Source organism: Terrapene carolina, unplaced genomic scaffold, assembly GCF_002925995.2.
Source record: "Terrapene carolina triunguis isolate 2854851 unplaced genomic scaffold, T_m_triunguis-2.0 Scaffold132, whole genome shotgun sequence".
Classification (NCBI taxonomy): domain Eukaryota; kingdom Metazoa; phylum Chordata; order Testudines; family Emydidae; genus Terrapene; species Terrapene triunguis.
In genome coordinates, this window is record NW_020664483.1 from 910,509 (window position 1) to 980,923 (window position 70,415).

General features: G+C 52.5%; 1 protein-coding gene across 1 annotated transcript; it reads left to right on the forward strand.

Annotated features, from left to right (window-relative positions):
* The first annotated feature begins 4,692 nt into the window (after positions 1-4,692).
* On the forward strand, positions 4,693-59,740 carry MERTK (MER proto-oncogene, tyrosine kinase). Its single transcript, XM_024213942.3, has 18 exons — positions 4,693-4,934; positions 7,373-7,473; positions 7,760-7,933; positions 16,031-16,117; positions 18,982-19,097; positions 28,640-28,823; positions 30,327-30,478; positions 36,758-36,908; positions 38,524-38,677; positions 45,998-46,083; positions 46,601-46,696; positions 47,657-47,737; positions 51,031-51,123; positions 51,857-51,975; positions 53,710-53,819; positions 54,322-54,481; positions 55,002-55,138; positions 58,926-59,740. The coding sequence occupies exons 1-18, from the start codon at positions 4,771-4,773 to the stop codon at positions 59,419-59,421; spliced, it is 2,661 nt and encodes an 886-aa protein (XP_024069710.2). The 5' UTR covers positions 4,693-4,770; the 3' UTR covers positions 59,422-59,740.
* Positions 59,741-70,415: the final 10,675 nt, after the last annotated feature.

Genomic DNA, 70,415 nt, shown 5'->3' on the forward strand with positions numbered 1-70,415 from the left:
TGAACAAATTTTCAAATACGTCTAAGTCAAAGTGACTGGTACTTAAATTCCTACTTGTGTAAGTCTCTTAAAAATGAGACAGTCTCTTAAAGTTACTTACATTGACCCACTGAGCTATTTTTATAAAGCCTGACCTCAGAAGTTCCATGTTTCTCCCCCAGTTCTTTCTTTAAAGGCTGCTTTTCCATATAACTTAGAGTTTTGGATAGAGGCTCATGGATTTGAGTATTTATTTTTTCTGTAAACGTTTTTTAAGAGATTATAATAAATTTAGGCGTTAACATAGTTTGTATTAAATTTAGAGTGTATGTTAAACAGGTTTATTTTTAAAAAGAAAAACTTAGTATAACAAATAAAATTTTAAAAATTCTATTTTAAAAAAAAAAATTTAAATGTTTTTTTTAAATCCACCCTGAAATGTAATCGGCATTTACAGGCAATTCTCCGTCCTAATCGTCAGTTATTTTCCTATAAAAGGAGCTCAATGAAGGCAGCTTTAAGTAGCAGTCGCTTGTGATCGACCAGCCAGGCGTTTAGGGTGTGTCTACACTGCAGTTAGACAGCCCCAGGGGCGCGGGCTAAGGGGCTGTTTAATTGCCCTGTACCTGTCAGGACTCAAGCTCTGGGACCCTCCCTCCTCACGGGGTCCTAGAGCCCGAGCTCCAGCCCGAGCCTGAACATCTGCACTGCAATTAAACAGCCCCCTAGCCGAGTCAGCTGGCCCGGGCCAGCCAAGGGTGTCTAACTGGGGTGTAGACATACCCTTAGGTTACAAAATAGGGATCGGAATGTGCAGGCAGCATGGTCTGTTGGTGAAGGCACATGGTGAAGGTCACACACAACTTCAGTTCCAGGTTAAGCGAAGTGTGTGTGTGTTTGGTCTGGGAGTTCACATATTTCTGCGAGTGGGGGACTGGTGTTCCCACCCTGCACTGAACACTCTGGTGACACTGGACCATGTCAGCTCCCCCGTGCCTGGCTAGGGGTTTGGCTTCTGAAACGCTTAACAAAATCCAGCAAATACAGTCACAACAAATACCAACAAAACACATTTCTGCCTGTGCTTGGCTATTCCTGGGGTCTCTCCTGGGAACATGACTCTGTCCCAGACCCTAGATCCCTCCCCGCCACTGCACTTTATATCTAGTCTGGGATTTACAAGCTGAACTCGCCACAACAAGTCAACAGGAATGAATTTGTAGCCCCTGTAGGTTCCTAACCCCTGCCGAGGGGTAGCGCAGCAGAAGAACCGTGCCACAATTGCCTTCCAACCACAGCTCTCTCAACCCTTTGTGATCACTAACCACTTGTGTGAGGTATGATCTATAAAATGGGGATAAGGGCACAGAGGCTAAAGGACTTACAGACTCCAGGTCTCAACTCCCGGCTTTAGCCGCAAGTCCGTCCTTCAGTGTTGTGGTTCTCTCCGCGGCTCTGCCAGAGAACTGCCGCGTGACCCTGCAGAAGTCATGGAGTTTATGATGCTGCAAGTCCTTGGGCAGCTCACAGCAGCAAGTGCAAGGCTGTCACACAAGGGTGAGCCTAGGCTATGCAGGGACCAGTGTTGATGTCAGCCCGAGGGATCTGTAATCAGGTGGCATTCCCACCCTGTTCCTAGCACAGTGTGCTCTTGCTCTCATTGGATTTGGTCTAAACTTCTCGGCTTCCTGGGGTTTGCCTTTATTGTGAACTTAGCAACTGCAAAACGTTCACCTCAGCCCAAGTGTTTTCCTGAGCTTCGGTGGGCTGTAGCCCACGAAAGCTTATGCTCTAATAAATTTGTTAGTCTCTAAGGTGCCACAAGTACTCCTGTTCTTTTTGCGGATACAGACTAACATGGCTGCTACTCTGAAACCTCTCTTCCTAGGGGTGTTCACTGAAATCGCCCTGTACTGAATTCTTTCTGCTTGGGAAAACTCAGGTCCCTGTATGCTCCCAAACTGGAGCTCCGAGAGCCACCTGAGCTGACCGGCTAGCTCAGCAGCAGAAATCGATTTCTCCCACCTGGCGTCAGAGAGTCACCTTGTGTCCTTGAGCCTGCCATCCAGTCATGGCTAGAGCTGGGCGAAGAAATGGGGGTTTTTCTCCCATTTTGGTCAGAAAAACCAGCAAAAATCTTCAGTTCTGTTCCAAACGCTTTTGGAATTTGGCGGCAAATCGGAAAAGCCTGTTTTGGGTCCTCGGGAACATTTCATTCCAGTCCTCTTCAGAAAGGGGTGTGTGGCTCTGCCCGTTAGCCCGCTGGGCAGGGCAGTGCCGAGACCCAGGTCTGACTGCTCCATTCAGAGGAGGGATTTGAATCACGTCCAGGTGGGTGCCTCTGTGCCTCTGTCACCTGGCTGGCCCAGCGAGTATTTATGTATCTATACAAAGTGTAACAGCTTCAGCTGGAGGGATCAACCCATCCCAGAACAACCTAGAACAGGGATCAGCAACCTTGGGCACGCAGCTCTCCAGGGTAAGCCCCCTGGCGGGCCGGGCCGGTTTGTTTACCTGCCGCATCTGCAGGTTCAGCCAATCGTGGCTCCCACTGGCCGTGGTTCGCTGCTCTGGGTCAATGGGGGCTGCGGGAAGCGGTGGCCAGCACATCCCTCGGCCGGCGACGCTTCCCGCAGCCCCCATTGGCCTGGAGCGGCAAACCGGGGCCAATGGGAGCCGCGATCGGCCGAACCTGCGGACGCGGCAGGTAAACAAACCCGCCAGGGGGCTTACCCTGGCAAGCCGCGTGCCAAAGGTTGCTGATCCCTGACCTAGAGCCTAGTGACTAGGATGCTCACCTGGGAGAGAGAAAACTGAGGCCAAGTCCCTGCTCCAGAGTGGGGATTCAAACCTGGGTTTCCTGCACCCCAAGCGAGTGCCCTACCCACTGGGCTAAACCCACCCCCTGCGGGTATGTTTTCTGAAGCTGGTCCTGCAAAGCATTTTCCCAGCTGAAACTAGTCGGGTCAAGTTGATGGATGGTTTTGGGTCGACTGAAGCTGTGCGTTTGAGCGGATAACCCGTTCGTCCCAAAGATGGAGCCCAGCTCTGGTGATAGCATAACCCTCTGCGGTGAGCAGGCAGCTTCTGCCTCGCACTAACGTGCGTGGGGCAGGGTGTGGGTGGAGGAGACATGGGTGTAAATCCAAGCAGGGCGCACGTTTCCCCTTAGACCTTCCTTCTGCTGCGAGGCAGGCGTGACGTGGGGGCTGTACAACCGTGCGCTCAGCACTGCGGGGTCGGATCCTCTCTGTCCTGCTCCTGGCCTTTTTGCCCAGCATTCTGCCCCAGGACCACGCCGGTTCAACCTTCCATCCGTCTGTGCCTCCCCATCGTCTGACATTTCCATTGCAGGGCACCAGAGGCCCCCGTCAGAATCACACCCCAGCTGTGTTAGGTACTGTACAAACACCCAGGAGACATGGTCCCTGCCTCAAGGAGCTCGAGTCCATCCCGGGCAAACCCCTGCACCGAGCCCCACTGACTTCCATGGTACTGCCAGTGGTTACAAAGGCCTTGTGAGGCAGGCAAGGCATAGCTCATGTCTGCAGTGCTTTGAGGCCCTCTAATGGGATGGCGTTCTGCAAAGCCAGGGAAATACCGGTTTTGTCTTCATTGCGGGGTGCATTGGAACCAGAACGTGGGAGATGCGGAGCCTCGTATTAATGGCGGCATCTCAGTCGGTGGGTGCTGGGAAGAGGGCCAGCCAGATGTCTGCAGCGTGGCTGGTTGTCTACTCTAGATGACACATCTGCATGTGGCTGTCTTTGGCTTTTTGGTCTGCATGGACTGTTTTGGGTCAGGTTTTATACCGCAGCGAAGGAGACATTTGGGGACGCTAGAGGGGTGTGGCTAGGACTGACCGTAACGTCTGGGCCAGACACACCCCTCCTGTGGAAAACACCAGGAGTATGGCGGGGGGTGAAAACGCTGAACCTCGCCTTTATAGTGCTCTCTTTACGCATCTCTCCTGGGGGGGCTTCGGGGGCACCGAGTTGTCAGGGGGTGAGGCCTTCCACCCCACCAGATCTAAGGGCTGCGTGGGGAGGGGCGCCCACAGATCCACAAAGGGAGGAGCCGTCACTCATGGAGGCCAGTCCCTTCACACAGCTGTGTCCCTTTTCCCCAGCCCCCCAACTTGCAGTACGGCTGCAGCAGGAGCCCTGCTGTCATTGCCTGAGCGAGGGGCCGGGCTCGGCAGTATCGGTGAAGGGGGTCTCTGCTGCCGTGGATGGTATTTCAGACTGGTGGGTGGAGCTTCACCAGCCCAGGGTCTGGCTCATGAACACATGCTGCATAGAGACTGGGGGTCTCTGCGGAGACGCCCCGCTAGTATTGGGTCTGCTCCACTGTGGGGGATGGAGTGTGTCTGGGGCCACTGTGCCTGGGGTGAGGCCACGGAGAATAGAAACGTCGGCACTTGGGGGCTGCTGAGATACGCAGAACGCCGAGTGCCGCGGTGAGCTCGCTGCTGGCAATGAGCGGGGTCATAAACCTGGGTCTTATTTTGCAGAGAACCCTGAGGCGAGGCAGGAGAGGAGGACGCCCCAACTGTCGCCATCCACGCAAGCATTGTCGGTGGACTGGCTGGCTGCGCCCCGACGCCCCCGCTCCCTTCAAACCACCACACGCAATACCCCCAAAGCCGACGCACGGACGCCCCCCGTGGAGCCATATCCTGACCAGGCCAATGCGTCTCTCTTGGACGGAGCCTCTCCAGCCCACTCGCTACCGCTAATTAAATTCAATCCCACAGTAGGCCATATATTAATTAATGAGCATAAAGATTTCATGTTTAACTGCTCCATTAAGGGACCCCGTTCCTTATTCAACCAAGACTCTGCTGGCATTTCCTTGTGGAAAGATGGGAAGGAGCTGCAGGAGCCTGGCCCCGTGTCCCCTCGACATTACCAGGTCATGGACGATGATGAAATAACGATGATCTCTACCTTCAGGTAACGAGCCGGCTGTTTAAAAGGTGGTTCACTGATTGCCATCTTCAGTTCGAGAGTACTTAGCAGCTAAAAACTCTAGCCCAGCCCGGTAGCTTATATCTCTGCCCGTAGATCCCTGCAGAACGACTGCTACTAGTGCCCCTGGCCCTCAGCCAGCAGGGTCAGGCCCCGGAATAGATTTCTGCTGGGAGAGGGCTGTGGTGTTTGCTGATCAGGGTAACAGTCAGGGCTGGTGGAAGTTTGGCTGTTCCAGTCTTTGATAACACCACAGGCTATTCACACCCTTCCTGACTTGTCAGGCAGGTAAAATGGCAGACTTGAAAAGCTAGTTTTAACCCTTTCTTGCGTGATGGAAAATAGGAATCCGGTGATGACAGAAAACACAGGCTCACCCACACGCCCTTTGCTTTAAGTCAGCGTCCCCAAAGCAAACCCAGACCCCCGCGTGTGACAGATCAAGGAACAGAGGGGGTGGGGCTTAGAGCTCCCGGATGGTCCGGCACGAAGCAGGGGCGGGGATTGCTGTCAGCTCAGCCCCATCCCCCCGTCTTGGCTCTTTTTTAAAGAAGGCAGATCCTCAGTCCTGCTGCGGCCAGGATGGCTGGACCCGGAGGCGAGTTTTGGCTCTCGGATGGGACAGAGCTCTGTCCTAGGGTCAGATCCACTGGTGATGGCATTCAGCAAGGACCCAGGACCGTAGGGGAGGCGCAGCGAAACCCAGCAGCATGGCATAACCTTCAGTAGGCGGGAATTGGCTGCGTGAAACCCACAGTGCAGGAAGGAGAAGGAAAGGAAGATCCACTAAGCCAAACATAGACCCCCACAGATACCGTCCCCTCCCGCACTCCTCCTCCCACTCACGCTGTATGTTGGGTGTGTAGCTTCTGAGTCCACGGAAAAACCCAGCTTGTCCATGACTGTCATTTACAAGCGGGCCCCAGAGATGTGCTTTTCACCGTTGTCGTTTGTAACAGGACGGCTGTGAGACAGTCCTGAAACAAACACACGTGCCGGTCTCAAAGCAAACTTCCCAGCATGCATCAGGTTCTTCTCAGCATCACTGCCGTGAAGTGATTCAATGGAACATTTTCAAAGCCCCTAAAGTCACCTAAGAGTTTAAGTCCCATTGTAAAGGGATGGGGTTATGCTCCTAAAGTGCTTTGGAAAATGCTATCCCTAGGCCTTTCCATCCCCAGGCCATAGGGAGAGACTGGGACAAGGAGCCTGGGGGAAGGGAGAGGGGAGAAGACGGGGACTGGGAGCTGCTGTGGGGGAGGCTGAACGAAAGGGACTGGCTTGGCAAGGAGACTGGGACTAGGAGATGGGAGGGTGGGGGGCCTCTGCCGCACGGTGCCTGTGTGATGCTGGGCAAATCACGTCAACCAGACTTTACACTGGGGGTCACTAATTGTGTGTTCCTCGTTAACCAGGTGCCTGATGAGACCCTGGGGACTGATGTAAAAAGTGCTGAGTTCTCCGAGCACAACTGAAGTCCCTGGGAGCTGGGCTTGGAACGTATCTAATGCTGAGTCCTCTGCAAAATCAGGTCCTGGGTGTCTCAAATTGTGCTCCCAGAATTAGTGGACACTTGTGACCGTAACCTGTCTGTGCATCAGTTCTTCTCCTGTCCCGCGGGGGTCATAGTGCCCCCCCCCCGGGCATTGTGAAAACAAACGTTAAGAAATGTGTGAAGCACTGAACTACGGCAGCGACGCCGATGAGCACCAGAGAGAAGCCTAGAAGGACGTTAATAATTCTGTTTTCAGAGCAGGGTTTGAACAGTGGCAACCATAGAGCCACACATTAAATCCTGAGGATAAAACAACGTACTGGGCAGCTGCTCCGGTCACCCTGTGGACTGAATGAAGCAGGGTCTTCTGGGAAAAAAGCACATGATCCAGTAATTATGGTGGGTCTTGCCCACATGCTCAGGCTCTAACTGATCACCATGTCTGGGATCAGGAAGGAATTTTCCCCGGGATCAGATTGGCAGATACCCTGGGTGGGTGTTTCGCCTTCCTCCACAGCATGGGACACGGGTCGTTTCCAGGTTTAAACTAGTGTCAATGGTGGATTCTCTGTAACTTGAAGTCTTTAAATCATGATTTGAGGACTTCAGAACTCAGCCAGAGGTGAGGGGTCTGTTACAGGAGTGGGTGGGTGAGGGTCGGTGGCCTGCCATGTGCAGGAGGTCAGACTGGATGATCAGGATGGTCCCGTCTGGCCTGAAAGTCTGAGTCCAGTTAAAGACAGTACCATAATGCATATGCACAAGAAGGTTGCATCTTTTGAGTGCTTGACTTTGCAACCGTAACATTCTTTTAATGCCATTTTTGTGGGTAACACTTACTGAGATCCAGCGTAAAAGTGTTCGAGCGTTTCTTGTCTTTTGTGCCAGTGATAAGTCTCAAGGTGAATCCTTTCCTCTCCCCTGACAGCATAACCAATGCTCAGCGCTCTGATAACGGGTCCTACAGCTGCAAACTGAAAATCCACAATGGGGAAATTGAGTCAGACCCCATCTTCGTCCAGATGGAAGGTAAGCCGGGGCCTGAAAGAGGCATTTAGTTACAATGCCAGCGCGCTGGCAGGAGAGCTTGTGGCAGGGGTTGTGTATGGGGCTGGGCAGTTGGGAGCGGGAGCTGGACTGGAGTGGGAGCGAGCAATCCAGGAGCAGGAGATGGTGGAGTGGGCTGGACTACGATGCCTGTGCTGAGAGCCGCTGTTGCATTGGCAGCGATGCTGGCAGACCTGGGCGTTATTGGCTGTTAGGGTTCTTGCTGCAAGTGTTTTTAAGGTGCCTGTCTCCGTGCCTTTCTGCGTAGGGCTCCCCCACTTCCTTCGGCAGCCCGAGAGTCTGAACGTTACCAGGAACAGACCGTTCAACCTCACGTGCCAGGCAATGGGGCCCCCGGAGCCCGTGCAGATTTACTGGTTTCGGAACAGCAGCAGGGTGAATGACCAGCCGTACATTTCCCCCTCTGTCCTGACTCTGCCAGGTGAGTGTCGCCCGGGGGCTGTTTCAGCGCGCCGGGGGCCGTCACTGCAACAGGAGCGTGATAAGCTCCGTGGCTGCCCGGCTTGGCTGGCTGGCGTTCGCCGACTGAACTTGCTGGCAGGCGGTTGGCTGGTGCGCCTGGCTAACAGCTGGCCCGCAGAAGCAGCTAGGAGCGCAATGGCCCTTGCCTTCAGTCATCCTGCTCTGCAATAGACGTGATCTCATCTGGCTGCAGGGCTCGCTCCCGTGTTGACTGGACGGTTACATCCTTGCACGGATATTCAAAGAGTCGAACCTTGCCCTGACGGACACGTTGGCCTAGCAGGGTTCATGCCATGTCCCATTCCTCAGTACCACTTTAGAATGCAAAACCTGAACTCTGACCCCACCAGGGGGTGATGCAGAAATGGTTGTTTGCGGGTCTCTGGTGGGCTGCAGGAGGCCTGGCCAGTCCAGATTGTGCTGATCCCTGCTGGCCTTGAAGTCTATAAATCGAGAGCTCTTCCTGCTTCATACGCTTCCCCGGTGCAGGGCTATGTAGCAGACCAGCGTGGTGATGCCACTGAGGTCAGGGTGGATGCTTTGTTACACAGGGGTGGTGGGGACTGTGGTGCGTACGCTGCGTTACTCTGCACGTTGGCGCACGTGGGACCCAGTTCTAGCACCCATCAGTGGAAGTGAGGAACATGGTGTGTTAAATGAGGAGGCTTAGCTGACTGTGGAGGGTTTGTTTGGGTGCATGCTGCCCATAAGGGTATGTCTTCATTGCAGAGTTAACCCAGGCTCTTCCCAGGGTGTTGCCCCAACCCCTGTCCCAGCCACACGCACTCTGGCTGAGTGTGATGCTGCTTTCGGCCCAGGCTCTCTGGCCCGTCTGGGGCTACAGGCTAGAGCCCCTGTGAGGCTGGTAACCCACCTGCTTGGCAGCAAGGACGCAGGCTAAAGTCTTCTAGTGCTGGTAGTCCTCCAGTGCCCGCCCACAACTCCTCCTTCCCCCCGACCCCATGTGCCAGAAAGACAGACAAGTTTTCCCACCATTCTCACAGGAGAGCAGCTCAGCACAAAGAACCGTGGGATGTGCCCCGAGGAGTCCTGGTGACATGCCCAGGTGAGCACCGCACCGGCGAGGACACCGGAACTCAAGTGCGGCTTTGCAGCGTGACACTCACCCCCAGGCTAGGCTGGCCCAAGTGCCATAGTTAACGCTGCAGTGAAGACATTAGCCCAGCGACCTGAACTGGCTTTAACCTCGGCGCACGCCATGGTTTAGTTTGGGTGGGTGGTGAGAGCAGGGATGTTACAGCATTTGTCAGGGATCTCCTCCCAAATGTGAACAATGAAACCACGTCAGCTCAGCTGACTCGAATGAGCTGGACCATGAATTATTTGGGAGGTAACAAGATTTTGCACCGTCCCTTTGATCGTGGCCTCTCGCATGGCAGCACAATGCCGTACGCTTGGAGTGAGTGCGTGGAGAGGCTGTGAAGGGAGCCCTAACTCAGCTGACTCGGTCTTCTTGATCCTGAGGTGAAAGTCCCTGCTTTGCCTTTCCCACCAGGCTCGGTATGGTGAGGGTGAAAACAGAGTCGTTGCTCAGCCTTGTCTGATAGTGCCGCTTGCTGCGGTCCCAGGGCCCTGCGTGGGACAGCAAACTCAATCCCCATTCCTAAGTCTGGCAGGAACACGGAGCTGCGGCTTGCGGAGTGGGATGGATGGGGACGCTCGTCATACCCCGAAGGGGGGGCAGAGGTGATGTCTCCCCGCTGCGAGATACAGATTGGCTTTGGTCACATGAAGCAAAAGGGCTGGTTTGGGGGCTTCTAGCCGGTTTCAGTTTAGGGTTGGAAATTTCTTCTGACAAGGAAGTTTGCAGTCAAACTCCCCTTCCCCCCATCTACAAACAGACCGTTCCAGCCAGCAGCCCCGGGAAACTGCAAGCGCTGAGTCTATGGAGAAGGCTGTTTCCGATAAGAAAATGCACGTCTTGGTGCAGAGAGCCCAGAATCGCAAGGGAAGTCAGCAGGTGGCTCTAGCTTTGCTGTGGTGCTTCTGAGGGTCAGTTCCCCCATCAGCCCATGCAGCAGTTTCCTTAGGGTTTGTCTACACTGCAGTTAACCTCCCACCCCACCCCCGCCCTCCATGCAGCTGGGCCGTGTCAGCTGACTCAGGCTCACGGGGCTGTAAAACTGCTGTGTAGACGTCTGAGCTGGGGCGGGAGAAATGAAATGAAATGAGGAAGTGAAAGCGGCATTTCCTGCGTGGTAGCTGGGTCCTCTCCATGGTAGGGTCACTGCATGTATTTCCTTTCCTCTAAGGGCTGGATCCTCGGGACACCTGCTGTGAGCTTCCATGAGAACAGGCAGGGCTGGGAGGGAGGTGGGCTGTCTTAGGCTGGCACACAAGGGAGCTGGATGAGGTGCATTCAGTCCGTCAGTGTATTGAGCGATCTTTGAGGCTTATAGTGGGTGCAGGATCACTGGGGTTCCCGGGCTGGCTTTTCCCCTAGGGCCACTGGCAGCCAGTGTAGGTCAGAGCAACTATGGGGCTGCAGCTCCTCCGAATTGCCCCGAGCCAAGGATCAGGGCCCTCATCTTCCCCGCGTTTTACTTTCTCCCCAGACTCATGGCTCCGTGGGGTGAGTGTTAGCACATGGCAGGGTTCCCTAGAGGTGCCTGCTGAGTGTCACTCTGGCCTACAGGCTAGCGCGACCCTGGAGTTTCACAGGGATGTGAGTGTAGCTGAGATCACACCTGGTTACTCTCTGCTGCTGCCGCCCGCCAGGGGACCCCAGGAGCGAGAACAAATGGGGATGCAGAAGAGCCTTGGATATGCATGGAGGGTAGGGAGGGGAATGAGACCTGACAAACCAGGATGAGTAAGGGAGAGAGACACGTCCTGTCTGCAACTGACCTTATTCCCACTGTGATGTAAAACCCAGGAGGATTTTGCCATAAAAGAGCAAAGAGGGGATTGCTGTACACGCGCTATGCTATAGCTGGCATGTCTTGGGCTCCAGAGAGAGATTTTAAAAGGCAGTGAAAGCCAGAAGATCTGACTCATCCCTTCTGCATTTTCTGCCTATGTTTGGCAAACTCTAGGTCTGATGGTTGGAGCAGTTTTTCTCACCCCAGTCGCCCTATTGGCATCAAAGGGACGACTTGCTTGAGCAAGGGCTGTTTGGCTGAGCAGAGGTTTCAGTGTAAGACCCTGACCCCCGTGATTACAGCCTAGAAAATTAGAAGGTAAAAATAAATCCTCTTTCCAAAAGCGTTTTGAAACCACTGAAAAGAACACTGGGAAATCCCAGCTCTGCCAGGCAGATAGGACTGAAATACAAGGATTGCCTTGTTTTTATGGGATTTTTAATTGAAAACAGGAAAACTTCAGAGATATGTAAAAGTAAGGCAGGAAGGAAGCCAGTGAGTAACCCCTGCTCCCCATTAAACAATTCTGGATTATTATGCCAGGCGTTCCTTACCATTGTGAGAACAGGAGCGTGAATAAGGAAAGTTGTCCATAACATCACATCAGCTGAAAAATATATCCCAAGGAGAGAATGTTGGAAACGAAACCTGCAAAAACACGCAGAAAGCCGATTGCAAACCGTTAAGTCCCACTAGTAAAAGTCAGCGGCTAGGAAGCGAAGGCAATTAGCTCTGACAAACACCGCTGTGCAAAAGGCTTGGGAGTGCTATTAGAGCTAGTCGGATCTGTCATTAATTTCAGTAGGCGGTGGGTATACTTTGTTGTCAGTTAGGTGCATGCGTGCTCTCTCCGTGCGCTCTCCCAGCCCTGCGCAAACAGTTGGTTCAGCAGATCTCGATAGCACTACCCAGAAAGAACGACCACTGGCACGGTTCAGTGACAAAGACACTCGGCCAGGTTTATTGCCCTCAAGACAGTTCTAGCACCCTGGCTCCATGGTTACAGGTATGCTAAAACACGAGTACCCAGTGTGCAGCAGGACTTTCTGATGCCCCCTTGGCCACACAAAGGGTTAAGGTGAGGTACCCCAATCTTTACAGACTGAGACAAACAACTTCCGTGCCACCTCACGTGTTTCAGGACACCTGCTTGTTGCCTCCCTTTGTATTATGCTCCAGGTGTCTTGGGCAAAACATCCTCTTATCTGGTGTTAGCTCGGGATGTCCCTGGGCTAATCTTCTGGAGTGTGTTCTCACGTATACCCAGTATCTGTTGCTTCTTAGAAATGCCTGTGTTTTAGCCACACTAGCAATACTTTTGCAAAGGTCACGTATCAGACAGTGAACTTGTAAACATCTGCTTTAATCCAGGGCCTGATTTTGGTTCACGGCCTCTGGGTCAGGCCTCCAATCTTGCACCAGGTCCCGTGCTCCAGGCTCTCTCTCTCCTACGTACTTTATAATACCGGTATGGTAATTAAAGAGTAGCTATACTGTAGTTACAGCCCAGTTCTAATTATTGATAGCTGTCATTACCATTAATTCCTGTAACCAAAAGCTGTCCTTCACGCCTGCGTTACTCAGCATTGCCCCTTTGGTCTCGTACCAAATTCCTGTCTATCTTTTAGAATCCTGGTACATTAGCTCCATGGTAACCACCCTGTCATTATTGGGAGTGAGGAAACTCCACATTTCCACCTCAGATATTTAACTTTAAGAGAAGCAGTCAGAGGCGGAGAAGCATTATGAAAATACAAATAGAAACTAGGAATTCCTCAGAAACCTGCAATATGTTTCATTTCAGACTTCTCAAGCTCTTCCCTCCCGGAGATACCAGGCACAGTGCTAGAATTGGTGGTAATTAGTCGTATCAAAAGTTAGAACAGTTCTGTAACTACACTCTAGTTAATGGTGATGTAATATGATATATATCTAATGAGGGGAATACTCCTATAATCATTAAGACATCCAGCATTAAGCTTTTGCTTGTATAATCGTAAAGGGGATCCAAGTGTGGATGAAATCTTGATACCCATCCTAGAGATAGTTTTATCCATCATCAAAATGAGCCGTGTCCTCTTGAGCATTGCTGGTTTTTATTTTATATTCTGCCTCCTAGTCTGATCAGAGCAGAAACTGAATGAGCTCTTGTCTTTTGGAAGGATTCTGTGTGTGTGTGTGTGTGTGTGTGTGTGTATGTATGGGTGTGACGGGAATAAGGGATAATAGTGATAAATAATACAGAGAGGTTGGGAAAGGGGAGATCTGTGGATTTGGGCAGCTTGGAAGATGAGCCCACTCTCGGGAAGATGTAAAGTGAACCAAGTTCTAAGAACTCACTGGTTTGTTTCACTGTTTGCCAGATGCTGGGAATGGGCGAGGGGATGGATCACACGCTAATTGCCCTGTTCTGTTCATTCCCTCTGGGGCACCTGGCACTGGCCGCTGTCGGCAGACAGGATTCTGGGCTAGATGGACCCTTGGTCTGACCCAGTCTGGCCGCTCTTTGTTATGTTCCTTGCTGTATCCTTTAGGTTTGGAACCCATTGGCCCCTCTGCAGTAGTCCAGGCTCTGAATATGAAGGTCTGGTTTATTAGCCCACTACGCAATAGTCTACTTACAAAGGGCCAAGCTGATGGCAAAGCGTCCATTGACTTTAAAGGGTCAGGATTTGGCCCATAACGAGCGCTTGTGTTTCAGTGCTGCAGCAGCCTATGGACTGAGAGACCATTTTCCCTACCCCAGGTGCGCGCCTCTGGGCAGGTGATTGATTCTGGCAGTAGCAGTGCTGGGATTGTAACAGGGCTCGCTGGCAGGCAGCTCCGGGAGTCTGTCTGAGAGCAGAACGCACCAGCAGTGCGGTGGGAAGTTTCCTTTCCCCAGCTCTCATTCTGACCAGCGAGGGCTACAGCTTCCCACCCCGTCCTTGGAGCAGGCAGCAGGGGCACTGTAAGTAGGAAAATATAGGCCCTCCCCCCAAAATACCCTTCAGTTCCTGTCGTGGACGGGGGCACGGCGCCTTCACAATCCCTGCCTTAGACACAGATTGTCCATTGGCAAAAAATGCGTAGGTGGGCAGCTCTGCCCGGCTGCAGAGAGGTTGCTGGGCTCCTCCCCTCAACGGCAGAGGTGGCTGGTAGTGGCTTAAAGAGTTATTTAAAGTGAGGCACTTAAGGTTGGGCACCCTCCCCAAACTCCTAAGGAGAGCCCTGGTCTCAGTGGCCTGTCTCTGTGTCCTGCACGCCAAGGAACAGCGTGTCCCCGGCGTCGACGTGCAGGATCACGCAGAGGAGGAAGTGGGTTGGGAAAGGGGACGCCCAGACTCTGAGTCTACTGTGGTATCCAGAGGATCCCACAACATGTTGTGCACATACGTTTCCCTTCCCCTTGGATTCTGGAAGTAACGCCCGGTATTCTGGCCTCTGTCCCACTGAGCGAGCTGCCCGTTCAGATAAGGGCACTGCCGACATTCCTTTATGATCAGCAAAGGCCAACACAAATCATAAGCAATGCCTTCATCCCAGTGTTTTAGCTTGAAGCCAGTCAGCCTTAGATTGTCCCCACCGGAGCCCACCGCGCCCCTCAGTCCAGACCCTTTTCCCAGCAAGGGTCTCTCTACTCAAACCCCTTCCCTGTCGACCCCCGCGTGGGCCTGGGCGGGTCGAGCGGTTTGATTGGCGGGGAGAGGCCAGAATTCTGGGCCCTTCCAAACTAGCACTAAAATATTTGTATGAGATTTAAACTTCCCTGGCCTGACTTAAGGGCAGGTAGGGGACTAAAAACTCCCAGGATGGCCAGAGACTGAGGTCAGTCTATAAAAGCCCAGGGCTGAGACCGCAGCTGGTGCGTCTTAGCGGAGCCTGGTGACTACAGTGAACTATGTCACGTCGCCCCAGCTGAGCATCTGGGCCACAGTGTTCCTCTTTGGGAGTCAGGGGACTGGCAGACAGAGGTGGAGATTAACATCAATGTCCCCCTGCCTTTAGGAACAGCTGCTGCACAGGGCACGGGGGCTTTGGTCCTGTGCCCACAGAACCAGCGGCGGGGTGGGCTAGCCAGCCTTTGTCATTGTAGGACGTGTCTTGCAAAAGAAGGGAGCTCTTCAAGTGGCTCTTTAAACTGCCAGGCCAGCCACCTCTGCTGCGTGTTTAGGAGGAGGCAGAGCCATGGAGCAGCGTGGGCCTCAGCAGCTAGCCGCACCAGCAGGCCCGTGGGGGGGTTAAATCCATCCTGCGACGTTCCCCAGAACGCACAGTCCCCTTGCAGCGGTCCAGGATGCTCCGTTCTGCCCATGGCTCGTGTTCCCGTTGGGAAGAAGTGAGGTTTTGGGTGATGCACCATTATCCGGGTGGGGGTCATGTCTGGACCCCGGGGGGTTCTGCTGCTGCTATCGCACTTGGATGACTTGGGCAGTCTTTAAAAACCAACCAAAGGTTTAAAGGCTATTGTCATGGGTTCTTCCTCTTTCTGCCTCTCCATTTCTCAAATGGGGCAACAGCCGCTGCTGTGGACTACGGAACTGGGTCTGCCCCCTTCATCTCACGCTTATGTTCTCTGCTTCTTAGTTAAAGTATTTGGGTGAAATCCGGGCCCTACTGAAGTCAGCGGGAGTTCTACGTAGGTTTTTATACCGCGCTCATCACTATAGTATCTGAGCGCCTGGCTTCGTTGGGACCAGGATGTCCACTTTCTCCTCTCCTGCTTACTGTGCTGCACGTGCAGAAATGCAGCCTACAGCAAATTTGAAGTGGTTCGTGCAAAAATGGGTTATTCATGTTCATGGGGAAAAGAAAATAACTTTTTAAAAACAAAAGAAGCTGCAAAGTCTCCCCTTAAATTCTCTTCCTCGTGTGTGAAGGCGTGTTGATGTTCAGGCGTGATTCATGGCTAGCTGAACAACACCTGGGAATTGGTAACTTTGTGTGAAATTAAATGAGCTTGAAAGAAATACAGGGTGGTGAAAGGACTTCCCTTTGTCCTGCGAATGTTCACCACTGCATGGCCATTGTCCGGTTATAGTGGACTCAGTGTATCAGATGACTTTTAAAAAACTATTTGTGGATGATCTTAGCACTATACCCAGGTGTACAGACACTCTTTTCCCAACCTATATAGTTTTTTTAACATGAGCTTTAATAAAATGTTTAAATCTGTTTATTTTATCCTCCTGCAGGTCTTAGTGAAACTGCAATATTCAGCTGTGAAGCTCACAATCGGAAAGGACTAACTGCCTCAAATGAAGTGCAGATCAATATAAAAAGTAAGTGATGAACATGAAGTCTGTCTCACTACTGCTGCTACGGTCTCTGCCTAGTAAACTGTCTGTGGCTCCTACCTGAGCCCGCATGGCAGTGAGACTGTGGAATTAGGGTATTGTTAGAGCTGGTTGGGAATTTTTGAACAACAAATTTTGTGCTAGAAATTGCCGATTCATCAAAACCAAAACTGTCCACGGAAAGGGTCAGTTTCAATCTGTTTTGGAAAAACCTCGGGAAACAAAGTTTCGAAATCATCCAAATGTCCCATTTTGACATTTTACAAAACAAAGTATAGTTCAGGTCAAAATGACGTTTTGTCTTAAAATTTAAAATTTGATTTATAGTTTAAAAAAACCCCTGAAAACAAAAAAATGTCAACGTAGAAAAAATCCTTTAGAAATGATCTCCGGGTTTCACTTGACCCAGTCTGGTATTTTTGCATTTTTGGGTGGTGACATTTTCAAGGTTTCGCGTTTTCATCCCAATTCGGGGTAGGAAAATATTTTCAAAAATTCTCGCCGGACAGGAGAACTGTTTCCTTCCCAGCTCTAGTCATTGCATTGGAAGCTGTGCTCCAAAGCCGGTCTCAAACCTCACCCAGGCCATGGCAGAGATTCCTGCAGGTTGTATTGTTGGGGAGAGCAGGTATTGCCCCTACCCCCAAGGACAAGATGCACCAAACCCCATAAATCCTAAGGCACTGAGAGTTGGATGGAGGCACAGCGTGTCTGCGCTTTGGTCTGAGTCTCTCCCCTCCACAGCAGGGCATGCTGCCTTCCCTCCCTTGCTGGCCACTGCAACAACAAAGCCCCAGGGCGATTATGGCTGCAAGGGTCCCCTGCTGGGATTCTGCTAGCTGGAAAGCTGGGCGTCCGCAGGGCTGTGACTGGGGGAGGAAGCACCCGAGAGCTCGCTTGTAAGCAGAGCTGTCAGACCGAGGGGAGTTTCAGAAGGGCTGTGCCATTCCCTCCCTTCCTTCCTTCATGGTCTGAGCCAGCCTCCGTGTTTCCATCGGAAGGGATGGGAATTCCTGAAATTCCCAAGCCGGAGTCGCCCTGGCGGCCAAGGGAGCGTTTTCCCTGAGCCCACGCGCTCCCAGCCGAGGCAGAGCACGGGTTTCAGTTCACGGACGCAGAGCGTGTGCAGACGGCTCCAGGAAAGGTGAAGACGGTCTGTTGCGTTCTGGTTTCCACATGGAGTTTGTGTCCAGTGCTCCTGAACGAGTCCCCGCTCCCACCCCAGCCTGCGGAGCTGGGTTTCTCTCGTCCCGGCCAGCTGCCCTGATCTGACCCAGAGGGCTGCGAACAGCCACAGCCACTCCCTTAGGGCTTTGCCAGCAGCCTGGCTGAGCTCTTGGTACTGCCACCCCCCCCCACACACATACACACACGATCGGGCTCAGCTGCCTGGCCGAGTACCTCGAAGAAGAGTGCCCGGATGGCCTCTATTATTAAGTCTGCCCCATAAATTAGGGCTGTAAAGGGGGGCACCTGACTAACTCACCCATTTGGTGTTCGACTCCGTGCGAGGGATGGTGCTGCAGGCTCTGGGAAGTCATTCCCCCCGTCCCAGCACCTCAGGGTGCCATATCCTGGCCCCAGATGGCAGCAGCACCCAGGCTGGCAGGAACAGGGCCCAGTCTGCAGCACCTGTCCCGGAGGCCGGGGAAGGGGAGAGTGCAGGGAGCAGGGAGCCCGCATGGAGGGTCAGAGGCCTCGTTTCTTCCTTCGGGTAACGTGGCCCCTCGGGGGACGCTTAAAGCATGGGCAGGCGCTGTTCCCAGGCCGCTGCTCACTGTTGGCACTGCGGAGGCACCCAGACACAGCAGCAAGCGGACGCTGTGTATTGCTACATAAACATAATGGTGAGCCCTGCGCTTTGCCTCTGACCTGTCCCTCCCGCCGGGCGTAGCATCTCCAGGGCAGCTGGGATGGGCTCAGGAGGAGGTCAGCCGTCTGCTGCATCCCCCTCCCAGCAGGCAGCTTTCTCCCGGCCTTCACACACAGCACTGTGTCCCCCTCCTCTGAGAAAGCCTTCCCTTAACCCCTTTGGCACCCCTGCCCCCTCAGACCATCCAGTCACCCGCTTCTGAGCGCCGGGCCCGTGAAAGGAGACACGTTTCCGACTGTCCCCGAGGGTACGTCTGCCCAGCCCGCAGCAGCCAGACTCCCGACTCGGGGCTCCAGCCAGCGTTCTGCCGATAGCTGTCTGCCCGGGAGCGGGGCTCTGACCAGCGCTCGGCTCAACCCAGCTGTGTCCTGCAGTTCAGAGTGGGCAGCGGCCAGGGGCAGGTGATCCTTGGCCAGGGAGAGCAGCTCTCCAGGGCGACGGGACAGAGCACGGCGTGTGAAATCAGTGACGCCCATTGGAAGCTCTCGCGCTGAGCACACGCTGCGGGGTCCGAGCTCACGCCCGTGCTGCAGAGATGAGCACGGCCCTAGGTCTTGTCTGCACGGGGCGGCCACGCACAGCACAGGGGTGATTTCTAAAGCGCACTCACCTGCAGCACAGCAGTTACTCCGTGGAGACGCTGCCGGTGCGCACTGGAAGTGCCCTATGTGCGGGTTCCAGGCAAGCTCCCAGCCCTGGGGACCCCCACAAGCCATTGCTCCCAACCCCTCTGTCAGGCCACTGCTTGAATCTGCCTTCCACCGGGGGGTGCTGCTCCCCTTGGCCCAACACAGCCCTGGGACGGGCCAGCTTATTTCTCTTGGGGGGGCTTCTGCCGCCTCCACAGCGCTGAGTTCAGCGTTCAGGTGTTTCTCCTACAAAGCTGGCACATGCGCGTTTTCACACCGCAGCCGGCTGGGAGCCTGCGTTGTGTTCACCCGCGTTCGAGCTGACCGGGGCTGGCTTTCTCATGTAGGAACTCCAGCCGCGCCGGCCGAAGTGCGTGTCCTGAATAGAACAGCGCACAGCCTCACGGTGTCCTGGGTGCCGGGCTTCGACGGCTATTCGCCTCTGCACAGCTGCCGCCTCCAGGTAAGCCTTGGCGTCGTGCTTCGAGCCACTTGTGTTTGCTGCGGCGTGGTGCTGGCAAGGAGGCTGCAGGCCAGGCTGGGCCTGTCTCTCCTTGCACATGCACTAGCCTAAGCCAGGGATAGCCGCATTGCCGCTCGGGTAGATCACTTGGTCAATGCTGGTGGAAGAGAGAGGAGATTCGGGCCGTCTCCGTGTTCGAGAAATAAGAACACAGGCTCCTGTTCCATCTGCGGGTGGGGAGGCCCTGCCGGACCAGCCGAAAGACACGGGTCTTGTCTGTGCGGAGCAGCTGGCAGGCCATGTGCCATCTGCACATTGCTCGTCTCTTGCTGGGCTGGTGGTCTGGGGTCCCAGAAGGGTCAAGACCCTCATGGGGTCAGGGTGTCAAAGCCATGAGGTCCCTGCTGGCCAGACACCTGCAGCCGGGCAGTGGGCAGTGCCAGCTCCCCTGTGGGCGCTGGAGTTGGGGGCATCTCGGAGTTGGGAGCGTCTCAGATTTGCATCCTGGAGGAAGAAGAAAAAACAGGTTTTAAGCTGCCTTCGGGGTGCTTGATCACCTCTCCCCTGGAAGGTAGGAGGGGGGGATGGATTAGCTCTCCCTCCCTCCCTCCCCCCACCTCTGCTGTTTTGGAAGATTTAGCGCATGTTTCAGTTAAGATGATAAGAACGGCCATGCTGGGTCAGACCCATAGTCCATCTAAGCCAGTGTCCTGTCTTCTGACAGTGCCAGGTGCTTCAGAGGGAATGAACAGAACAGGGCAGCTATCGAGTGATCCTTCCCCTGTCGTACACTCCCAACTTCTGGCAGTCAGAGGTTTAGGGACACCCAGAGCATGGGTTGCATCCCTAACTATTTTGGCTAATAGCCATTGATGGACCGATCCTCCATGAACTTACCTAGTTCTTTTTGAACCCAGTTATACTTTTGACCTTTGCAACATCTCGTGGCAGTGAGTTCCACAGGTTGTCTGTGCATTGTATGAAGAAGTATTTCCTTATGTTTGTTTTAAACCTGCTGCCTATTTCACTGAGAGACCCCTTGTTCTTGTGTTAGGTTAAGGAGTAAATAACACTTCCCTATTCACTTTCTCCACCCCATGCATGATTTTATAGACCTCTATCATATCCCCCCTTAGTTGTCTTTTTTCTAAGCTGAACAGTCCCAGTCTTTTCAATCTTTCCTTATATAGAAGGTGTTCCATACCCCTAATCATTTTTGTTGCCCTTTTCATTACCCTTTTCAATTCTACTATATCTTTTTTGAGATGGGGCGACCAGAGCTGCATGCAGGATTCCAGGTGAGGGCGTACCATGGATTTAGATAGTGGCATTATGATATTTTCTGTCTTCTTATCTATCCCTGTCCTAATGGTTCCTAACACTGTTGGCTTTTTTGACTGCTGCTGCACATTGATTGGACATTTTCAGAGAATTATCCACAATGACTCCAAATCTCTTTCTTGAGTGGTAACAGTTAATTTAGACCCCATCATTTTGTATGTATAGTTGAGATTGTTTTCCAATGTGCATCACTTTGCATTTATGAACATTAAATTTCATCAGCCATTTTGTTGCCCAGTCACCCCGTTTTGAGAAATCCTTTTGTAATTCTTCACAACCAGCTTTGGACTTAAGTATTTTAGTAATTTTGTATCAGCTGCAAACTTTGCCACCTCACTGTTTACCCCTTTTTCCAGATCATTTATGAATATGTTGAACAGCACTGGTCCCACTACAGATCCCTGGGGGACACCACTATTTACCTCTCTGCATTGTGAAAACTTACCATTTATTCCTACCCTTTGTTTCCTGTCTTTTAACCACTTACTGCTCCATGAGAGGAACCTTCCCTCTTATCCCACGACTCCTTACTTTACTGAAGAGTCTTTGCTGTGGGACCTTGTCAGAAGTCCAAGTCCACTATATCCACACTTGTGGACACCATCAAAGAATTCTAATAGATGGCTGAGGTGTGATTTCCCTTTCCAAAAGCTGTGTTAACTCTTCTCCACCATATCGTGTCCATCGATGTGCCTGATCATTTTGTTCTTTACTGTTGTTTCAGCCAGTGTGCCTGGTGCTAAAGTTAGGCTTACCAGCCTGTAATTGCCAGGATCGCTTCAAGAGCCTTTTTTAAAAATCGGCATCACATTAGCTACTGTCCAGTCATCTGGTACAGAGGCTGATTTAAGCGATAGGTGACATACCACAATTAGTAGTTCTGCAATTGTTATTTGGTTAAATCAGTTGTGAGAGGCCTGCAAGATATTTAGTATAGATCTTAGTCGCTGTATTTTCAGAGCTTGTCTAGCTTGCATTGTAACAGTAATGGAATGGTGCTTAGGACAGGGTTGGTTACAGTTACATGCACTCATAGGCGCCGACTCCGTGGGAAAATTTTTTACCCACGGGGAAAAATTAGTGGGTGCTCTGCACCCACCGGCAGCCAAGCTCCTGCCCCGCCTCACCTCACCTCCTCCTCCGCCTCCTCCTCTGAGTGCACCACATCCCTGCTCCTCCGCCTACCGCCCAGCGCTTGCCGCCGCCAAACAGCTGTAGCAAGCTCCAGGAGGGAGGGGAGAGGAGCGGGAACGTGGCGCGCTCAGGGGAAGAGGCGGGGCAGGGATTTGGGGAAGGAGACGAATGGGGCAGGGAGGTGGCGGAGTTGGGGTGGGGACTTTGGGGAAGGGGTTGGAATGGGGACGGGGCAGGGGTGGAGTCGGGGTGGGGCCAGGGGCAGAGGCACCCACCGGCACCATTAGAAGTCGGCGTCTATGCCGCACTAACTTCCAAGCCGAGGGAAGATGGTAGGTCAGGGTGGCAGGGTCCTGGTTCCAGATCTCCCAGTGCAGGGATAAGAGGGAAAGGTTAATGGTGGAGAGTTCTCCCAGATGTGCAATCACTGCATGCAGCTTCAAGGCAGGGTCTGTTGAAGACCAGCAGCCTGAGTCTAACGGAAAAATGTCCTTGGAGCAACGGGTAGGTACAGAGCTCTCCGGATGGGAATGGGGCCACCTCCCCATGCACACCGGCCAGCATGGGGATTTAAGCTCCGCCCTGTAAAACACTGCAGCCAACTGCATGCCCTGGAGAACAAGAGGGGCCAGAGAATTGTGCCGCTCTGAGTGTGTCTGAATCACAAGCCCTCCGCTGGGCTGCTCCCAGCTAGCGCCGCTTACCTGGGCGGAGAGGCAGACAGACCGCAGCGAGCCAGAGAGGGATTGAAATAGGAAGTGTGAGACCCCTGCTGTGTGGACTCTTCCAGTCACTGGAGGGGAGTTACCCGCCTCCCTGGGGGAAGAGCTCCGTGGGATCTGTGCAGTGCTGGGTGTATCGTCCCAGCGTGGGCAGCATTCAGGGCTTAGAAATGGCGAGCCACTGAACAGTGTTACGGGAGGGCAGGCACTGGCTGGTTACTGATTCCACCGTGACGGTTGCATGATCACAGTCTAGTTTGGTCAAGAGATACCAGTGTGGTGGGATTTTTACCCCCGGATCAGGGTCTCCTGCTGCTCCGTCAAAACCAGGGAGTTCGCTGTGAAAGCAGGTGGCCTAGCGCGGTGACACTCGCCTAGCGCGGTGACTGGGTTACAGCCGCGTCTGGAGAGGTGATCCCGATCTTGTGGGTGCAGTACAGCGACACTCCCTGTGCTCCTGCCAGCTTCCCCGGAAAGGTCTGAGAAGATGGCCCCTCCTGTGGCCAAGCTGCTCTCTGGCTGGCGGATGTTCATTGGTGCATCGTGGGTATCTGGCTGCTGGCTCAGATGTCACCCGCAGCAGTTGAATTCCATGCGGGGGAATGAAATGATTCATCCTGTCCTGTCCTCTGCTGCCGTGCAGGGTTTCCTGGAAGCCCCACCAGTGTGGTTGTGCTCCCCGGGGATTAGTAGATCCCTGCGTGGCACAGGGCTCAGCTGTGATGTGCCAAGATGCCGCGCCAGGGCAGTGCCCGGTATGCACTCCCTCCTACACCCCCATCACGGGGGGTGGACAGTGTAAGTAGCCTTCCCGCTGCATGGCCTGTCTGCATTGCACCGTGGGGCCTCTGGAGGCTGCTACAGCCTCTGGGCTTCAGTAGCACCTGTGGGGGGGGGGTGGCAGAGCTGTTCGGTGACGAGCAGGGGAAGAGGCCTCCCCTCACTGCGAATGGTCCCAGCGTCCAGCTCAGCTGTGTGGGTGGGACGCTGGGCAGAGGGAGAGCATTGGCGCCAGTAACTGTCTGACGCCCGGACAGATGCTCACAAGGCGATGCTAGATGTTTGAGTCTGAAATGGTCACAGATCCTACTCGGAGCCCAGCTCGCCTCAAGGCAGCACTACTGCTGCTGGAGTCTGGACTGACGGGAAGAATGGCGCTTTTAAAGCAGGGTCCTGGCCATTGGCGGGGCACTCCCCCGGCCGTGGGGAGAATCCAACCTGGCAGCTACAGCTTTTCCACTGCAGTGGTTTAGAAGCCATAAAAGGTTTATGTTGCGTTAATCTCGGTCCCGTTTGCTAAGCCGATAAAGCAGGTCAAAAGCAAAATAAAGCTTTCGAAGCGCCCCCAGGCGGACTTAGCGATATAGGACACCTCTCCACTCTCAGCACTCTGCTGGCCATCCGAAGGCAGTTGGCTTCCTGATAAATGATTGAGTGAGTGACGATATTCATTTCTTTATAGGCGCTTTGGGGCCATTCCTGCAAGCGGCTCACATGTCGCTCTAACCTGGGAAGGCAGGGGGCGTACCAGGGCCCAGTCCTTTTTCTGCTGTTTGGTGATTTCGTTATTGTTTATAAGGGGTTCATTTTTTTCTTCGTCGGAATAATAGCTAGTTTTATTGAATACTGATTTGCTGAGGGAAATGCCGGGTGGTACATAACTAAACGCCACTCTGTGCCGTGGCTTATTCAGAATGCCCCATCGTTATTAACCCTTCAGTCAGGTGCATACAGCTTAGGACGCTCATTTCAAAGGTTGCCTCTTTTTCAGGAAAAATGTTCTTTGGCTTAAATGCATTGTGGTGGCTAAAATCTGCGTTTTAAAAGTCACCCGGCACGGCTGAGGGAGTACGCTCGGCTCTAGCCTGGGGCTTGGACAGAATCCGAGCGGGGTCAGGCGACATCTTTAGCATTCCATTGCGCCCCCAGGAGTCACGGCTCTGAGCGCACCTGGCCTGTGGATGAATTAAAATGTTGAACAATGTACATAATAAAAATAGTGAGTAAGACCCAGCTTCCTTCCATTTGCTCTCAGTCACGTCCACGGTGTCGGATCTGAATGACTCCTCCGCCGACACTTCATAACCCCCTCTGTATGAGGGCTGGTGAAAGTGAAAGGTCTCTGGGGCCGCGATCCAGTATAATGTGAGCGCAGCCTTTAACGTTCCATTCTTACTACAGCTCAGGAAGTAGGGTGGAGGGACAAAGAATTTCCTGTGACTTAATTTACATGGCCCGTCACTAGGAAATAGCCTTTTAAATCAGAAAACAAGATGTGATTCCTGGCAAGAACGACTGCGGTGACTCAGCCACTGTACTCGCACCTCCTTCGCTGTTCAGCCTGGCGCAGGTGATGCCGTCTTGCCAAATGTGTAGTTCGTTTTTGACCCTGTCGGTGACAATAACGGGTGCTTTCCTTGCCCCAGCTAGCAGGAACTGAGCCGGGTCTGATGGCCCCTCTCTGGAAAGAATCGACAAGACTCAGGTGGATTTAGAATTCATAATCATGACCAGTCCACCTGCATTTTAGGAAACCATTTGCATGCTTGGTCGCTGATCGTACGTTCTAGATATACGTATCTCAGCCTTATTTGGAGGAATATTGCTAAGGTTTTGCTTAGGATTTTGTGAACCAAATTCTACCCTCAGACATGCACGGCCACCTCCCCTTGAGGTCAGTAGGAGTTACGGACGTGTATCAAAGGCAGCGCTGGGCCCTCTCGATTTAGCCCGTGTTCACCGCTGAACAAGACGGTGTAAATCACATCCCACAACCCCCTTTTAGCGGTGAGTCCCTGGAAAGTGCCGTGCGTCACCTTGACCAGTACTGAGGGGGCCCCCGGTGAGCAGTCTGCAGGAAGCTAATGGTAACGTCACTGCAGGGATAGCGCTCTGAGGGAAGATGCTGTGTGATGCAGGGTTTCCCCCAGAATATTCAGAGAATTGGGTGTCAGTGTCTGGAGTCTGGGTGTCTCAGGGGATGTGCTTTCCTCGCCCTGCCATCTACTTAAAAAAGATCTGACTTGTTGTCATGCAGGTGCTTTTCAAAGATCATGTTTCTCTCTGTCGCCTCCTCGCTTGACTCTCACTGTGATCGAACAGTAAAGGGCCCGACTTCCGGAGGGGCTGATTGGACAAAGCCAGCGAGGGCTGAGGGCACGCGGCGCCCCTGGGAATCGGGCCCATCACAACCGGTGCTGACGGGTTCAAAAGACTGCAGGGCTGAGCAGGACGGCTTTCTTTTGCCTCTTTTTGGCTCTTCATAGCACATTTGACTGTAGGACTGAGACAGGCCGTCCACACCCATACGCAAACTACGCAGCTGCGTAGGGCACCATCAGTTGCCCCAAATTTCCTTGTCCCCTACGCAGCTGCGTGCTGCTCCAGCGGCCGGCCTGATTCCCCCAGCCGGCTGAGCCGGCCAGGAAAACTGCCCCTGTACCCACCCCGCGCACACTCCACCCCTTCCGCATAGCCCCTGCTCCACCCCCGCCCTGCCTCTTCCCACCCTTGCTCCACCTCAGCCTCACCCCCACTGCACCCCTTCCCCAAAGCCTCTGCCCCTGCTCCGCCTCCCCCCCACTCCACCCCTTCCCCTGAGCTATGTCTCTGGGGACTGCAGCAGGGGTCGGGCGCGTCCTGCACTCACCGGGTGGCGGGAAGTGGAGCGACCCAGCCCACTCCACCAGCTCCCAGCCGCGCCGCCGGTGAGTGCTGGGGGGCAGTTCCCCCCTCCCCCCAAGTCCCAAGGCTGGGAGCCAGGGGAGCAGAGCGGAGCAGGCTGGGGCCAGGTCACTCCACTTCCCGCCGCCCCGTGAGTGCAGGGTCGGGCCCGCCCTGCAATCACCAGGCCCCAACCCGCTCCGCTGGCTCGTGCTGGGGGGCGGTTTTGCTCCTGCCTCCCCCAGACCTTGGGCGCAGCTCCCCCACCGTCCGCAGAGGCCTGGGGCCAGCACACACACACACACACACCCCCGCAGAGGGAGGGGTTGAGAAGGGCACCACAATGTCTAGGGACGGCCCTGGGCTGATACAACAGCTGGAGACATACTACAGTATTTATATGACAATAAATGAGCCAACATCAGCAGCAGATGGTTTTGATCACTGCTTTAAACGTTCTTGTCAAAGCGTCTAGCAGCATCTGATGATCTTCTGACCCTGCATTTCTATCTGGTTTGGGAATCCGACATTAACTGTCCTCATCTCTGCTGATGAATGTTGCCCCCCCGGCCACATAGTGAGCCAGTGTCAATGCTGACTCTAGGGCCCTTGTCTCCCGGTCCTGCGCACTAAGCACTAGACATGGTGGCCCTCTTTGTTGAATGCAAACCAGTGCTGCTGGCTGTCCTGAAACAACCTATGTGGAGCACCTGGCCTCAAAGACCAGCTGTGTTGGGAACTTCCCTTTCAGTGGTTCTCTCTGAAGCAGAGTGGGGAAGAGAAGAAATTGCATGTTTGCCTGAAGCTCGGAAATAGTCTCTTGGGGGAGCCATTCAAGACCAGGTAGTTCTTGTGATGATACAACTCCAATACTGTTGGCAAGGTTGGTGGGTAGCTTGAGTTTTCTACTGGTTAATTGCTGATTAGATTACTTCTTCTGGTTCCTCTCATTCTTGCGCCTTTCAGACGTCCTCCCACAACTCCAGCTATTCTGCATACTGGGCGAGCGTTTTGTTCTGTACTAGGAACTCGTTCTGCTGAACGTGGAAAGGAGGAAAGGTGGAGCGTGCGAGGAGGACTGCATAACGTCCGTCCCTCTTCCGAGTGCGGTTTTGACGGCGTTGCTGGCTCTCCGTACAGAAGCGCCAGGCCGGGGGGTGGTTTTGGTGAAATCCATGCCCATGCTTTCAGACCGGACACGTCTAAACTCTTCTTCCGTTTAAAAACCTGCAGTCCTGGGCATGGGAATTCTGAAGCAAAGCGTGATGCGTGGTATGCTGGTTTGCATGCAGGAACCCAGCTGAAGACTGTTTTTAATCTCTGGGCACTAACGAAGGCGTAGGGTACTCTGTGTGTGCATTCTACAGTCTGCTCTATAGGTAAAAATTGTGGAAGACTTTTCACATTTTTAACCCTGATACTTTTCACTGGGAGGTTTCCCATCTCGTAAAAGGCAGGGCTTTTTAATTCAGCTAAGGGGATAAGTCATTAGCAGATTCCAGAGTATTCATTGGCTTCATGCTCTGTTCTGCAGCAGCAGCTTGGGGCAGCTCTTAGGAGAGCAAAGTGAGAGGTGACGTTTCATATGGTGTGAGGTTTGGGTTTGTTGCAAGAGTCCATCCCAGACCTCACAAAGGGGCGTTCAGCCGGAGGCGGTACCCCAAAAGTCCAAGTCAGAATACAGCTGAGTCAGATCCTTTAGGGTCAAGATAAGATCCTGATCTTTCTGTGTTTGTTAGTCTGTATTAGCAAAAACAACGAGGAGACCTTGTGGCATCTTAGAGACTAACAATCTTATTTGGGCATAAGCTTTCTCTACGGTGCCACAAGGACTCCTCGTTGTTTTTGCTGACCTTTCTGTGCCTCCCATCTAATCTCACTGCATCTAGTTCTTGTTATGACTGGCTGCTTCGTCCCCTGTCATGCCTTTCACCTGACAATGTATTTTGGTTCTGAGTAATTCAGCGCAAGGAAAACAACTTGTTAAATACATCGACCTGCCACCTTCCGTGGTTTGTTTCCCTCGTAACGCTGCAGAATCCTCTTTGTTTAGGGTCTGTGCAGTTTTGGGAGGCTTGTCAGTAACAAAGAAGTTTCTCGGAATAGAACCTCGCTGAGCGTTTAGAGTGGCAATTCAGAACCAGGAGCGACGGCTTCCGAGTCATTGCCTCTGCGTTACGCTTTATGTTTATTCCTCCGTTGAAAGCAGGGCGCACACAGCAGAGCAGTTGTGCATTTTACCATAGATATTTTGTGTCCTCCTCTGAAATGAGAACACATGCAACCCCATGCTCTGGGTGTCCCTCGCCTCTGTTTGCCAGAAGCTGGGAATGGGCGACAGGGGCTGGATCACTTGATGATTCCCTGTTCTGTTCATTCCCTCTGGGGCACCTGGCTACTGGCGGCTGACAGGATACTGGGCTAGATGGACCATTGGTCTGACCCAGCATGGCCGTTCTTATGGTAGGCTGTGTTTAGAAAAAGTCTCAGCCTTGCTGCCTACCGTGAAACTTCCCCCCTGGTCTCCTCCCCGTAAGAGTTAAGAGAGCGTTGAGGGAAGAGCAGAGGAAGGGGGAAGGACAGAATTCTGGATCCTGTTTACAGACTTCAAATTCCTAACGTGCCTCTGGCGTGGCAGGTTCTTGCTGACTCATCCGTGTCCCTGTTTGATTTTCAATTAAGGTCAGGGAAGCGGCTCCACTGAACAACGGCTCATTTCTGACCTGGAACACCTCTGTGCCACCTCATCGGTATCACGTCCAGCAGCTGCAGCCCCTGGCAGAATATAGCATCCGTGTTTCCTGCAGGAATGAAGTCGGCTGGTCTTCATTCAGCCCCTGGACTCTGGCCAGCACAACCGAGGGAGGTAGGACAAGAGCAAATAAGACGGAGGACGGTCTGTAGATCTGTGCTTCGTAGGGCTCTCTGCCGAGGGGTTCAGTTTGCCGAGAGGGCACTGACAGCTCCATGCCGAGGCCCAAGGGATGGGTCACCAGGAGCTCCTTCACCGGCACACAGGCAGCACGGCGTGGTCGCTGGCACTGGGAAGTGCAGGCAGGCGTGTGCATGTGCCAGCCGGCCCTCACTGCCGTGTTTCCCCGCTCTAGGGGAGGTGGCTTCCCCACTGCTTCCATTGCCCTCAGCGTTCGGCCAGGCAGGGGGCGGCTGCGGGGAGCTGGGGGCCATGGTTGGGAGGAGTATTTGGGCTCTGTTCACCCCCCCGCCCCGTGCAGTGACTTACACAGCTAGCATGTCCCACCCCTCTGCGCTCCCTGACTGCAGCGGCACAGGGCTGGGGGAATCAGCTCTTGGCCGGCTGGGCTTGGGCTTGGACTCACTCCTGCTCCATGGGAATCGGGGTGCAGGATGGGCCTCTTAGAGAGAAGCAGCGCATCCCCCGTTTAGTACTTGCTGCCCCTACCAGCCAGCACCTGACTGTGCCCCCGACGCTGCAGATCCTGGCTCTTTGGGGCTCTGAAAGCCCAGCCGGCAGGGCAGGGCACCCCCGGTGTTTGCTCTCAGGCCTGAGGGAGGTCCCAGCTCTGTGGGGACCCAGGTGCATGGGGCCATGCAGCTGCCATGCTGGGCCAGCAGCGCCTACTGCGTAGGAGAGGAGCGTCTCGGTTCACGCTGCGGGGCATTTGTAGGGAGACACAGCCCAGCCACCCGGGCCGGAGTTAGCCTTTTGGGAAAGATGTGCTCGGCTCTTCAGTGCTCACGGGGGGCTGTGGGTCCACATCTTATCTGCAGGAAATCCCAGCTAAACCACGGTCACGGTGCTGGCACTCTGACGGGGACAGTGGGGTCATGGGTCGCATGGGGGTTATGAAATATGGCTTTTGTCTTGGCTGCTCCCTGCTCTCGGAGTGGGGAAGTGTGCAGGGGAAGCGAGCCAGGGACTCTTTTCCGCCCCCACAGCCCTGGTGCCGGGGCCCCCCAAAGAGGAGACTGTGCAGCTTCAAGATGGGCTGCGTTTTCCTATTCAATCGCTCCCCTGCCCATCCCCACAGCCTTCTGACACCTGCGCGTGGCAGCTATCGCAGCGCCGAAAACAGCAGCTAGACCTGAGAGACGCAGAGGCTCTCCTGCCACGGGGCTGGCCGGGGTGTGCTCAGGGAATCTGAAAAACGTGGCTGTTTGGACAGAGTGACTTAGAGAGGGGGTTAATTAAAGAATTAGCCTTGATCCTTCCCTGAGCTCCGCATGGGCGCCAGAGTCACGGCAGGATTGGAGCCTCCATTTCTGAGACACAGAAGGCCCCAAGTTCAGTTCCGCGACCCAGGAGCCCCACCACATCCACGTGAGTTGCTGATGGGCCCGTCTGCCTGGTTTGCTTAGCTCTGTACGTGATTCTGTTTGTGTCTTGTAGCCCCATCTACTCCCCCTCTGAATGTCACAGTGCTCTTCAACGAGTCCAGCTCCTCCCTGGAAGTCAGATGGGCGAGGCCCCACCTTGGACGAAAGCATGGAGAACTGCAGGGCTACAGGCTACTGCACACATGGCAGAACTCAAAGATAACGGTGCGTATGAAAAGAAATACAATAAGAACTAAATGTAACATGATGGCCACAAAAATCTCGACAATGGCCAGGCAGCTATGACGCAGTCTTTCTTGCTCACAGGTGTCCTCTCAGTGTTCCCTGATGGTCCCCCATCGGTCTGTATCTGCCTGCTGTCCTTAGCCATACACAGCGTTTATAAACTCTTTGGGGCAGAGAGTGGCTCTGTGGTGTGTGTTAATACAGTTACAGCTCATAACTAAGAATATTAGCCAGGGCTGTTGTGCCGGTTCTTGTTTTAAAGGGGAACTGCAAAGCAAGAAAAATAGCATGTTCATTATCGTTTCTTTATGGGGTTTCTCTAAAAAAACCAAATAAGATGCTGTTTGCATGCGACGTGTTAGTATTTTGAGGGGCTCTTCCCTGTGCTGGAGGGTTTGGAGCGGGAATTCGGATTCGGTAGCTTTTACAGATGGAAATGGCTACGAGGTACATGGCTGGGGAGAATCTGGCTCTTGGGTTCCAAGTCGGATCTCGTTTGCATGGGATTTATCCCAGTGTGACTCCGTGGATCTCTCCCGAGGTGTATGCAGGAGGGGAGTCTCTTCGTTTGGAGGGCAGAGTGAAGGGAGCATTGGGATCTTGGGTAGAACTGGGCAAAAAAAAATGCATTGAACCTTTTTTTGGTTGGAAAATGCCCTTTCGTCCTAACAGAAACTTTTCACGGAAATGTACCGATTTCTACACCGTTTCCCTAGGGAAAGTTTCTCGGATCCAGGCTGGAATTTCGGAGGGTAAGTGAGTGGACCCAGCAGACAGAAGACCCTGGTGGTGAGGACACTCTCTGGGCAAGTGGGAGATCAGGGTTGACATCCCTGCTCCAAATCTCTCTCAGATTTTCATGAAAGATTTCCAAAGGTCTCAGTCTTGCTCCATATTGGAACGGAAACAAATTCCGAAGCCTCACAGTTTTTTGTGGAACAGAATTATTTTCCGGCCAGCCCTAATCCTGAGTTTAAAATTCTGACTTTTGTTGTTGTTGTTGTTGCTTGTTTTCTCTGGGCTACAGCAATGCCAGTTACAAAAGCCTTCAAGACCCAGAGGTATTGGCCTCTTCTTCAAGCCAGACTAGCCCGAGCAGTCCGGCTGCTCCTGGGTCACTGCTGATAATGGGCAGAATAACACGTGAGCTTGGAGCCATTGCATTGTGGGAAATCCCTGCACGGGAATGAAGGGAGTTGCATAACAAATGTGAAGCAAATGGAGCCATTATAGACCAGACAAAAGGAAGCCGGCAAGCCAGACACATGTTTCCATCCAGACGTTGCCTACTTACTTGTGTACTTTGCTGGGCTGTTTCTTGCCCTCTGAATAATCCAAAGTTTAGAACACAAAAAGGCGCTGAATGCATACATTTTTGAAATCTGCGTGGAAGAAATGATTCACACTCTTTTTCTAAGACACTGCGATTTCTGTTCCCTTTTTATCCTATCTATATGGCCCACGCACAATGAAATCGGGAAAACAATATTATGATCTTGTGACTAACACTTGAAAAAAGATGCTGACACATTTATCTTCTCACAAGCACGGGAAGAAGGGACTTTTATTTATTTATTTATTTATTTATTTATTTATTTATTGGTGAATTTTCAACATAAGACTTTTAAGCAATAAAAAAGGTGTTATACTTCAGGATAACTACACACCATAGCTGCTTACTGTTCCTCAGTGACTTGCATTCAGAGTGGAAAACCTGCTGAGCCAAAGGAAGATATAAAATCTCTGCTAGTGGGTGAGTGGCTTCTGACTGTAGGAAATCTTGGCTAGGTGCCTAAGAATGGGACTTTGCTGGACAGGACAAAAGCTCTTTGCAGAATTGGGGCTGAAGACTATTTTTGTGGTTTATGGTTGATTCGTTCCATCTACTTACAACATTCATTGCAGGGCAAAACATCATGTTGCTGTCATGTAATGCCGCAGGGTCAGAATGCAAGCAGCCCAGAACACAAATTTCAGGGCCTTTTTTCCTACATACACATCCCTACAAATATCCAAATGTTGGTACTCGCAAGCTGGCTTCCAGGGCACACGCACATCAGGTCAAAACCCAAGCGAGCCTTGTAACCATTGTCCCTGGTGTCCCTCCACAGCGCCTCAAGCTGTCAAAGCAATCCTTGCCTTGGCCAACATTTCAGCCTTCCCAGCCTAGCGCCTATGTCCTAAAGGCCATTACCAACAATAATTCGCTATCGCCCACAGAAGTTGGTCCAGTAGAAGAGATTCCTTCCCCCACCTTGTCTCTCTAATATCCTGGGACCAACACAACTACAGCAACCCGGCAAACGGCAAGACTAATGTAAGAAAAATGGGTAGTTGTCCCTAGCACAACTCGATTGTACTGTTGTGGGATGCTCATGGGTAACAGCAGAATGCCACACTGGCCGGCAATGTGCAACCTGCTCTCAAGCAAGGGGAGAACAGTAGACCACTTTCATTACTACGTCACGTAACAGTTAGCGGGGGAGGGGGGAGACTGTTTTCTTTATTGCGTTGATGGGGTAGATGGGCTGTGAAACGCACGTTTTTTCAAAGAAATGATGATGAAGTTTCGAGGTGACCTACGGAATCGCTTTGGGCCTGACCCTACCTCCTTCGCCGCATACGCTGACTTGTGTGAGCAGTCCGATTGACTGCTCCTTGGAGGGGAGTTATGTATGTGCTTCGTTGGCTGCTCTAATGGCAGCATGCCGTAAAATGTTGGGAAGAGAGAAATCTGGTGGCTGCCTTCAGCTCCCGCGATGGAGAGGGGCTGTTGACTCGCACGGATGCCTTAGCAGGAGTGGATGCACTTTTCGCTGCAATCAACCACAGGGTATCTGCAGGCTCCCCCTCCGCTCCCCCATGGGCTGCACTTGGGGATGCCGTCCATTCAGCAGGCGTCAGACAGTTACGCGGGCGAGGGTGGAATCCTGGGGAGGGTGTTTTCAGTCTGCAGAGGACACCCTGGTTTACCTCTTTCTTGTCCAGCCTGAACAATGGGGTCAGGTGCCTCCACTAGCTGGCCGGAACTGGGGCATGGATGCGAGGACCCTCAACACCTTGCAAATCAAGTCACCAAGGTAGATGTCTAAAAGTGGGTGTCGGATCCCAACTTCATTCAGGACCCGGTCTGGAAAATCTTGACCATTTGGATAACGCTATGAAGTCTCAGTCAGTCCGGACACTTCCCTCCAGCCTCTGGATCAGGGACTTCGATGCACCAAGAGGGAAGGGTCAGATGAGATGGAAAAGCAGTCCCGATTCAGCAAGGTACGTAAGCATGTGCCTAACTCACTTCAAGCACGTGAGTACCCCCATTGAAGCCAGTGGGATTAATCGTGTGCTTAAAGTTAGGTACGTGCTGAAGCACTGTGCGGGCTGGGGCCGTGGAGCGGAGAGATGCTAAATCACATCTGCAGACCCCTGGCCTGGCACAGGCTGTTGGCCGAGGGAACGGCTGGCTGCCTGCAGGCGGGCCCACACAGCCCTGTTTGTTTACAGCTTTTACTGTGACATGGCAGCTCTGGGCTGAGGTTTTCTTGGTTATTAAATCCAGTGGGTCAGAGCCAGCCGAGCTGCCTCTCTCCCCCGCCCCAGTGCCGGGGCTGGGGCAGCAGCCTGCGGACTGCTCTAAGTCATGGAGCCCTACGGATCTCTCCAGCAGCCAAGTTATGCTGAAACCTCTCCCCCCACCAACGCGCCTCCGCAAATGCCAGGGCAGGACCAGAATCTTGCAGAGGTGGCTGTGCCCATTTTATGCCTCCTGGCAACTTCCCTATGCCAGGGGACTCTCCGGCTGTCCTGTTACGGCAGCCTGAAGGGGGACAGAGGATTGGACCCGGTGAGTGTGTGTCATCAGTTGAGAAGGCTGCACTTCCTGCATGTACTGTACGCGGCCAGTTGAATATTCCTCCGGGCTGAGTGCTCGCGTAGCACAGCGCAGCTGCACGAGAGATTAAAGAATGGAGACGTTCTTTGCATTGACTGAGACACAACAATACAAACACCACCTGGCAGACGTCCCTTTGCCTCAGGGCGCCATGGAGCAAAGCGGGAGAAACCTGGGAATGTTGCCAAAGAGCAGGAAAGTATCCCTGTATTCACGTGCATAACTGTAGGCCAAGCATTCTTCAGTGCCGCTCCACCGGACAGAGCTATTTTAGCAGCACTTACACACACTTACAGGCCTCCTTGATGTATGTTAATATAGTCATTTTGTTTCCATTTTTAGGGTTCTTTTGTCTAATGGCAATTCAGATTTGGTTCCTGCTGAACTGGCACTTCACCGATTTTTTTTTTTTTTCCTGTTGTTGCTGTATCATGACCACACTCTGTTTGAAAACTGTCCGCAGATGTTGTAATCTGCACGTCAGTCTGCCAGCTGTGTGATCTGTCACCGAACGGTTGTTTTTCAGTAATAAGTTGTCATGGAGCAACGCCAGTCACTTTCTCAGCTGTCCAGCTGACTCTCAAGAAATGCAGGAAATAACAGTGAGTTTGTGGGAAAGGGAATCACTTGTATGGTTGATCAAGAAAAACATCTATGATACCATTGAATCAATCTAACGTGGTGCTGGGGCCATGAAAGGAAACGCCGTGTAAAACTAGAAATGTCATTAGCATGACATGAAACCACATTGGTATAAAACAACCAACTACAAAGTCTGCCTTCCCCGGTTCATTACTTTAATTGTGAAACAAAGATCTTCCTCACTACAATTATATGGTTGCACTTTGTGCATGGAAAAATGAGAGGGGCCAAATTCTCGGCGGGTGCAGATGGTCCCCGTTCCACTGACCTTGGTAGAGTTTTGCTAATTCACCCTGGCGGGGAAATTGGCCGGAGACCTCTGGCAGCGAGGATGAGGCCTAAAAGGAGAAGGAACAAAAGCAAGGTATCCATGAGTGGGGAGAGCGAGCAGGCCGTGTGTGTGGCTGTGCAGCAGGGAGAGAGACGCCTCCGTCGAAAGGAGCGATACGCAGAAAACCAATCCCAACAGATAACTTGCTGCGCTGCGTACGGGCGTGAGGCAATGTCGCCTGGGTTCATCGAAGAAGCCCGTCTCTGACTGAGAGCTTCACGTCTGGAGTTCGGCCCGGGTGCTATGGAGGGGCCAGCCTGCCCCGTGGGGAAAGCCTTTGCCCCTTTGATGGAGAGAGGAGGAGCCTAGTGAGGAAGACAATCCCCACCCAGCACACTCCCAGAGAGCCCGTCCCTCCCCCAGCAAGGTCAGTTTGTGGTCACAGGTGGGGCCGACAGGAGCCCTTGCAGCCAAACCTGCCGCCCCGCCGGGGCCAAAGTGTGGGGCGCCATGTGTGACAAACCTGACGTGAAGGGCACAAAAAATGGTTCATGCAGAGAACTTAAACTGCTGCCGGGTTCTTGTCCCCCCAACCGCGTCTGGGCTAGGATAAAAGGTGCAATAACCTCTTTGAACTAACAGGCCGGTTACCCTCGTGTGGCCAGGCACAGGCCCTGGGACACGCAGAACGGTGGGCAAGTGACGTTAGGGGAGCGTGGGATTTGCCTTCGCCCTTTCAGCACATTGTAAAGTCTACGCTAGACTTTTCAGACCTGTCAGCTAATACCATTAAACCCTCGTCTAGACAAGGCCTCCCTGTGACCGGCTCCATATGTAATCTCTGCTCTGTGAGTCTGTATCTTGGATGTAGATAACTTCAACAATACAAGTAAGGGGCTACAAATCTCCATGGGAGGTAGACTCCTTCTGCACTGCAGGGAGTGTAGTGGGGCGCCGGGGGGAGTACTGGAGTAACTCCTGCAAGCCACATGGCTCCAGCAGGGGCAGAGGATAGCCTGAGGACACGAAATAGAGACACAGGCCGTTGCATGGCTCCCTACTGCTTAGGGATTGTATTTGCTCTTGTGTAGGTTTTCCTGGCTCCTCGGGAGGGTAGTTCACCTTGTCCCAGAGCCTGCAGCCAAGAAGGCTGCGTGACAATTGGGTTGAATCATGCCTCGCTCAGTGAAGTGGTTTAAAAAGGAAATCCTGTTAAGCTACTTTGTTTTCATCCAGTTCTCGAAGAACAATTATTCTCTATAAATAGCTCCCAGTTACATTACGCGGGTCATAACGCCTGCTGGCTGTTAAGGGTCGGCAACCAGAAAATTGAATCCGGAAAGAAGGTTAGATTAAAATAAATCTTGAGTTTCCATTGTTGGGCATGTCCAGCGAAAACTAGCTGCTCTTCTCCGCGGTGCTAGCTTTTTTCTTTCTTTCTTTTCATTTTCAGCAGAATCGTTCTTCTGAAGCCCAGCAAAACGCCACTGTCGCCACCATCGCGATCGTAGTCACTAACGCCACGTACGCTGTGCGCGTCGCCGCCGTCACCAAGGGCGGGATCGGGCCCTTCAGCGACCCAGTGGTAGTTTTCATTCCAGGGGACGGTAAGAACAAATAGTACGATCGTGTCATTAATGAGGCATTTCATTTCAAAGAGGCCACTTCGTGTGTGGCCTTTCCTGGCTTTGGAACCTGAACAGCTCTCTTGTAAAGTACATGTTTGACCTGCAGAATCTGCCTAGCTATTAAACGTACGGTTCGCACACACTGCTTTGTTTGATTGCCTCTGCCCCGGCAAGTCGGTGTGGAATTCGCCCCCACTGCAGCTCCAGCAATGGCAGCAGTTGATAGGAACCGTAGTGTGGACAGGCTACATGTGTGTTTTACCACCGTGTCCTCGTTACCATGCCCACGCCCTCGTCTGCACACAGCTGCCATTGCTGGAGCCTCCCTGTGAGCCGGAGCGGGCATCAGCCACTACCTGCTCTGGTCGCCGCAACCAGCCTAGAGAGGAGCTACAGATCAGACTGGGGGTGGGGGGCCCCTGCCCCTGGCAGAGGGGCCCGTTCTCTGAGCGAGCCGGACCAGCTTCGAGGTTTTATGAGCTTCCGAAGCCTTCTCCAAATGGGTCGTGGCTCTGCAAAGTCCCCAGCGCGGTGGGATTGAGAGGCACTCGTCTCAGCTGTGATCCTCCACAGTTAGCCCTCCCTTCAGGTCCTGGCAGCTCCAGCCGGATTGCCTCTTTCCCAGAGGCTCTTCCACAGAGCTGGCTATTCCCCTGTTCCAGCTCCTCCCCCAGCGCAGTCTGCAGGCCTGGCTTCTCCCCAGCCTGCCGCCACCTGGGATTCTGTTGAGTGGCAGGGGCAGAGGCCATCCAGATGCTGGTCACTCGCTCGCACACACATGTGCATATACACACACACACATAAAGAGCCTCTCTGGGGCCTGGTCCAAAGCCCTCTGGACACCTCCCCACCACTTCTGCAGGTTTTGGCCCAGGCTCCAGAGGCCGCCTGGGCGGGATGTGCATGGCAGAGCTCCTCCCGGCACCCCTGTAGGGGCTGGTGGCTAAACAGAGCCAGCGGGCGGGTGCAGAGCGTCAGACAGGGGCTACCTTCTGCACTCAGGTCTTTCCATGCCCTGCGCAGATAGGCTCTTTGCTCCAACCCTCCCCCTCCGGCAGTCTCTCCACCTGCCCCTCTTCGCTTCCTCTGCCTTGTCATTCCCCTCTTAACAACTCCCCTCCCCAACAGATTTCACCTGCCCACCCTGGCAGAAAACAGCCGTGCCGCTCACAGCCGCCCCCTGCTCTGGCTGTGTGTGGGGGGCAGCGTTTCCCCTGCCCTGTGGCTGCCTGGCCAATGAGATCGCAAGCTGCCCCAGGCGGGTCTCCTATTGTGTGTCTGGGCAGCGCCTGGCCCAACCGGGCCCTGATCTCGGTTGGCCCCTGTGTCGTACTGTAATAGAGAGAACAACACACCCAACCCTGAGAAACCACATCCCCAAATACCTGTACACCTTGGTTTGTTATTCAGATAAAGCTATGCAGTGATTTATTCCATCCACATGCAATGTGTCCCTAGTGCTTCTGTATTTCTTTCATGTCTTTTGTGGGTTGAATGCCTTGTTTGGATTTAGTTGTTTAAAAATCCTACAACGCCTACCACATGTTGTCGACTGACCCCCTTTTATGTTCTTTACTATGGGCTGTTTTATCAGGTTTGGTAGCCTCCGCGCCTTCCTCGACTCCAGCGCCAGGAAACAACTACTCCTTTGCCATAGCCCTTGGCTTTATCCTTGGGATCGTCGCCATTGGGTTAATCCTGTATTTCTCGGTGATTGTCAGGAAAAGACGGATGGAAACCAAGTTTGGGTGAGTCCCAGAATTAACTGCTGCGGGAGCACTGAGCGCTGGCCAAATGGCTGGCAGGGAAAGCCTTGCGTGGGACTAGCTGCTGGCCCTGGGGGGGCAGAAGTGGGCTGGCCAAGGGGAGCAGTGGGAGACGTTCTGCCTCTGGGTTTAAATAAACCTTCACCTCTCCCATTCACCCCAGTAAGTGCCAGCGCACGGACGGCCTTGGCTGAGGGGCACCGCCAGATCTTCGTGTTGTAGGGAATGTGATAGAAACTGCTCAGGGCAGGGGTCCTGTCACCACCTGCCCTGTACCTTGCGGGGCCTTTAGCTGGCCAGCTTGGGCTCAGCATCCCTCTCTCTGGGTGCTCATGGAAGTTACTCAGTTCCCTGCCTCTAAAGAGAACACGGCCTGACGGCGCCGAGACCAGCCCCCGTAACGTCGGCCTGACGGCGCCGAGACCAGCCCCCGTAACGTCGGCCTGACGGCGCCAAGAACACCCCCCCCCCCAACGTTGGCCTGACAATGCTGAGATGGTTTGGGAAGAAAACAAGAATAAGTTGAGTAATGAAGAACATGGAGCGAGGGAGGCATGAAAGGGTTCCAAACCAAAGCAACACACTTTCTAGTGTCCAAAACGTAATTCTAGCACGATGTGGCCATTTCTTATTCACACCACACTGACCGCATGCTTCAGCCCCTCTGGTGGGAGGACCACCTATTAGAGACACCAAGTGCTGGCTGCTTTGTTCTCCCAGGGGATACCGAACGGGTTTTCTCCCCTTCTTTTTATAGTCCAGTAATCCTTGGAAATGGATTCTTTCAAAAGTAAGCCCAAAGTTCCTGTCCCCTGCTGCTTCGTCTTCAGGGTGCCAGCGGTAAGCTCCTTCTTTCAGCCTCTGGTCACTTTGCTTGGTTTTGATTAGCCTGATCACTTAGTTTGTCTGCAGTGGACACGTCCTTCTGTTGTCCTTCCGCTTGCAGAGCGGAGCCACGTTCCTTTGGCTTGGTCGAACGCGTTTCTCTGCTCGACTCACCTTGATCGTGTTTCCGGAACGTATTTCCAGCACCGCTGTCGGCCGGTGCCTTTCTGTATCTCTTGCCCCTGCGTCCCCTCTGGACCCCCCTCCCTTCTGTTTAAGCTCACCCTTCCCCGCAGGAGCTGAGCTCACTCCCAGGGTCTTTTCTGAGTCCAGTCACCTCCTGTCCCTTGTCTGCTCCGTCAGTGCCCGTCGCTGGGCCTGGGAGAGCAGAGGTCCAGAGCCCCCTCAGGGCTGCAGCGTCTGTCTGCCCGAAACAAGGGGTGGGGGAGGAGGGAAGGTGAGTTGCTGTCTCGGGTTAGGCATCCCTGACTCTTGGGATCCTTAGCAGCCGCTCCTCTTGGGCAAACCTCCCCCACCGTCCTGTGGCCAGCTCCGTTTGTTAAGCTTCCCTTTTCCAGTGGACCAAGCTCTGCAGGTGCACCCAACCGGCCCTTCCTCAGTGCAGGATGCTGGTTAGGCTTGCTGCCAGTGGGCTGGGGGCATGTCCAGTCTCTCTCACACACACACACACACACACACACACACACTCCCTTCCTCCCCTCACAACCACAAAGGTTTCTTGCCCAAGCCTTCCCCCGTCCCAACCTGCTAGGGAGAAAACCTGCATTCGCTGCTTCCAGGCTCCGTGCGGCACCAGAAGGTGTAGGCCTGGGGTGCCAGACACCAGCGCGTCATTGGGGGGGTGAATCCTTCACAGAGGGCAGCCCCCGTGAGGGCGCACGGTCTGTCACAAGGGAGAAGGGGCTGCCCGGTAGGTAATCCCTGAGGGCGTCCACAGCCCGCTTGCGTGCCGGAGCCGCCTTCTCGGTAACAGAAAACGCGCTCTCCCTGGAGAACAGCTTTCTGCTCAAACGTAAGCCTGGTGCTCCTCACCTGCAGAGCCTGCTCCCAGCCAATGTTGCCTCAGTCCCGGGGCCAGCACCTTCAACAAAGCCCCACCGTTCCTCAACAGCTGAATTTTCCCCACTATTTACCCAGCCCCACTGAAAAGGACAAACCAAAAAAATAAAGGCTAAATACACTGGAGTCAAATCCATCCCCGTGGTAACTCCATGGAAGGCGCGGGATGCCATTGGATCCATTTTGCCCTGTGCTGCATTCCTGAGGTGGACAAAACTCCCTCTGAAGTAGTTGGGAGTCTTTCACGAGAGGGGAAGGGCCGAAACGTTCATCTCCTTCCTCAGCATTTCGCTTTTTGTTCAAGGTTCTTTTCCTTGCTTTGGAACAGCCTGGAAGGAAAGCAGCCCTGGGACGCCTAGCGTCGCCTTGGTCCCTCAGCTCTCTCCGCCTCCGCTCAGGAGCAAGAGAGTGAATATTCAGCAGCAAGCAAAGTTTTGCAAATAGACGATGAAAGCCCCTGGCTCATCGCCTACAGCACCAGTGTAACAATCTCCTAACCCTAGAGCATCATAAGTAACTTCAGTATGTGATTGTCAACTATTATTAGGCAAACATTATTTTCTTTGCTATTTATGTTGCATCATGGGTTTTGGAAATTTCTTTATCAACCCAGCATTAAGGGGCTCTGCCTTGCTCCCTAGCGCTCACCACGAAGAAAAGTTCTACACATCGATAAAAACTCATCAAGATTATTTTAGCTCACTTAAAAAACAGCAAGCCCAGGGGTTTGGTTTGGTTATTTGGTAGGAGGGATGGGGGGATTTTTGTTCATCTCTAAAAACCAGCTGCATTTTACATCAGAATTTGGCCGGCATAATCTCAGTGACGTGGAACAGCCCTCTTTGCTGCATTGACAATACTTATGCTGTGAAGGAAGAATTTGGTTCTTACAAAGGCGGAGGAATACGGCCGTAGTGCAGAAGAGTAAGACTAGTACTGCCTCGCGTCAGGATTTGTGGGCTGTTCAGTTTCCTTGTGCAGCCCTGCTGATACACTTCTCGCACACTTGTTCTAATGCTTAGCCTTTCTGAGCCGAGTGACTGCCAGCGCTGCAGTGTGTGGTGGCTTTCTATAACCTGGACAATGGTCCATTATTAATCGCACGCATTCTCCCTTGTGACCTTCTAAGCTGGGTTTCAAACGAGGCCAACCCCTGCACTTTTCGTTCAAAAACAATTTGATTCTTTCTAGTCAAAACTTTTTAAATAACCAGCTCTTTACGCATGTGCAATAATGTGCTTCTGGGAATTCAGCCCCCCAGGAATCTTGATGTAATGCTTTTTGTTTGTCTTTGCACGTCTGCAGTCATGGTAGAAGCTCTTCCTCTATGAGAGTGGTCATTGTAGCTTTCAATTCCGAAACCAAACTTGGGTTCCTGTGGGCGCAGAGCACCGGAGTAAAGGAGTTTGCAAAAATGGATAAATGAATCCTAACTGCTCTGGCTTTCCCAAGGCGAACATCCTGTAAATAGAACAGGAGTACTTGTGGCACCTTAGAGACTAACAAATTTATTAGAGCATAAGCTTTCGTGGGCTACAGCCCACTTCTTCGGATGCATATAGAGTGAAACATATATTGAGGAGATATATATACACACATACAGAGAGCATGAACAGGTGGGAGTTGTCTTACCAACTCTGAGAGGCCAATTAAGTAAGAGAAAAAAACTTTTGAAGTGATAATCAAGATAGCTCAGTACAGACAGTTTGATAAGAAGTGTGAGAATACTTACAAGGGGAGATAGATTCAATGTTTGTAATGGCTCAGCCATTCCCAGTCCTTATTCAATCCTGAGTTGATTGTGTCTAGTTTGCATATCAATTCCAGCTCAGCAGTCTCTCCTTGGAGTCTGTTTTTGAAGTTTTTCTGTTGTAAGATAGCCACCCGCAGGTCTGTCATTGAATGGCCAGACAGGTTAAAGTGTTCTCCCACTGGTTTTTGAGTATTATGATTCCTGATGTCAGATTTGTGTCCATTAATTCTTTTGTGTAGAGACTGTCTGGTTTGGCCAATGTACATGGCAGAGGGGCATTGCTGGCACATGATGGCATATATCACATTGGTAGATGTGCTGGTGAACGACATCACTTGCCCCATAACCTCAGCCATTCTGAACACAATGCCATCTACAGCCTCAGAAACAACTCTGACATCATAATCAAAAAGGCTGACAAAGGAGGTGCTGTCGTCATCATGAATAAATTGGAATATGATCAAGAGGCTGCTAGACAGCTCTCTAACACCACATTCTACAGGCCATTATCCTCTGATCCCACTGAGGATTACCTAAAGAAACTACACCATCTGCTAAAAAAACTCCCTGACAAAGCACAGGAACAAATCTGTACAGACACATGCCTAGAACCCCGAACAGGGGTATTCTATTTGCTACCCAAGATCCATAAACCTGGAAATCCTGGACGCCCCATCATCTCAGGCATTGGCATCCTAACATCAGGCTTGTCTGGTTATGTGGACTCTCTCCTCAGACCCTACGCTACCAGCACTCCTAGCTATCTTCGAGACACCACTGACTTCCTGAGGAAACTACAATCCATCGGTGATCTTCCAGAAAACACCATCCTGGCCACTGTGGACGTAGAAGCCCTCTACACCAATATTCCACACAAAGATGGGCTACAAGCTATCAGGAACAGTATCCCCGATAATGTCACAGCTAACCTGGTGGCTGAACTTTGTGACTTTGTCCTCACCCACAACTATTTCACATTTGGGGACAATATATACCTTCAAGTCTGCGGCACTGCTATGGGTACCCGCATGGCCCCACAGTATGCCAACATTTTTATGGCTGACTTAGAACAACGCTTCCTTAGGTCTCGTCCCCTAACGCCCCTACTCTACTTGCGCTACATTGATGACATCTTCATCATCTGGACCCATGGAAAAGAAGCCCTTGAGGAATTCCACCATGATTTCAATAATTTCCATCCCACCATCAACCTCAGCCTAGATCAATCCACACAAGCGGTCCATTTCCTGGACACTACTGTGCTAATAAGCGATGGTCACATAAATACCACCCTATACCGGAAACCTACTGACCGCTACACTTACCTACGTGCCTCCAGCTTCCATCCAGGACACACCACACGATCCATTGTCTACAGCCAAGCTCTAAGATATAACCACATTTGCTCCAATCCCTCAGATAGAGACAAGCACCTACAAGATCTCTATCAAGCATTCTTAAAACTACAATACCCACCTGCTGAAGTGAAAAAACAGCTTGACAGAGCCAGACGAGTACCCAGAAGTCACCACCTACAAGACAGGCCCAACAAAGAAAATAACAGAACACCACTAGCTGTCACCTTCAGCCCCCAACTAAAACCTCTCCAGCGCATCATCAGAGATCTACAACCTATCCTGAAAGATGATCCTTTACTCTCACAGATCTTGGGAGACAGACCTGTCCTCGCTTACAGACAACCCGCCAACCTAAAGCAAATACTCACCAGCAACCACACATCACTGAACAAAAACACTGACCCAGGAACTTATCCTTGCAACAAAGCCTGATGCCAACTCTGTCCACATATCTATTCAAGTGACATTATCATAGGGCCTAATCACATCAGCCATACCATCAGGGGCTCATTCACCTGCACATCTACCAATGTGATATATGCCATCATGTGCCAGCAATGCCCCTCTGCCATGTACATTGGCCAAACCGGACAGTCTCTACGCAAAAGAATTAATGGACACAAATCTGACATCAGGAATCATAATACTCAAAAACCAGTGGGAGAACACTTTAACCTGTCTGGCCATTCAATGACAGACCTGCGGGTGGCTATCTTACAACAGAAAAACTTCAAAAACAGACTCCAAGGAGAGACTGCTGAGCTGGAATTGATATGCAAACTAGATACAATCAACTCAGGATTGAATAAGGACTGGGAATGGCTGAGCCATTACAAACATTGAATCTATCTCCCCATGTAAGTACTCTCACACTTCTTATCAAACTGTCTGTACTGAGCTATCTTGATTATCACTTCAAAAGTTTTTTCTCTTACTTAATTGGCCTCTCAGAGTTGGTAAGACAACTCCCACCTGTTCATGCTCTCTGTATGTGTGTATATATATATCTCCTCAATATATGTTTCACTCTATATGCATCCGAAGAAGTGGGATGTAGCCCACGAAAGCTTATGCTCTAATAAATTTGTTAGTCTCTAAGGTGCCACAAGTACTCCTGTTCTTTTTGCGGATACAGACTAACACGGCTGCTACTCTGAAACCTGTCACCCTGTAAATGTCTCCCACACACGCCTGTTTGACTAACCCGTGTTAAAATCAGCACGTTGGTTTTCCCGGATGCTGCCTTCCTGCAAAAGGCCCTGTAGGGTTCTGTGTCTGCTACAGTACAAGTCAGACAGGTTCCAGAGCACATTTCACCTTCATGCCTGCAGCATTTTGAGCTCTGGGGTTTGCTGCTTGTTTGGCCAGAATCCACTTTTGTTTCTGAAAGAGGAAGGGGCTGAAGTTTTGAGATGACCTGGTAACGCTGAGAATGGGAATCCGCTCTGCTGACAATAGCGAAGCTCTTGGTTTCTTTGTGAGACATGACATGTGGGTGAACAAATACCCGGTACACAAATATTTCACAATGGGCTCTTCAGTCTACCAGAGAAAGATCTAACGCCACCCATGGCTGGTAGGTGAAGCTAGACAAATTCAGACTGGAAATAAGGGATCAATTCACAGTGAGGGCAATTAATACTGGAACAGTTTATCAAGGGTTGTGGTGGATTCTCCATCACTGACAATTTTCAAATCAAGGCTTATGTTACACAGGAGATCAGACTAGATGATCACAATGGGGTCGTCTGGCTTTAAAATCTATGAAAGGACAGTGATCACAGGGCCATGTTGTTATCAGTACTTACTCTGCTGTGTGATTAGGAAAATCAGCCATTAGTGTGGATGAGGTGGTGTTTTCCCCCGTGTAGGACTGGTGGCTACTGGAAAGTTACGTCGGCATAGCTGTGTCTCTCCGGGGTGTGAAAAATCCACTTCCCTGCGAGACATAGCTATGCCGACTTAACCCGGCTGTACGCAGCGCTGGGTGGAATACCTTCAGCGATCAGAGAACCCCGCCCATCATGGGAGTAAGTGGCTGCACCGACGCACTGGCTGTGCCACTGTATCAAGTGTAGACCTAGCGAACGGCGATTTTGACAAGACCTTGTGAACAAGGGGATGGTATAATGCAGTCGGAGGGAAGGGTGTTGTATGGGAGAGAAGGGGTGGTTCCTTTTCACTGTCGCTGTCTCAGCGATGCGAATGTAGTGCAGCCGTACGCTGCAGGAATAGAGAAGAAAAGTTGTTCCCCGCCCTGGTACACGTTCTGTTTCTGCCCCTTAGGAATGCTTTCCCCAGCGACGATTCAGAGCATGCCGTCAGCTACACAGCAAAGAAGTCCTACAGCAGGAGAGCCATCGAGCTGACGCGTAAGCTCTGACTCCGTTGTAAGGGCTCTTGTGGAGAGGGCGGTGGAACACGTGGGGGTTTGGGCAGCTGGCTGACTGCGAAACATGAACCCAGGGAAGGAGCCTGTGTGTGTGCGCATGCAACCAAACGAGGCATCAATTAACAACAAGGGGCCTGATCCTGGCCCCGCGGGAGCCTCCTTGTGCTGGTCCAACACACAAAATAGTTACAAAAATGGTGCAACTGGCTCCCTGGGGGCTCCCCCGCTCCAGCGTGCACCGGGGCTGGACCAGGCCCACGCGGAGGGGTTGGGCGCCTTCGCTTGCCATGGGCCTCAATGGGAGCTGGGGGCTGGGATGTTGGGGGGCAGCTTGTCCCTGGAGTGGTGTGGAGAGAGCGGTTCTGCCCTCCCCCGCAGGCACCAGGGCGGGATTTAGCCCTGAAGGTGCCTCTGATGTTTTGTCCGCCTGTGGCAACCGTCCCGGGTTTGCAGCACCCCGAGCACGTGCTGAGCTCACCCCAGGGCCTCTCTTGCAGTGGCCAGCCTGGGTGTCAGCGAGGAGCTGCAGCAGAAGCTCCAGGACGTCGTGATCGACAGGGATTCCCTCGCCCTGGGGAAGATTCTGGGAGAGGGTGAGTGGTGCTGAGTGTCCGGAGCGCGGGGGGGGAGGGGAGTTGGAGAGGGCGTGGACGCAGTGCTGACTCTACATGGCGTTAGCTGTCACCGTCGCCTCTGCATCCTCCCAAGACCCAGAGCCTGGTGGGGAGCCAGCGTGGCCTAGAGGACAAGGCACAGGGCTGAGACTCACGGGACCTGGGTTCTCTTCTTGGCTCTGCTGCTGACTTTGGGCAAATCCCTTCACGGCGCCGTGCCTCAGTTTCCCCTCCCACCCTTGTCTAAGTTGTGAGCCCTTTGGAGCAGGGGCGGCCTTTCGCTGTGTGTCTATTCGGCACCCAGCACAAAGGGCCCGGATCTCGAGGACTGTTGTAGTACGGGAGAACGTTGAGGGCCAGTGTATGCTCAGAACCATAGTCCCCGCTGGCCAGCTCGGGAAAGGGGGAAGCAGAATGCCTGCCCCAGGCCCTCACGGCACAGGCAGCCGGACTGCTCCTACATAGATAGCACACTGCCCTGCCGGGGAAGCATGGCCCCGTCTCTTCCCCATCCCCACTGGGATGTTGTGTGGGCTGTGGCTGCGCACGGGGGTGTGGAAGGCTCCATCCCCTCCCCTTGTTAGGCCCTGCCGCCGTCCCCGGCTGCTACGTCCTTTACTCCGCTGGGCTGGCAAGCGGCATGCTGGCTGTGCGTGCGGAGCAGAGCTGCAGTCTGACGGGTGCTTAGCCTGTACATACTCCATCCCAGTGTGCGATTCCATCGTCCCCCTGGGCTGGGGACAGCCGGTCGCAGCAGCTGTGGTGTATCCGGCACAATGCACCATCTTTCCTCTGTGTGTGCTGTGAGCCATGCACAGCATGGGCCAGATGTGCTCTGCCCCCTCTGCTCTGCCAGCATCCCTGCGACAGCCTTTGGGTCTCTGTGTGTGGGGCTGGGTGGTGCACAAAAGAGACTGTTCCTTCTCTCCCGTGGTACAGGAGAGTTCGGGTCGGTGATGGAAGGGCACCTCAGCCAGCCCAACGGCACCGTGCAGAAAGTCGCCGTGAAAACCATGAAGCGTAAGTAGCGGTGATGGCTGTGAGATCTAGCGCTGTTTGCTTTTGTCACAAGATTTGCCCAGCTCACCCAAGGGCAGGGACTAGAGGGCCTAGCCCAGGGCCATGCAACCATTAACGTGGTTTGTTCTAGAGATTGCGTTGTCAGGCACGGGATTGTCAGCCATCGCTAAGCAATAGCGGCTTGGATACAGGGTATTTTATGGGGATCAGTGAATAAGTAGGAGGAGGAGATAAGGACCATCCTCCCCAGTAATCCCCAGGAAGGGGCCTCTGGGGTCAGTGTCAGACGATCGAACCGAGGTATGGTAAGACCTAGGGGAGACGTTTGCAGTGCAGTGTCGCTGCGTGGGTCCTGCCTTTCTAGAGAACGATGCCCCGTAGCCAGATCAGCCAGTCAGATTGCTGGAAAGCGCCCTCAGCACTCAGCCCAGAATTGCAAATCCTGAAAAATGAAAAATGAAAACGAAGCAAAAGGGTCTGTTCTTCTCTCTGGGGCTGCTGGATGGGGATGGGGTTTCTTCATACTCTTCTTTATTGAGTGGAGAATTTGCTCCCTGTTCTCCAGATTTCATTTAAAAAGCAACAGAGGGTCCTGTGGCACCTTTAAGACTAACAGACGTATTGGAGCATAAGCGTTCGTGGGTGAATACCCACTTCGTCAGACGCATCATCACCCACGAAAGCTTATGCTCCAATACTTCTGTTAGTCTTAAAGGTGCCACAGGACTCTCTGTTGCTTTTTACAGATTCAGACTAACACGGCTACCCCTCTGATACAGATTTCATCTAGTTATTATTGATTATCTGCATTACTGTAACGTCCCCCGTTTCTCTCTCTCGTTTGCTGCGTCAGACAGTTCATCAGAGTACTTTAGCCCCCAGGCGCTTTGCTTTTCTGCAGAATTTCAGGTTAGTGTTTGCTTCCCACGCTAGGGAAATGTCAAAACCCACCTCTTGCTTGAACTGCTGCGCTTGCAAAATCTGCCGTGGAAGTGGTGCTGTGGCCATCTCATGAAGCATTTCTGGTGTGTGTTGTGGGCAAGAATGCTGGGAGATGTCATTGTACATGCTGCATGGTGCTGCTTCTCTTCCCAGGTTTCCTCCCCAGAGCCAACCCCTGAGCTCACGTGTCTGTTGTGAGTAAATTGTCCCTCCGCACAGCTCCCCACATCAACAAAGGGGAGAGCAAATTGCCAGCATTTTTATAAGCAGTGCCGTAAACTAAAGGGACACGGGCTGTGTGCCGTGGGATTTACAGTAGATGTCACACACAGCCCTGGGAGAGCACCCCCTGCTGGACACTCCCCAGGCTGCGATGTTCGGGTCCCGCACTCCAGACCTTTGTGGAGTTGAACTCTTCAGGGACCCGTATCACTTGAAGCAGACAGATGTGCAGCTAGACTTTGCAAAGGTTTCTAATCACATGTACTCTTTGCTTACATAGCACAGAAGATCGACAGATCCAGACAGACCCTATAAACGGTTCCCTGACTCTGTTTCCCCACCACCCTGGAGCGCTGTCTGCTTAGGTCAGAGTCCGCGAGGGGGTGGGGTTGCCCCCAAGGCACAGAAAAACTGGCCAGTCTGTGGGAAGGGGAGGCAGAAAGTTCCTCGGTTCCACCCAGCCCTGGGGAGGGGCTTGGCTCGTGGAAAGTCACCCAAGAGTTGAAGAGATTCAAGGGCGGGGCTAGGGCACTGCTTCCTGATTAGCAGGGGTCTGCTCCGGCACGCTGCATGCATGCAGAGCAGGACCAGGGTGCCGAATGGACCCTTGGGCGTCCGCGGTGCACGTTGAGCTGTGACATGCATGGCCCCAGAGTTACCAGATTGCTGCACACGCCGCCACCCATTCACATAGCCAGAAATACCCAGCAGCTGCAAAAAACCTGGCCAACAATGTCTCTGGACCGGCAACCGATAGGGCGGTAGAAAAACCAGCCAGGCCAGTCAAAAACCAGCCAGGCGGCAACCCCATCAGGGAGTCCAGGATTCTCCTCTTGGTTATGGAGTTTTGCTCCCTCTACTGGGCGGCCAGCTTTCTTCTTCCTCGGCTGGTCCTGCAGTTAAATCAAGACCACCACACACCCTCCCACTATGAAAGCATGCCCCCTCTCCTGCACACCTTCCCTGTGTGTCTCTGAGTCCGCTGAGTTTCCCAGTTTCTCAGCCTGGGTGTTTTGAAAAGGCTGGCCCAACACCGGGTTTCTTTGTTCTGCTGTTTTGGAGATTTTCCACTCTCTTGATTTCAACCTCCTGCAGAAAACTGGGAGAAAACCAGCTTCTCCCAGCCTTCAACCATCTGTCTGGGTCAACATGCCCTTAATGATGGGCTCTTTCAAAGAGACTAGGTGGGGGAGGGAATACTTTTACTGGACCACCTTCGGCTGGGGAGGAAGACAAGCTTTCAAGCTACACAGAGGTCTTCTTCAGCTTGTCTTCTTCTGACCCGAAGAGCTGTGTGTAAGTCTGAAAGCTCGCCTCCTTCACCAGCAGAAGTTGGTCCCGTAAAAGAGTTTACCTCCCCCACCATTTCTCTCTAGGTTGTACGTGGACAGCTGCCCCAATTGGCCAGAGTAGGCCAAAGAGACAGAACGCAGATCAGCATCGCACAGCGGCAGGATTGGAAAAACCAGGCAGAGTTTAGAAGAGAAAATGCCAGCCCGAGCTCACTCTGCAGCACCTGCAGATAAGCCGAGCACCCCTCAGGCACTCCGGGCAGGAGTTGTACCCAGGCCTAGAGCGATGATACAGGTGATCCAGGAAATGTAATAGACAAGGTGCCCAGAGATCACACAGACCTTCATGTCTGGGCCTGGGCACGGATCTCTTCTGCTGGAGATCAGGGTAGCCAAAGCATTGCTGCACTGAGACAGCGGCACGCTGCATTAACACAGCCCACACCGTGTGCTCTGTGGGAAGCAGGCAGTGCACGTACCCACCCAACCAGCTGTGTGAGCGCCGGACGCAATATTCCCTGCTTGCTTATGAACCCTAAACCAAAGTAACCCTTTCCTCTTCCATCACCCTCCCCCTGCTCTGACTGCTACCCAGAAATAAAATGAAAGCCATGCAAAGCCCACGCTCGCTGCAGCAAACATCCAGATGCAGGCCTGCTACCCATCTCTTGCTTTCAGTCTGGTAATATCGTTCCTTTCTCCCTCCGCCTAGGTGGGGGCTTTTCTGACAACTACCCAGAGTAGGAAGTCCTGGCAATAAGACCCATCACAACAGAAATGATTTGGGGAGTTTAATCTTTTTTGTTTTAAGTGATCTCCCTTTTCTGGTGTTTTCAGTGGAGAACTTTTCCCAGCGAGAGATCGAAGAGTTCCTCAGCGAAGCAGCGTGCATGAAGGACTTCGATCACCCAAACGTCATCAAACTCCTAGGTACATGGACAGCCCCCGGGAGGGAGGTCACTTTTCCATCACTAGGGAATTTTGCCATTAGCAAAAGCATAGGGCGATGCTCCTCTCCAATCTGCATTGCCCATTTGCTTCCAGTGGTTTGTTCTCCTGACATGCACAGGTTTCTGACTAGTGCATGTTACGTCGGACAGCCCGCCTACGTTCCAGCAGGGCGCGGCAGTCCGGATCAGAAGACGATTGCCTGTAGGGAAAGAACCGGAGTGTGGGCCTGGCGGTGGCAGCTAGGGAACGGTTCTCGGTTGGTGCTGTGTATTGCATGCACCTTTACCTTTCTAGGCCTCTGCTCTCGGCAGCAGCCACTCTGCGGCTCAGAGCCTGCGCTGTGTGGGATGACGCTGGGCTCTCGTACGGAAACCTGGCTTGGGTTCTTTCCATCAGACTGACTGACAGTGACCGCTGCTTGCATCTCGGTACGCCCGGACACCAGGATAGTGGAGCTGGGGTCTGCCGGCTCAGCTTTGCCAGAGCCCGCGCACGCATCCTGCCCTGACGTTCCCCTGTAGCCAGTGAAGGGGGCAGGCAGGAGTGTGTATTGAAGAGCCAGCTACGTTAGCTCTACGGGACCCACAGATTCCCCAGCCAAGGGCAAGCCCCAGCTTTCTCAGCGAGCCCTCCTAGACTCAGCTCCAGGATGCGTGTCGGTCTATGCAATGGCCTGGCCTGGTGCGCGACACTCCTCTTCCATTCGTTCCAGGTGTGTGCATAGAGCTGAGCTCCCGGCAGATCCCGAAGCCCATGGTGGTTCTCCCGTTCATGAAATACGGCGACCTGCACAGCTTCCTGCTGCGCTCGCGGTTTGAAACAGGCACCCGGGTAAGGAACTCAGCCGTTGCAAAGCACTGGCGCGCTTAACCGACAAGGCTGCTAGGAGGGGCTGATGCCAGGTTGTATTCAGCATTTAATTATCAACCCAGAGCCAGACCTTCCGGTTCCTTACGCTGAACCACAGAAAAACTCTGGCTTTATTTTTCTGAAACATAAAAAGGAGACAGTCCTTCCTGTCTTTGCAAAACACCAGGGAAGAAATCCCCCCCCCCCCACTGAAATCAGTGGAAGTTTTGCCATTCACTTCACAGGGGCCAGGACTTCTCCCTGGAGATAAAGACGGCAAAGTGTTTTGACTGTCCCTTCAGACGGCTGAGAAACTGAAGCACGCAGCGGCTGAGTGACTTGGCCCCCGGAATGTCTGAGCTTTTCATGGTTTATGAAAAATAAAATCGAGCTGCGCTTCTCCATAAGAAACCTAGCAAAGGGAGGGGGGATAACGAACCTCCACCGTTAACGCAACACGGTTGCATTGGCTCTTAGCTCTTCAGCCTCCGGGTCGCCCTTTCCACTACTCACAACACTACCAAATAGAACAGGAGTGTTTTGGCTGAGTGGGAATGCCTGCCCCAGGGCAGGGGAATTGGGCCCTGCGTGTCTGGCTCGCTGAGAACCAGCTCGTGAGGTGCTGCCGTGGTTTAAAGCTCAGAGATGTGTCTGTTTCTAAAAAAGGGAAATTCCTGTTTCAATCTTTATCTATAAAATCCATTAGACGCTGACAAACCAATGAGATACATGCCTTCGAGAGAAGGGAGCTGGCACCCAAAGTGTCACTGAAGACTATTTTGATGATAAGATTAGTCTGAGTGCATACGAATGCAAAAAATAGCCTGTGGGGTGCTTGTGAGGTTGTCCCATCCCCTCAGCGAGAAGGCCCTGGTCCTGCCCCGCTGCAGTCAGTGGGAGCTTTGCATTGGGCTGCAATGAGTGTAACTTCAAGCCCCATACAAGGAAAGCACGAGAGATCCACCTCCCAAAAGCTTTGTTAATGCCGAGTTCAGCGCCCAGACACCCCTGGTCTCCGGGGTCGCATTGCGGGGTTGGGGACGGTGGTTTGGTTTTCGTTCAGCAGAACAGCCAGCAGTGGCATTTCGTTTTGCTGCAGTAGTGATTGTGGTAGCCTGGTAGATAATGCTTCCCATTGTTTCTAAACTACCATGCCTGGCACAGATTGTTTTCCGTATGCTCCTAACTAAATAGATCCTGTTGTTTTGGTGAGTTAACCCCCTGTGGAGCACCAGGAAGGCGCCACACGATGCTGAGAACCTTGCAGTTGTGAGCAAGCGGAGTTGCTTGTGCTGTTCCTATTGGGCGGTGCTGAAATTGTTTCATTTACTCCTTGTATCTTACAAAGAAGGGCTCTGACACTAAACTGATACGATTTACCAGGCCGCCCCGAACAATGAAGTATTTCAGCGCTTCCACCGCAAACAGGTCTGCCTGGGCTGTGAGCCACGGGAAAGCTCGCTGGTAGCTGGGCGTGTAATTACGCACTGATCAAAGAGAGCCTTGTCCGACTGGCTGCTCTGTAGAAATGGAAAATGTGTTTTCTCGTCTCCTGGGGCCCTGGCCTGCGAGGGTCTCTGCTGAGGTTTTCAAGTGGCCTTAACGCTTGTTGGGCTACATGGGAGCTGCTAGGGTCCACTTGCAGCAGTGTTTGTCCACAATGTTCCAGCCTTTGCATGCTTCCTGTCCGTTCAAACCGCCACCCTCTCTCCCCAGCACGTGTCACTGCAGACCTTGCTGAAGTTCATGGTCGATATTGCGCTCGGAATGGAGTACCTCAGCACTCGGCAATTTCTGCATCGAGATTTAGCTGCTCGAAACTGCATGTGAGTTTGTTTTCTCTGTTTCGTTGCAGATAGTCAAATGCCAGCCTGTGTAGCGTCTTCGTGCTGTTTCTGATGCACTCACATTAGAAAGAAACCTTTCACTTTCCTATCAAATCTCCTCTGCCTTGAGAAACAGCCAAGTGAGAATGGCTCATGTTTTAACTCAGAACGTGGTTTGTCAGACTTTCTCTTTCGCTCAGTTCTCACAGGAACGGTAGTAGGCGAAAGGAAGTCCTGTGACCTGTGCTATGCAGGAGGTCAGACTCGATGATCACAGAGGTCCTATCTGGCCTTAACATCTGTGATGGAGGGTGGGGGGTAGGAATAAGACTTTTGCCAGCTGTCCCGCTTTAAATCTTGGCACATTTACCCTAGTAAGAAATAACCGGGGGCGAGGGGTGCTCGAAGGCCCTGATCCTGGAGAAGTGTGAGTAACTTTACACCTGTGAGCAAGTAAACATCATCTCGTTCGGCATTCACATTTTCTTGTAAACACTGACAGGTTACGGGACGACATGACTGTGTGTGTGGCGGACTTCGGCTTGTCGAAGAAGATCTACAGCGGTGATTATTACCGCCAGGGGCGCATTGCTAAAATGCCTGTCAAGTGGATTGCCATCGAGAGCCTGGCTGATCGGGTGTACACGACCAAGAGCGACGTGGTACGTACACCAGGTGCAGGGTCCCCCACCCTAAAGTCAGAACTCCAGTCCATGGAAGAAGTGTGTAATACAGCCAGTCATTGGAAACGTTGATCACAGCGGGTATTTGTGGGTATTTGTTAGCGCTCTGATTTTCATATTTGGATTGTTTTAATCAGTCTGTGTTGTTTTTTGGATGTCACCTGCATTAGCTTTATTTGGTTTTGTATCCTGAAACTGGAAAAGCCAAATCAATGAAAGCATGAGGGTTTAACAGTAAACAAGGCCACACTGATGAGTGGTGCACTGATCTCTCTTTGCTTGTAAAGGCTCCTGAAATAGGTTTATTGAGTGAGCCACTGAGCTATTGTAGGATATTGCATGTTATTTCCAGCTTGGGAACATATTCACACTATGCATATAATTATCCACATTATGCAAGATCCCAATGGGCTTTAGGAAATGACCTTTCCCAGTGAAACGACTCATTCAGGCCTTCTGGAAATGTCACCCTAATAGGCTTTCCCTTTGTTCTGTGTAGTGGGCGTTTGGGGTTACCATGTGGGAGATAGCCACTCGAGGGATGACTCCGTACCCAGGAGTGCAGAACCATGAAATCTATGACTACCTCCTTCACGGTCACAGGCTGAAACAGCCAGAGGACTGCTTGGATGAGCTGTGAGTATTCGTGTTGATTCCTGGGTTTTGTATATTCGCACATGTGGACTCACTTTTTATTCCCAGGAACAGGTTTGCACTTGTCAGTCTCAGCTGTTCCAATAACACGCAGACTGTCACCGTTTTCCCTCGCTCAGCTGCAGAGTCCTCGCTGCGCGTCGTTCGTCACGCTCTTCCCATGTTTTTGTGGCTCACTGTAGCTAAATGGACACAGCAACTAACGGCTGTCGTGGATGTGTGGCTTAGTTTTCACACGTGAACTTGGCTGAAACTTGGGGAATAAAAAGCTCTGGCTGATAGCTTATTGACAAAAATTACTTCCATCCGCTTCTCCTTTACAGGATGGCAAAAGAAACATTTGGGGCCAGATTTTCAGCCGTTGTAAATAGAGGTAGAGCCACTGATTTCAATGGACTTGCACGGATTCACACCCGCTGAGGATCCGGCCCTCTGTTCTTAGGGTTTCTGATGATTTCGACGTCCACCTCGGGAAATTTTTTTTTTTTTAATTTGAGTTTTAAAAATGGCAAGCCAGGAGCCTTTAATTGCGCATGGGTTTAGTGAAGAGTGGCTTTAGAGGGACACGAGGAATGTATTCTAAATTAATGTAGAGTTAATCGGCATGTCAAGTCAGTCTGTAACTTCATTCTTTTAAAATTTTGCTTCGGCTTCAGGGTGTTCTGGCTGCTAAGTACCCCAGGCCGGAGTTGCCAAGAACTTTGTAAAGCCCGGTCTGGGGATGTGCACTTGGAGCCCGGCTCTCGGGAGCTGGACTGCGGCCAGCTGTAGGGCTTCCCTCGCGTTCCAGAAGGAGCTGCTCCTGGAGGGGATCTTCAGGGGCGTGTTGGGTGATATTGATCATGTGCAAAATCCTCTTGCTTTAAAAGGAAATGTGGATGATAAGGGGCCAGCTCTGCTCTCGAGCTCTTGTGCACAACCCCACTGAGGCCCAAAGAGATGTTCAGCATGGGCCCTTCTGTCCTTGAGGTCTGTAAATCTATGGCGAAGAGACATTACAATGTGGGTGAGATCTGAAGGCGTTTTAAATGTCTGGGCAGCTCACAGAGGGTTTGTATTAAAAGTTGGCTGAGCTACCGGAGTCTCTGAGGAATTCTTATGTGCAGTCACAGCTCAAAATGTTTAAAACCCCCACAGGCCAAGGGGAAGCCATGTCAATAAACAGGCCTCTGGAAGTTACATAATACCAGTCCCTAAAAGGGACATGCTCAAAGATACTAGCCAAAAGGCCCGACCTCGCTAAACAGCCATTCCCTGGGCAAAGGTCTCTCCTGCTCTCTCCCCTTCTCTGTGCTGCTGCTGCAGATTATTTTTTCCACCGATTGGTAGAGAAAACAAGTCCATCTGTGAGCTGTGCCTGGCACACAGCCAGGACCTGTTCTCACGCTCTGGCTCTGGGTGCGCAGGCTTGTTTGGAGTTAGTAAATCGGACCGTTTCCCCACCGCTTTCAGTGCAGTTGTAACAATTGTTTGGCAAAAGAGCTGCGTGGAAAGTGAGCCTGCTGCCAGGTTATTGCATCATGGCCTGAATTCAAGCCCTGAAGTCGTGGTCTTGTGGGCGTGCTATTTTAAATGCCCTTCCCGAAGCGAGTCATGAACAAACCATTGATTGGGTTCAACCTCTTAGATGGTAGAGGAGGGTGCATGTCCAAGGATTAATGGTTTTAATGTGTCACTGTTAATTTCCAATTAGTTCTACCCTCCAGCGTATGCAAAAGGAACCTGCTGCACTGTTTCTCACCAGGAGCAGATCCGGCAAAGTGCTGCTGCAACTCCCAAAGACCACTTTGCCTGTAGCTTGGCCTGGATCGCCACATTCTCGCTTGTGGCATCCGGCAGTACCGTTTTTAGTATTGTATTTGGGGCATTGAGGTCAGTAAGTGTCAAGTCTTGAAAGATTCGATATCTTCCACTGTTGTTTGCAGTCATGGTCCCAGGATATAAGAGAGGTGAGGTGGGTTAGGGTTACCTCACCCAGCAGGTCTTAAAAGAAACGAACATCAAGTTAATGATACAGAAATCCAGGTAATTGGGCCCCTGAGTGCAGTTGTCTATAAAATGGAGAGAGAGAGAAGGTGGGTGAGGTGATATCTTTTACTGGACCAACGTTTGCTGAGGTACAAGCTTCTGAGCTACACCGAGGTCGTCTTCAGGTCTGGGGAAGGCAGCGGAGTGACTGAGCTAAATACAGGCGGGGGCAGATTGTTAAGCAGAAGGAGTAACGCACGGCGGCGGCAGCCATTTGAAATGAAGTGGGCAGTTGGGGGTTAGATGGCTGTGCATAAAGGGATTGAGCTGGACAATGTTGGCAGTGTTGTAGTTGTGTTGGGCCCGGGAAATGAGAGAGGGTGTATCTCGAAAGCTTCTCTTTCACCAGCCTCGCCCACCTTGTCTCTCTCAAATTTAGAGGCAGCCCGGAAAGTTGTTGTTTTTTTAAAGGAAAAATGACCCATAGTTAAACTTTAGGTTGTTTTCAGCTGACCAGTGAGAGAAACAAGGGTTGATTAACACACTCTCCACATTCTAGTTTATACCACAAGAGTGAAGATAAATGTGCGGAGCATCAGATGACCATAAAGCAGCAGAAAAGCTGAGCTCGGCTTCTAGGAGCAGAGGCAAATCTTTGATTTCAAAAAGACACCTCTCTAAGGTCCTGCCATAAGGGCCTAGCCGGCAGCGTGCTGTCACTGCTAATGTCCCTGGTTCAAATCCCTCTGCCAACCCAAAGGGGTCAGTTTCAGCTGCACCCCAGTGCAGGAGTTATCTACATTTTACAGAAGGGGAAAACTGAGCTACAGAAGGGTTACAAGTCCACCCAGTGAGTTTGTGTCAGAGCTGGGATTAGGCTCCCAGTGTTGGGCTTAGTCTCCTAGACTATTCTGCTTTTCCTACTGCTGTCCACTTTTGTGACTGAGTGTACTCAAGTAGCCAGTCAAGGATTTCTCTGTGATCCCTGGGTGAGCAACAGAGCTCATAGCAATCGTGAATGTGACAACAGCAGCCTTTCGTTTGCAGCCCGGAGCTGTAGGTGGTGGCATCGGAAAGTCTACGCTGGCCTGTCACTCCGAGGTTGAAGAGTTTATCTAGATTCCTCCTCAAAACACTTTACTCCGAGGACATTCCCATCCCCCTCAGGCAACAAATACTCTGCTGCCCCTGGGACTTGAAGCGAAGGTACGGGATGATAAGAGAGGAACTCAGATTGCAGGAGAAAGATCTATTTGTAGATGTTGGGCAGGTGCTGGGCAGAGCCCCCTAGTTGAGGTTTGCTGTTAAATTACGGAATCGACCTCTTTGTCGACATGTGAAGAACGCAGTGTATCTTCCCCTAAGTGACACCATTCGCTATCGGAATAGTGACGGACTATTCTGAGAATTTACAGGTAAAACAGAGTTAAAATTAATATCCAGAGGACCCTTTAAGGCCTGTATCCCCTTGAGTCAGATCCTTTTTGTCCTGTATGGGCTCAGCTGAGGCATTTTGTAGCTACACCAAAGTGGGTGACTCTGGAGTACACCTTGTCTCTCTCATATTCTGGGACCACGACAATACTGCATAGGCCTATAGCAGTCATTTTGGAAGATAAATGGTTAGGAGCAATGGTCATTTTTCTCATTAGTCTTCATAACTGAAAGCCTCTCTTTCAGCAGAGCCAGAAGGATAAAAGGATGTTCTCTTTCACGCACTGCTGTCCTGTGCGGTCGTTCAGCACCGTGTAGGGAACAGTGCAGCTTCCTGAAGAACTCTTCTGTTTCCTTGTGCTTTCAGGTACGAAGTGATGTGCTCCTGCTGGAGAGCAGACCCCCGGGAGCGACCTGCATTCCCAGAGCTAAAACTCCACCTGGAGAAGCTATTGGAAAGTTTGCCCGAAGCGAGTGGGTCTGAAGACGTCATTTATATCAACACAAGCTTGCCAGAGGAGAGCGAGGAGTTGACGGAAGAGTCCGAATTCCCTCAGACAGACATGGCTCTCAATCGCAGTTACATAACTGTGTCCCCTTCCCCCAAGCCAGACACCACGGTTGTCACCGCAGATGTCCATGAAAGCGATCAGCAGGAGGAAAGGTATATCCTAAAGGGGGAGACGGACGAACAGACTGCAAGCACCCTGGCTCTGGAACAGGGGCGTGCTCCTCTTCTGCAGGGCACCGTCACCCGGAACGGGGCCGCGTGGTGTCCAGCCAGCATGCTGCTGGGCAGCTCGTTAGCAGACGAACTGCCGTATGCAGATGACTCTTCTGAGGGCTCCGAAGTTCTGCTGTGAAACGAGAACTGGAAAACTGAGCTATTCTGGGGCCAGACGTTTGCGGCGAATGTTTCACTTGGCGTATTTGTGTCTTACGGATATAGCATTATAAGGTGACTGGGCCATTCCAGCCATCTAGCGAGTGGCCAAGGCAACACAAGCTGTCCGAATTTGTACAAAGTGATGTCTCTATCCATCGACACCAGAGAGTTGGCGGGATTATATTTTAATAAATCACAACCTGTGGGGGGGTCTATTTTATTTCTTCTTCCATTGCTGTCTTGGAATTGGAGTCTTTCCCTCCCCTGCGGCCGTTCCCTACATTGGAGCTCAGTGTTAAAACCCTGGTGTTCATGCTCTTCTCTTTTTTATAAAATGGAATAACTGATAGTTCAGTCTTTAAACAAACTTCTGCTGTTTAAAAACTGCATGAACTGTCTCCCCCTTCCCCCCCCCCACCCGGGGCTAACTGTGTCAGAGTTGTAATTACACTGTCCCCTTATACACAATCAGTACCAGGTTCAGTCCCTTCCCAGAGCTCATGCCCTTAGAAACGCCCTGCTCCCCGCCGCACCCCAGAGCTGCTGGGTCAAAAGCGACTGAGCAGTGCACCAGCGTGGGGTGTGATCAGATGGCCATGGAACAGCCTGGCCTAGGCTGTCCTTCGCCCCTCGGAGACAGTCAGTTGATATGTTTCTGGTAGAACGTTTGAACCGTGCCCGTGCCGAGGAGCTGCCCGGCTGACAACAGGAGAACAGCTGAGCGGGGAGCTGGGGCAACTGCTGCTGGTATTTTTCATATCTTTTTTATTTTAGAGCACATGGCTAAAATTTCAAACCTGGAAATCTAGAGTTTGGCTCCTAAATCCATATGCAGGCACCGGAATAAGTGGCCAGTTTTCAGGCGCCCAGAGCACCTGCAGCTCCCCTTGCAGGTGGCCTGGAGGATCAGCATGTGAGCAAGGGGAGCAGGGCACCCCCGAAAATCAGGGCGTTTATTCTGCATAAACCTGGCTCTGGGGGTCAGCCTAACTTCAGGCACTCAGGTCTGATGGTGTTGGCTTCCCGTTGTAGGCCCCGGTTCAGCAAAGCACAGTACCATGTGCTTAATGAAACTCCCATGCTGAGCCTCCGTGGACGTCAATAGACCTTAAACACATGTTTAACGGCTTTGCTGAATTGGAGCCTGCACTGGTGTGGACCCAATTCAACAAGATACTTTAGCATGTGCCCAACTTTAAGCAGGTGAGTAGTAGCATTAATGTTAATAGGACTTCTCACTGAATCACAGTGAAGCATATGCTGAAATACCTTGCTGCACTAGCGTCTCCGTGAGTTTGTCCATTCATGCTTCCTTCCCAATCTAAATTATATGTATTCGTAACAATGTCACTACAAACTTGCAATCACAGCCGCATCTGTCCAGTTTATAGAGAGTTGTTAAAGCAGGGAATGGGACCAGCACATTTTTTGACAGGAATCAAATGTCTCTTCTTTAATAAAATGCTAGCAGTGATTTTTGTTCCCTAGGTTTGTCCCCAGCTCTTTGTAAATCAATAGGAGCGATTGCCTCTGCAGGGCCACGGTGGAGTCTGACCCTAAGTGTGAAAAAGGTGAAGTGTATGTTGGAATCTTTGCGGTGTTGCCTCCTGGTCATATTGAAACTGTACAGATGCCAGGGGTGTATTTTTAGAGCACTCTTTGTTCCTTGTTAGGAATTTGTTTGCAGCTTTGGCCTAGGTCGTCTGAGTGAAACCCATCCAGATGTGTAACTCAGTACACCCTTTGAAGATGCACAGTTAGCAGGGCAGCCTAAAGTCAGTGTTTACCCAGTCGCACTACCCGAGACAGTGCCGCTATTTGCAGCTCCTGTGGCATCTCAGCTAGCCCAGTCTAGGAGGAATGCTGCCATCTCACTAGCGGGGTGAGAGCGACTGGTGCGATTCTGAGTCAGCTTTCATAGTTTTGTGCCATCCTGTACGACTTGCTGTATATCCTGTATTAAACTAGACCAGCTCCGTTAACCGAATCACTGGACTCTGAGGCACAGTGCAAATATCTGTCACTCAGCCGGCCGGGAAAAGAATGGAGAAAAGAGGAAAAATCCTTGGGAGACTCCTAGTGCCCAGGGAGCTGTGCAGTCCTATGGATTTGTGGGGGCAGACCCTTGACGTCCACACATGTATCCAGGTTCCAAAGCTGGCTGGCTGGCTTGCTCTAGAAGGCCAAATGCGACCCCCCACTCCTGAGTCTGACGAGAAGAGGAGCTTCACAAAGGAAGCAGAGAGTGTGTCGATTGGCTCAGCCCTGCACCCGAGTCTGCACTTCCCTCTCCTTCCCTCATCCTGCTGGGCACCTGTCAGCCTGCAGGGAGCGCTGCACTCACCCTGCACAGACGGGCAGACATGCCCCCAAAGGTGCTTGAGCCTCAGAGCTGCTAATAAAGGGTTGGTTCATGGCCGAAGCCGTGTGGGCCAAACTGCGGTCCTGGGTTCAGGAGCCGCACCGCAAAGCAAAGCCCAGGCTGTGCACAGCTCAGCCCCAGCTGGTTGAGACGACGCTCAAAACCCTAGTGCTGCAAATTCACGTGTGTCCGCATGCCGTCACCTGGACAAGGGGCAGACAGGAAACTGAAACCTTTTGTACCTCTTTGTGCATCATCAGGACGTCACAGGCCTGGGGGAGCTCCTGGGCGGGACACTCCCTGGCTGCTGGGGTAGGGTCCTGTGTGCTCTTCAGCTCTCCTTGGGCTGGGGAGGGTCCTGCGCTGTCCCTCTCTTTGGCCTCCGTGTCACACTTCCTGGGCACAGACTCTCCTTGTGTTCCCCCTTCATGGGAGTGGGGCCTCCTCATGTCCAGCTGTTAGGCCCCCAGGACCATATATCCCAGTAGCCTAAGCACACCCTCTCCCAGGGCTCTACGCTTGTGGGCACTCTAGCTTCCCCCTCCAGGTCCGGGCAGTGTGTTGAAAGCTGTACTACATTTGCAAGCTGTCAGTTTCAATGTGTAAGGGGATTCCTGGTCCTGCTTGCAGGCAAGGGGGCTGTGTAGAGAAGTGCAAGGGCGAGGTCTGTTGCAGTTCCTCTGCAGAAGCCATCCTAGACCAAGATGGGTGAGGGGTGCCTCTCTGCTTCACAGAGCAGCCTGCTCAGTCTCTCTGCGTTTGGGGTTCTTGTGTGTTATCATTCTGAATTCTAAGCAATAATGCAGCGTTGCATTGCAACCTTCCCACAAGAGTATTTTGTGTTTTTATCTAACTTCTTTGCCATGAATATAACACGAGGGACTCGTGATAGCTGAAGCACAAAACACACAGGCTTGTGAAGGTTTCCAGCACAATCACTCTTTATTTTAGATAGCTGAAGAGAGAGACAGATGCAGCCAAGTCAATGGGACACCTGTATGCATTTCCCTGCCATGGTTTCCTCACTGCTCATGAGCGTTCTCTGGGCTCAGGTCAGAGTCCTGTCGGGTGTCCAGCATCCCTCTCTAACACATGGCTTTTCCCCTCACACAGGGAGTCTCCTCTCCTTCCTTCAGCCAGCTTCCTTCTGCTCCTGGACTCGTCTCCCTCTCTCTAAAATGGCCACCAAGAGACCCTGGCTTTTATAACCTCCAGTCCCTTTTGTCAAATGACTCCATGAGCAGCCTCATACAATAATCAAGGTCCCCTCACCAGGTGATCCATAGCCTAGTTACCGGCCCACCTGGGCAGACTGGTTCTTCTGGGCAGTAGCTAACTCTTTGTCCAAGGGGACTTCTCTGTGACTAGAGGGCCATCCAGGTTTAATGACCCTCCATTGTTAGCCTGTCCCACCCCTTGTGACTTCCATCCAACATGGAGGTAAAAAGACAGCACAGGAGACAGACGTGGCCCACGTTTGCCTGTAGTTTGACAAAGATACAGATATACTGAGAGTTCATAATCACAAACTGGCATTCTTAAGCTGTCCATAGACAGATTCCCCAGATTGTCACAGGCGTGTATAGGAAACTGAAACCTTTTGGGTCACTATTGGTCAATGATTCAGAAATCTGATGCCTGTAGCTCTCCTGACCTGCTGTGTCAGCAGGGAAATAATGTACATCCAGCTTAACTGCTGGGAAGTGCAAAGTGGACCAGCCAAGAGAGGCCTTTTCTTCTGTGAGAACATGTTTCTGTTTTCTGTAAACAGAGCTAGCAACTGGTCAGTCTTCTCGGCACTCGCGCTCTCTGCACCGGCCAGGCATGAAGTGCCATTTACAAGGTCAGCATTAGCTTCTTCTGTTTGGTCGCTTTGTCACTGAGCCCAAAGCTGCAAAGGGAATAACAAAGCCTCTGGCTGGCTTTGAGATCCACTGAGCAAGTCAGCCCAGTCACCGACTGATTTATAGAAAACACAAGCATGTTCTCGTAAATGCAAAGGGGAGAGACCCTTCCCCAGCTGGGGTTTGCCAAGCACTGTCCAGCAGTCAGGTTCGAGTGCTGCTCCTCCAGTGGCTGCTCTCAGTTGTGCTGGAGCATTCCTCTAGGGAGTCCTCTGCTGGCTGGAGTGAGCGGGGCTGTAAAGTCGGCTGTGCCATCTGCTGGGGAATCCTAGGCAGCTCAGAGTCCCCTTGGCTGGAGCAGCACAAGGGACACTCAGTGATAGCCAAGGATCTGGCCTATAGCGAGTGGGTTTGAGAGACAGAGAGAGAGAGAGAGTCCATAGCCTCTTCTGATTCCAGCTGTGTCTAGGGGCCGGACTCTGAGCCGCCCCCTCCAGCATGGCCCATGGGGCAGGAGGCATGAATCCCGTTCCTGAGCTGAGGACTCTGTTGTCTTGCTTTTCTGAGGAGCGATTTATTGATCCGGCTTGTGCATTAAACCAGGTGTGATTTATTGCACCCGCACAGGGGCCGGGAAACCGATCGGGATGGAAAATTCCTGAACTGTGACATGTTCAAAACTGCAAGTCAAAGTATTTGCCTCAGAAATGTAATTGCAAAAGGTATTTCCCCATTTAACTCATGTGGGCACATGTCTGAGCAATCCCCAGTAACCCCAGGCAAATAGAAGACAGGTAAATATTAATTTTACCGGGCGTGGCTGTGGGCAGTCAGTGGGAGCTCATGTCACTGCTCATAAGGAATCTGGACTCCAGGGTTTGCCTTCTGGTTAAATAATATGCAAAAACAGCCCCAGGCGTGTAATGTGGAATGTGACCCCGTTTGTTCCCCACGCAAAGACATGCACTGGACCTCATCTATACTAGCTCCAAGATCTTGGCTCCAAACCCCAGCTCCTTATCATGAGCAGAACCCAGCACCCAGATCTCAACACGCCCGAATCACAGAATCATAGGACTGGAAGGGACCTCTAGAGGTCATCTAATCCAGTTCCCTGCACTCACAGCAGGACTAAGTATTATCTAGACCATCCCTGACAGGTGTTTGTCCAACCTGCTCTTAAAAATCTTCAGTGATGAAGATTCCACAACCTCCCTAGGTAATTTATTCCAGTGCTTAACCACCCTGACAGTTAGGAAGTTTTTCCTAATGTCCAACCTAAACCTCCCTCACTGCAATTTCAGCCCATTGCTTCTTGTCCTATCCTCAGAGGTTAAGGAGAATAATTTTTCTCCCTCCTCCTTGTAACAACCTCTTATGTACACCGCTACCTCGATATAACGCAACCTGATATAACACGAATTTGGATATAACGCGGTAAAGCAGTGCTCCGGGGGGGCGGGGCTGTGCGCTCTGGTGGATCAAAGCAAGTTCAATATAATGCGATTTCACCTATACCGGGGTAAGATTTTTTGGCTCCCGGGGACAGCGTTATATCAAGGTAGAGGAGTATTTGAAAACTGTTAGCATGTCCCATTTCAGCCTTGTCTTCTCCAGACTAAAAAAAAACCCATTTTTTTTTTTTAAATGTGGCACCCAGAACTCGACACAATACTTCAGTTGAGGCTTAATCAGCGCGGAGCAGAGCGTAAGAATTACGTCTCATGTCTTGCTTACAGCACTCCTGCTAATACAGCCCGGAATGATGTTCGCTGCTTCCCCCTGCTCCCCCCAACAGTGTTACACTGTTAATACAGCGTTCCTTGCTGAGACATGGCACTCAAGTGGCTGCAATGGGCACTGGCTTCTGGAAGCTGAGTGGCACAGAGGGCTGTGCCCACAGGTGGGAGCATGCAGAGAGCAGACATTTACTCTGGTCTGGGCAATAAACACTTGGCATGGACCAAGCTATGGAATCTCCCAGTCAGGGCCGGCACCAGCCTACCAGGCATGTGCTTGGGGCGGCACCTGGAGGGGGGCGGCGCTCAGGCCTGAGAGCGGGGCCGCGACTGGGCTCGCCGCCCTCCCCGCGGCGCTCCGGCCGGTCGGGGAGAGCGGGGCCCGCAGCGGGCTCGCCGCCAGGGAGAGCAGGCCCACGGCCAGGCTCGCCGCCCTCCTCCCGGCGCTCCGGCTGGTCGGGGAGAGCGGGGCCCCGGCCGGGCTCGCCACCCTCCCCGTGGCGCTCCGGCCGCCAGGGAGAGCGGAGCCACGGCGGGCTCACCGCCCTCCCCCCTCCCCGGCGCTCCGGCTGGCCGGGGAGAGCGGGGCCGCGGCCGGGCTCGGCGCCCTCCCCTGCCGCGCTCCCCGGCGGGGGGTGGGGGGGGGGCGGCGGGAGGCTTTTTTGCCTGGGGTGGCAAAAAAGCCAGAACCGGCCCTGCTCCCAGTTTGCATCAAAGGCGCTGATAGCAACTGGTGCCACCAGGCTAACGACAAGTTAAAGATAAGGAGACAGAAGCGGTGCCCATTACTATCCGTTTATTTTCTTTTGGAGGCAAAGGAACTGTGCACTCACTTATGAGAAACAGGCACCAAAACCGGGGAGCATAAGGCAAACTTGTTCTTAAAAGCTGCCGACTGCCAGATTCCCTGCCACGAGACGTGCAAGGAAGTGTCTCTAACTTCCCATTCTGGAGATGGCCTAATCTGTGACAGTCCCATGTCGTTCTCTAACACCGTGTACTCAAGGCTGTCCGTACTGGTTATCCGACAACTGAGACACATATATTCCTCTTCTGCTTTGCGGCCCTTCTTTGTAACGTAGGGACGTTTCCTATTGATAACGGGAAAGAAGGAAGCTTGTTTGTTAGATTCTGACGTGTCTGAAAAGGTCAAATTTTGTTCTCGGGGGTCCATTGGGACAAAGCAGCAGTTGGAGTAACTCAGCAATGGGTGACTCCATGAACTCCAACACAGCGAAGTCCATTTGCACCAGCAGTGGGAAGATCAGCCGTTCTCTTCCGAGGCGCACTGTGTGTGCGGAGAGCAGACTCTGCCTCAGCCGTTTTGTACTTTTCTCCTTTCCCTCCGGGACTCTCCCTGTGCTGTTTCTGCTCTGTGCTGTTGCAAATGGGGCTGAGCGGACGAAATCCCATCACTGAATAATAATTGGGAAAATATGATTTCCAAAAGATGAGGGGCCCAATTCCACTTCTCTTGCTGCTGTGAGGAGTGTGTCCACCTGGCAGCGGGGAAGGGGCTGTGCTGGATTTCTGGAACTGGGCGCTGGCGGTTAGCGAGACCGAATCCGCAGAGCACCTGAATGGCGGATACGCAGATTGTATTGCTGGGTTTGTGCCCTGAAAATGGTTCTTGCAAAAAGGCCTGGGTGTTTATACAGATACCGAGAATCTCCATGTCCTTATAATGAATGGCAACCAAAATTCCAGAAGGGATATTAAACCTCGTGTGGCAGAGCCTCAGCCAGGCTCTAATTGTTAGAGATCATGGAGACAATTAATGTGGGGGCACAATATCCCCTTCCTCTGCGGCACCTGGCGCTGGGCACTGTCTGAGACAGACACGGGAGTGGATGGACCCTAGGTCTGATCCAGTCTGGCAGTTCCTATGGGAACAAAACACAGGCCTGGTTGTTGCACTGGACACGTCATTGCTCTGTTCTGAGAGAAAATGATAGAGGCTGAGCAGAGGATTCAAAGAGTGAAAACATTGTGGCTCTGGAAAATGTGACTGGGCTGCCCAGCATGGGAAAAGGGCTGGATCTATATAACGCCTCCAGAAGACGCTGCTCGCCCACGGGCCGGCTCCCCAGTGGTAGATGGAGCAGTCAGAGCTAGCGTTGGGATTCAGCGGTACAAGCTTCCAGTTATGTCCACCCTCGCCAGGCCAGATGCTTTCTGCATCTCCCACCCGCTGCCCTCAGGGTGAGACTCCGTTTCTATTGGGGAAACCTGGAAAATGCCCAGCTGTGGCACAGACCCAGGAGGCTGAAATCCAGATTTGTTGGTTCTTAGAACAAGAGCTGAGCCGCCCATGTCAGAACACGGGGCTGGGGGATTGCAATGGGACTGTCCTGGGACGGGGTTCGTTACGTCCCGTGAGCACCACCTGCTGGATCAGATCATACAGTGCAGCGAGGTGGCTGGCTACCCTTCTTCCTCTCCTGTTTAGTGTGATTGCTCCTTTCTCCTGCAGTAGATCTCACTGGCTTTCCAAAAACCGTCGGCGTGTTCCCATGGTGCGGCATGCTCACAGCACCGCACAGGCCAGCGCAATTCAGGTGGGCTCCAATCTGCCGCAGAAGGCCCTGGAGCCGGCCCTGGGCCGGGCAAGCAGCCGCAGCCCCGCTATGCGGCTTGTGCAGGAAGATGAAGCTACAGAAACAGCTGCCGCCAGACCCATCCCTTCCGCTGCTGCCCCGCCAGGCCGGCCTGGAGAGGAGCCCATGGGGTGCAGGCTGCCAGGCCTGTCTGGCCACTCGGCGTGCCAGCCCGCGGCATGACCCCATGCACACCTGGCTCTGGGAGTGCCAGAAACAGCTGCCTAACCAGATCCAAGAGAGAGAAGAGGGGCACCACGGAGCCGGGCAGACCCGAAGCTGCTGCCCGGCCTGCACACTGGGCCTGCTAGCAGGGTAACTGGGACCAGCCCCTCTGATGCACACGCAGTTGACGTGTGATCTTATCAGCATGCCCTTTACACCAAGGTCTGGTAGCAACAGCCCCACCTGTGGCTCTAAGCACAGAAGAACCTGGGGGATGTGCCCGGGTCGACAAACCCTGCCCTGGTCTGGCAGGTGTGGACATGCAGCCAGATGCTTTTTTTGTTCAACATCTTTATTAATTATCTGGATGATGGGATGGATTGCACCCTCACTCAGCCTTCGGTCTGGTCATTTTGTTTTGCAAAGTTTGCACAGCATTTTGCAAGGCCACCCCCTCAGCTAAGTTTCCTTGGGATGAGCACAGACAGCGCATTGACTAATCTAAGGCAATAACAGCATTTAATAAGCTTTCCAGACAAAGATCAACATAAAGGGCCAGAAATTCACGGTTTATATCCACTGAGGTCCAGTTCACAGCCATGATGTCAGTGGCCTGGCACATCTTTCACACACCCCTCTCAATCTTCAAAAAGCTACTCCCTGGGGCAACGTTTAAGGGTACTGTGACATGACACAGACTCAGATAGCGCTATTCCTAGTGAGCTCCTTATAGCTCTTTGTGGCAGCTGAACCAGGCCCTGAGGCCCCCTGCTATAGGCCTCATGGCCCTGCCACACCAGCCCCAGAAAAGGGTAATGGAGAGGGTCCTCCAAGCTGCCTTGAGTAGCTGTGTGGGACACAGCCAATCAAAAAGGGGCTGCAGGGAGCAGCCAATCAGGGCCCAGCAGGCCCATATAAAAGGAGCTGCAGTGCAGCACAGCATTCAGTTCCTTGCAGGATCTGGAGGAGCATGGATAGTGTGCCTGGCTGGCTGAGGAAGCTACAGGACCTCAGGCAGAGCAGTGCTGGCAGAGACCAGTAGGAGCGAGAGGGAACTCCAGATTGGCCGCTGGGACTCGACCAGGGCAGGGCTCTGAGGTAAGGCCCCCATGTCAGACTGTTTCCCATAAGGGGTTTTTATTTCACATACAGATGGTGTGTGACTTGACCGGAGGGCTGAGACACTGAAGACCCACCACAAACGGAGAGAGTGCAGGCCCATGCACTCGGACAGGGGCGCTCACGAGACATGAGTGCGACCCCTTTACACTATTCTCGTTCTCATCCTCGGCGTCCTCTCAAACAGCTTGTCTTGGGGAGGGGAAAAGCACTTTGGGCCTGTCTCATCTGCATCCTCTACTCTAACACCGTCCAGGTTCTCCCGGTTCTCTAGTAGGTGTTGTACAGCTTTTGAGAGAGTTTCCATAAAGAATCACCGGTAAGCATGCGTTTTACATTTACACAGCCATGGTCACTTCCTACACCCCAGCATGTCCAGCCCCTAGGTATTTTATGTCCTATTTACCTATGACTCCGCTCCGGGGTTCAAATTGTTTGAGGGAGACTCCACAGCCTTGAATGAGGCGTCCTCCTCCATAGGTTCAGACAACAGGCGGGCACCACATATGTCAGATGGCCTCACAATCAATCAGGTCTCCCGGTCAGGTTCCAGAGTCCCCAGCAGCAGCTGGGTCACAGAGATCCCCTCCGCCTCCCCCTGCCCCCCTTCATGACTGCCACTGATGTAGAGCTTTCTCTGCGAGTGCCCGAGCATGGTCAGAGTTCAAACACCTTCCCTCATTCTCACGGGGGTTGGTGAAGGAGTCCAAGTTTCCGCTCCACATTTTCACAATTTCTGAAAGTGGGCTCTTTAAACAAGATACCCTCTTTCATACCTCGAGGGCTGATGGGTTTCCAGACTGGTGCTATCAAACAGGCAATGGTTAAGTACCAAGGTTAAGTATTTAGGTACCCTCTCTGGTTGGGCTGGGCATCAGGCACCCCACCGACCTCAAGGCCCCACTGATTGGCTCTCACTCCCACTCTGGCCTACATGGAGGCCTAGATTGAGGCTGACTGTTGGAGGGGAATGTGAGCAGGCTGCAATCAAGGTTATGGGGGCTAGCTCACCCCCCAGAAGGAAAGACAAACACTCGTGGCATATGCCTCTTGGGTTTGGTCTGGGGAGACATAGAGGGATGGGATTTCCCGACCCATCTCTGCGCTGATTGGTCAAGGGCAGAGAGGCATCACCACTGGAAGTC

What these genes read in the sequence shown, in the direction of transcription:
- MERTK (XM_024213942.3), top strand. Translation starts at nt 4,771, where the DNA reads ATGTTTAACTGCTCCATTAAGGGACCCCGTTCCTTATTCAACCAAGAC. An exon ending in CATCTTCGTCCAGATGGAAG is followed by an intron (nt 7,474 to 7,759) that starts GTAAGCCGGGGC and finishes CTTTCTGCGTAG; the next exon opens with GGCTCCCCCACTTCCTTCGG. An exon ending in TTAGCTGCTCGAAACTGCAT is followed by an intron (nt 53,820 to 54,321) that starts GTGAGTTTGTTT and finishes AAACACTGACAG; the next exon opens with GTTACGGGACGACATGACTG.